This window comes from Lactuca virosa, chromosome 6, assembly GCF_052849685.1.
Source record: "Lactuca virosa cultivar CGN04683 chromosome 6, Lactuca_virosa_CGN04683_v6, whole genome shotgun sequence".
Lineage (NCBI taxonomy): Eukaryota > Viridiplantae > Streptophyta > Magnoliopsida > Asterales > Asteraceae > Lactuca > Lactuca virosa.
Window position 1 is genome coordinate 53,518,891 of NC_136431.1, and position 72,089 is coordinate 53,590,979.

The 72,089-nt window shown below is 34.2% G+C and overlaps 2 protein-coding genes across 2 annotated transcripts; one reads left to right on the forward strand and one right to left on the reverse strand.

The window, feature by feature from the left end:
• Positions 1-10,782: 10,782 nt before the first annotated feature.
• On the reverse strand, positions 10,783-39,777 carry LOC145121048 (uncharacterized). Its single transcript, XM_079056830.1, has 6 exons — positions 39,728-39,777; positions 39,567-39,637; positions 35,331-35,840; positions 18,219-18,350; positions 12,011-12,495; positions 10,783-11,596 (listed from the first exon to the last, which is right to left on the reverse strand). Exons 2-6 carry the CDS (start codon positions 39,628-39,630, stop codon positions 10,964-10,966), a joined length of 1,824 nt encoding a protein of 607 aa, XP_078912956.1. The 5' UTR covers positions 39,631-39,637; positions 39,728-39,777; the 3' UTR covers positions 10,783-10,963.
• Positions 39,778-50,800: 11,023 nt separating this feature from the next.
• On the forward strand, positions 50,801-51,638 carry LOC145119135 (uncharacterized). Its single transcript, XM_079054761.1, has 4 exons — positions 50,801-50,879; positions 50,987-51,063; positions 51,199-51,279; positions 51,390-51,638. Exons 1-4 carry the CDS (start codon positions 50,858-50,860, stop codon positions 51,531-51,533), a joined length of 324 nt encoding a protein of 107 aa, XP_078910887.1. The 5' UTR covers positions 50,801-50,857; the 3' UTR covers positions 51,534-51,638.
• Positions 51,639-72,089: the final 20,451 nt, after the last annotated feature.

The window sequence follows — 72,089 nt, forward strand, 5'->3', positions numbered from 1 at the left end:
CTTGGTTTGCGGGTGTGACAGATTGGTATCAGAGCATTGTTTATAGTGAACTAAGTATATAGAACCACATAAGATATACAAACTATAAATGCATTGGGACTTAAGTCTCTGATTTAAACATTTTCAAATAACTATACTTTTAGAAATAAATAGTTTCTTGTTAAAAGTATAAGTACATACATGCATACCGATTTAGTGCCACGTCTAAGGAAAACACAAAAGTTAAAAATAGAGGAGTTGTGCAATATGAATATGCCATGGGATATGCAATCAAGTGTAGGAGGAATATAGCCTGATCAACTATATTCGTCTGAGAAGTGACTAGTATGTGCCGGGGGATAGTCATAGTGGACAACGAGTCTATCAACTTACCAACACCCATACCAGAAAATCGTTAACAACCAAACATAACATTTAAAATACTATAGGAGTATTTTGTGGTAGTATAACTTATGTGAAAACTAAATTGATTCTTGCTAGTAGGTCTACAATCACTAAATGGATACGCTAAAGTTATATATAACCTAGATATGTAACTAGTATGCACCATGTCATCATAAAAGTAACTAAAGAGGATCAAACCCCTATAAGTAATTCTAGGAATATAATTATTATATGCCTCTTACCTCACCCCTATTCTCGCACGGACACCATGACAAGATCTTACTTACCGGGAGACCCCTACTTTCCGAACCCGGAAAATTAGTGGGTGATGAGGAAAAGAGTCGAAGAAGGAGCCAAAGGTCGACAACTCTCCTTACATAGTCAGGGCTCTCGCGAACCGCCTCTACTACATCGAACATGTGCCCCGTTGGGCAGCATTGATCAAGGGATGGAGTCGTCATCAGCAACAGCAATCGCCATTTGGGGACGAATTGTCGAGAGTAAAGTTCATTTTACTCACAAGACCTGCTAGATTAGGCCTATGAGTATGCGTTGGTGTTACTCCCCTCCATGTGTAGGCTCGACCCCGCGAGTTAGTGATTACACTAGTCGAGAGATTTGTTTGCGGTCCAAACCTTTCCTTGCAATAATGTGGTGTAGACCTGCATCAGGCTCAAAACCTTTCTCTAAAAGCTAAATATACTAGAATCATACAAATGAAAGGGGCATGCGTATTATTTTCATTGGGAGCAATACTACTAAGAATTCATAAGTTTATTATATATAGACTCTCATTATGAATTGTTTTCAAAAGACACCAAAAACATTGGAACTCGATATACTCAGAACTAAGATAAACTGAGTGAGATAACTCCTGACGTATAAACCCTTATTCAATACTCATTATCATTTCTTCTTTTTAAACCTCATGGTTGAAAGGTGCCTTTCCATAGACCTATAGGGTGCGGTCATACCAGCACTAATGCACCGGATCCCATCAAAACTCCTCAACCAAGTGTGTTTGGACAAACCTAATCCTAGGATGGGAAAAACTTAACGCCCGTACAAAACCTACTTCTACCCACTACCATAAACTCCGTCTCCGGAACGTTAGCAGAAACATCAAGACTAGTTCAGTAAATTGCGAAATTTATATATGTGTATATGAATAATAAGGGTATAATTAGAATCATCCCCACTCACGAAATCGTTTCTCCACATGCAACAGAGTTATGTCTTCACAAGAAGGTAGCCAGCCAACAAGCAAGGCAGCAATCTTGCAGATAGACTCTGCTACTTTTCAAGCTGCGGTCACGGCAGCCGTGACAGCCGTCATGGTGCAACTCAATACTAACAATGCCAGCAGAGATGAAGGCGGTGTTGACAATTCTAACCGCAGTAACAGTCAAGAACACCAGCGGGTGCCTACCCACGAGGACGCCTCAGACCACAAACCTAAGAACAAGAAACGAAAATTTTGGGACAAAAAGGAGTGCAACCTATCTCAAAAACGCGCTAAAGGACAACAATCCGTGGCTGCCCCTGTAATTACAACATTAGTCCCGACTCATGCCTCGACACTAGCCACAACGTCTGTCACTCAAGCACCGGTCAGACAATATATGGGAACACTTCCAAAGTGTAACAAGTGTGATTACCATCACAATGGAGTTTGCCGGGTGTTCCACTGTAAAAACTGTAACAAGAACGGACATATTGCCCGTTTCTGCAGGACCCAGACCCAGCATATCGCTTCAATCACCAACATCAGTGTAAGTCCAGTATGCTACCTATGCGGTGAAACGGGACACTTCAAGAGGGACTGTCCAACTGAGAGGAATGACGGAGGAGCAGGAGGAGTGTGACAACCAAACCAGCAGGAGCAACACGGAACCTTATTAGGACTTTTGTAATGTTTCCAACAACAAAAAAACGTTTAAGTACCATATGTTTGTAATGAAATTGGTATGTTGCTAAAATTACCGTATATCAAAAAGTAGTTAAAAATACTCTCTCGTTCAATCAAATCAAAGACACTTACATATGATCTTAGGATCATTACCAGTAAGCTGGGATAACTTGGTATATACATCAAGGTTAATTATAATCAAAATACTAAAGACTTAAAGCGAATAATTCCGTCTTAACTCCTATTCCATGTCTAGTAGTGAGATTAGGGTAGAGCCACCCACTCGACGGGTTCATCAATACCAATTTACATGCGACTTACATATACCGATCGATCATAGAATGATCGGTCGGGGATCATGATATAAGGAATCACTACTAGTATTCGGAACACACTTACTACCAGTGCTAGCTGTTGTGGTATGAATCATTTGTAGTAACAATAACACCGATCGAAACGGAGCACACTAACAAGAATCACATGATACTCCATCTCCCTAATGAATAATTCGTACAAATACAACCTAACACATGTGTTACTAAAAAGATCCGTTGTCATCATTCGATGTCGATTGGTATAGTCCTCACTTTCCCGATTACACGGCTACGAAAAGACCCTTCACCTAACCTCGAAACCCTCGTCTCTTATAAACGCAAATCTGACACGGACCTCCGGGCCATCTCTCGCTGTGAAACCTCAAAACACTCACCAGAGGAGTATTACATTTTCCGCACCTTTTCAAATTATTCCTAGTAAACCCTTCGAGAATATCACACGTATAACAGGACAAGAGCAAGCACAGAAGCTTGAGATGAATACAGTTAGTCTATCACTACGAAGTGTATACGCGAGGATAATATATAATTAAGATTCTATGGACATTGGATGTGTGTTTCCGCCCTATTTCCTGTTCCTTGTCTGGTTGTGGACTTGGGGCGGAGTCACCCATCCAACTGTCTTACCAATCCTAATTACATACGACCTCTATACGCAAGTTAAAGATAGATGGACCATGTACGAGTCCTACCATGAACTTCGGAACAAGGCTACCCAGGAGCGCGGATGAACGTCCTACCATCCGAATAAGTCTAGTCTCGAAAACCGAACCCATATGCTCCCTACCGACCTAATCAAATGAGAAACACTAAAGCAAACCTTATGCAGCGCTCCGAGGAGAAGTATTACTTACGACTTAGTATAAATTCGAGAAAGGCTGAAAGCATCTCGAAGCCGACAAAAGAACTACACAGATAAGCGACGCAAACCCTCGGAATTGCGGGTTGGTGACCGAGTTCTACCGAAGGCCTCACCATTCAAAAGAATGATATGTTTCGGTAACCAAGGGAAACTAAATCCAAGGTACAACGGACCATTCGAAATCCTTGCTAGGATTGGCTCAGTAGCATAAAACTCCGACCGCCCCAAGAACCTAATAATGTACATCCAACCATCCACGCGTCAAATTTAAAGAAAGGTATGTCCGACGAGACTCTTGTGATACCTCTCGACGAAACCAAAGACGCATCCCTGTTGTGAAGATCTGTTGGATCGTGAAACAAGGACCCGAATTCACCTGAGAACGCGAAGGCCAAATAAAGCAAAAATACCTTCATCTATTCCCCAACCCTTGATGTCCCACTCAAATACAAATTTCGGGACGAAATTCCTTCTAACGAGGGGATAATGTGACAACCGTCAAATTCAAGTCAAAGTCAAAGTCAAAGCCAACAAGTCAAACCAATCAAACTTAACTAGTACTTGTATGTTAAAAGTTATTCTATGTATAAAAATGTGCATCTTTATGTCAAAAATTCAAGTGTCTCGAAGAATCTATGTGTTAACAATGTAAAAACCTTAAAAAGGGAGTTAAACGCATCAAAACATGACTAAGGACCCTTTCGGGGACTTAAAACGATCATTAACGAAGCATAAAGGGGTTCGCGAACCTTGCATTTGCGAGATTATGCGATAATAATGGCTAAGGTTAAATCTCTCCCAAATCTCTCCAAGCATGTGAAATCTCTCCCAAATCTCTCCAAGTATGAGAAATCTCTCCCAAATCTCTCCAAGCATGTGAAATCTCTCCCAAATCTCTCTAAGTATGTGAAATCTCTCCAAGCATGTGAAATCTCTCCAAGTATGAGAAATCTCTCCCAAATCTCTCCAAGCATGTGAAATCTCTTCCAAATCTCTCAAAGTATGTGAAATCTCTTCCAAATCTCTCCAAGTATGTGAAATCTCTCCCAAATCTCTCTAAGTATGTGAAATCTCTTCAAGTATGTGAAATCCCTCCCAAATCTCTCCAAGTATGTGAAATCTCTCCCAAATCTCTCCAAGTATGTGAAATCTCTCCCAAATCTCTCTAAGTATGTGAAATCTCTCCAAGTATGTGAAATCTCTCCCAAATCTCTCCATGTGAAATCTCTCTAAGTATGTGAAATCTCTCCAAGTATGTGAAATCTCTCCAAGTATGTGAAATCTCTCCCAAAATCTCTCTCAAACTTTTTATAGTCATCCGGGTCATCCCGACCCTTAACTTGGTCAAAAATCACGCAAAACGGAAAGATTTCTCGAAAAACAGCTATATAGGACCGAAACCCCTCTTAGGAACCGAAACCCCTCTTAGGAACCGAAACTCCTCTTAGGAACCGAAACTCTTATGAGCCGAAAGTGTCAGAACCGAAAGTGTCAGAAGCCTCTCGGACCGAAACCTCAGCAGACCGAAGCTCAGCAGCGAGGACCGAACTTCGGCTCCCATGCGAGACCCTCGCACCCCCCCCCCCACTTCGGACCTTCGGTCTTCCCTCCTACTCTCGGTTCCCTCTCGGTTCTCACACTCCTAAGAGCCGAACCTCGCAGGTTCGGTCCCTATTGTCCGGTTTTCGACTACTTTCGCCTCCTAAGCCCGTTTTTGACGGGATTTTTCCACCAAATTCATATTTTTATCATTTTTAACCCCCAGAACTATTATTTTAATTATTTTTCAAGGATTTATTAATTATAAATCATTATTTTACAATAAGAAGAGTATTCTACACCACAAGTGGGTCGAGTGTGCCCACTTGCCTCCTATGTGTCACTTTCTCATTGGTCCAACCTTATCCACATCACACAAACCAAGGCAAACATCCCTTCACCCTAGCCACTTGTTCCAGCAACCCTCCATATAAGGAAATGCCTGGGATTCCCTTGATCTTTTACTTCACCATCAAAATTATATACTTCTTAAACCATCAAGAGGGCCTCTTTTCTCTCAACTTTCAGCCACACTTTTGATGTGTTCTTGAGTCATTTATTCACTTATTGGTAAGTATTTCCTTCTAACTCAAGTGTTATTACATGTTTTCATAACACTCTTGGATTAACGACTCGTATCTTCACACCAAAAATCGTTCTTAGGATCATCCAAAACTTCGTGTGTTCATCAAGTGATCTAGACTTGAAACTCATCATCTTCAACCTTCTACTCTACAAGAAATCACTCAAGGTGAGTTCATACCCCTACATTTTCTAGTTTTCTTCAGTTTTCAGGGGGGGAATACAAGTTAAAACACCAAAACATATTCAAAACTCAACTTGACAGCTTACAACAGAAAAGTTGTGACCTGTTCACGAACTGTTTTACCCAACGTAAACTTAATATCTTTCAAAACTGTTTAATATGCAAGTAGTTCAGGTTTATACCTTTAAAATGACTACTTTCACATCTCCATATGATTTTTCTACGATTTATGGTGATTTTTACAAAACTGCCTATCATTTCAGAAACGAATTCGGACCAGTCTGTGATTATGAACACTTTCACATAAGTTAGAGACTTCTAAAAATCATAATAAAAATTATGAATAAACTAGACACATTTTCTAAACTCTCAGAGTTTACGGAGTTAGTTTTCGACTCCGTATGATTTTTCTATGATAATTTCAAAACAGTGCAGAAAGGATAAAAACTAGTTGCATAGTTTACCTTATTAATAACACTTTGTAGTATGTTGCGCAAAGTGCATAACAATAAGTTTCTCAATGTTTGGATGCATTCTTGTTAGTTTATCATCATAAACAGAAATTAGTCATTCATGTTAAGGTTTTTCCGACATTCATTTCGAACACATATAATAAACTACATTAAGTATAGTTTATGAATTTTCGATAAAAGCATACTACATGGAAAAGGTTTTACTCTCAAAACAAATGGGTTTTTCATATACTACTTGATAAACTATAATAGTAATAGTTTATGGATTTATATCCCAAATGTATTTTCATAAAAGGTGATTTCACTTCCTCCACGGAAGAGGTTTTATACTCAAAACTATATATAAACTAGTTAACGTAAGTTGTGAGACATTCTCCTTCGGGGTACTCTTAAGTACCACAGAAAATCCTGAATTAGTTATAACCAGAGTCTCTTGTAGGGAGAGCGTGATAATTGTGTATAGATTTATATTGGGATTGACAACCCACACCTATGCTGCTTGCATAAGTCCGATCCGCCGATCGGGGGTGACAAGTGTCATTTCGATTCCGACGCCTGAAGAACGTCGTAAGCAGGTTATTCTGTCGTAGTATGATTATAGCGACTCACATAGGGAGTTAACAATCTTTCAAGTTTACAGGAAAAATTCTACTTTGAAAATGGGTTTTACTTCTAAATTAAACGAGTTTATGCTGATTTAAACTTGCATGAATTACTCTAAGTATGAAAAAATACTTGTATATTCTCGGTCTTGACGCTTAAGGCTACATGACTTTTTATAAGGAAAATATTGGATTTTCTTTGGAAACACATTCCCATTATGAACATTATAAGCACAAAACACACACATATTCTCTGTCTTAACAATTAGGACTACATGACTTTTATAAGGAAAATATTGGATTTTCTTTGGAAACATATTTCTATCAAAACTACATTTCATCTAGAATTGTTAAACTTCAGCTATAATTGCTAAGTGTATATGCTAGAGTTATATAAGAATTTAGTCGCAATCGACCTAGAATTGGTGGGCCCGCCTTACTTCCTGTTCCTTGTTTGGTTGTGGACCTAGGGCAGACCCATTATATTCGACCGTTTATTTAACTTAAATTTTATATAACTTATATACAATGGGTGATTATAGAAGGAATCTACAGGTCTTTCTAGGGTACATTATTGCATAGCATAGGAGAGTTCATTTCGCGTTTAATAAAGAAAATATTGAATTTTATGAAATCATACTCTATCGCTTTTTTTTACAAGGAAAACGGCTTCTTTCTCAAATAAAACTCTTATGAACTCACCAACTTAATTGTTGACGCTTTTTCAAACTACTTGTATTCTCAGGAATTCAGTGAAACAGGAAATCAACCGCTTTTGAGGATGGGACGTTAAATCGTCAAACATTTCATTTTTGTCATCATAAGTGTAATTGATTGGAAACATGTAAACACGTACTATTGTATAACTTTTTCAATTATATTTATGATGGTTGTATTTACTTTGGGCACTATTATACTCGTTGTTGTGATACTATACATGAAGTCCTCCACCCCCGGACGTTTCCGCCATCCTTGGTTTGGGGGTGTGACAGAAGGTCAGAAGAAGAAGAAGAACCGAAGGGAAGGAGGGACCGAAATGGACCGAGGGTTCGGCTGATTTCGGTTCATGCAAGGTTCGGTCCTCAGAAGGTTCGGTCCTGAGAGGTTTCGGTCCTAATAGAAGGGTTCGGCTCTAAGAGGTTCGGATCCTAAGAGGTTCGGTTCCTAAGAGGGTTTCGGCTCTATTTAGCTGTTTTTCGATATAACTTCCCGATTCAAGCGGTTTTTGGTCAAGTTAAGGGTCGGGATGACCCGGATGACTATAAAAAGTTGAGAGAGATTTGGGAGAGATTTCACATACTTGGAGAGATTTCACATACTTGGAGAGATTTGGGAGAGATTTCACATACTTGGAGAGATTTCACATACTTAGAGAGATTTGGGAGAGATTTCACATACTTGGAGAGATTTAGGAGAGATTTCACATACTTGGACAGATTTCACATACTTAGAGAGATTTGGGAGAGATTTCACATACTTGGACAGATTTGGGAGAGATTTCACATACTTGGAGAGATTTGATTTTAGCCATTATTATCGTATAATCTTGCAATGCAAGGTTCGTGAATCCCGTTATGCTTCGTTTATGATTGTTTTAAGTCCCCAAAATGGTCCATAGTCGTGTTTTGATGCGTTTAACTCCATTTTTAGGGTTTTACACTGATAAACACATAGATTCTCCGAGATACTTGAATTCTTGACATACAAATGCACATTTTTATACATAGAATAAGTTTTAACATACAAGTACTAGTTAAGTTTGACCGGTTTGACTTGTTGACTTTGACTTTGACTTTTGACTTTGACTTTGACTAGAGTTTGACGATTGTCACACCCAACCTCTACTAACGCTTATTTTAAATATTCATCATTTTTTAATTATCATTAAAACGTAACATATTCAATTGTTATGTCTTTTTATTTTTAACTAATACATCTGGATATCAAAGAAATCACTATAGCACTAGAATATTTTCTAGGTGCAGAATGGTTATGTCATTTATCCAGCCAAAACAAAAGGGGTAAAAGAAAGTTACGTGCTTAGCATTCTGAGATTCCTCCATTTCTTTGGTCAAAGGACTAGGAACTTTAGCAGCTTGCGAGTCCCACTTATCAAGATTCAAAGCCACTTATCGAGTTTGTAAATGTTCTTATTGCTGAGAAGTGGTGGCAAGCCAGGTATATATTTGCTTCCTATTGAACCACAAACAACGAATGAACCATATTTTGGGCCAAACCTCTATCTCCAACAGTGGTTACAATCATAGGGACCTACATTTTTCATGCAAAGTCTAGGGTTTTACAAGTACTCTACGGAAGAAAAGTTGTAAATTTTGCAATAAGGCAAGTTCATACCTGAGAATTAGTGAGGATATGAAATCAGTAATATAAGCAACTATCACAACTTTGATTATATATGCTCCAGTAATAGATTGGATGCATACGAGCAAATTGCCTAAGTTTTCTTTGCAATGAAATTAGTTTTCCCACGTAACCTGATACATATATCTTGCTATTCTCTCGTTTTTGTGTAAGTTCATCAATAACTTTGAAAGCCAACTGAAATCACCACAAATAGAGAGCATCTCATCACAATTCGCAACTTAACTAGAACCCTTACGAAACACTATGCATTTGAAGGAGTATGCAGCTAGAAAATCACAAAAATGCGCTTTTAAAAACGAAAATTGGAACTAATCTCAAAGTCAATCTTGATGAATTGTGCTTCAAATCTCCACCGACGTCATTTCATTGATGAAGAAGGTATGTTTGGTGATTTGCATCTCTGGAGATAAAACATTTACGGTTTTCCAATACTTTTCAAGAATTATCAAGCAATTGAAATCGTCTCTGTAAAATTAGGTTAGAATTCATTCGAATCTATATTTATATCATCAAAAATGTCACGATAATTAACAAAACATAACGACCATTGATGATATATTAAAGCTGAAGAGCTAGAAGTAACATGAAAGTTGAGGTCCAATTATTTTGAGGAATCAAGGTCGCAACCACCACCGCCTCCGAGCAAGTCACGAGTATAAGAGTCGTTGATTCAAAATTATTTATTATCCTCTGCCGTTTCATTATCGTACACAGATAAGTTATGTCGGTGACCATTCCTTTTCCGATGAAGCTAAAAAAAATAGGTCGGAGAGGTACGGCGGAGGGAGTTGGAGAGAGAGAGAGAGAGAGAGAGAGAGAGAGAGGTTGGATTTAGGAAATAACCTCAAAGTCGAACTCAAAACCTTTTTGCCGGAGAGAAGAGACGGATTGATGGTGTCTATGCGATTAACAGGAGGAGGCGGTGTTGGGTGTTGGTCGTTAGGCATGATCGGAGTGGGGTGTCGCTCCTTTTGTGCGTGAATAAGCAAAGAAGAGGGAATAGATAGGTTAAACTACAAATCAACCCCTCTTTTAATTAAAACTTAAATGACAGCGCCTTTTTTTTCATTTAACATAGGTATAGTTTAAATTTGTTAAATGTTCTCAAATTTAAAATTGTTCTCATTTGAACATGCGTCTATATATATATATATATATATATATATATATATATATATATATATATATATATATATATATATATATATATATATATATATATATATATATATATATATATATATATATATATATATATATATATGGGTAGTTTAGGAATATTATATATCTTGTTCCAAAAAAGTTAACTTCAAAAAACAACTTTTAAAAGTGGAGAAAATTGAAGTTAATATGTTTCTGTTTAAGAAAATTGGTGGAAAATTGTTGTAAAAAAGTGAAAAGAACTATAATGAATTAGATGATAGGTGGAAAATTGTTGTGAAAAACTAAAACACTAGAATATTTTCCAACCGCATTCTTCTTCTTTAAACGGTTGAAACATCCAGATGTTCATAAATACATTTGGCGTTTCAAATTCATAACAAAAATAATATTAGGTGCCTTACTTGAATACATTGTCAACACTGATAAATACATTTGAGTTTAAAAAGTATATTATCATCCACCCATCAAAACCTTAGAATTGACAGGAAGAATCTACTATATAATCACAATCTGAAATGAAATTTACAGTAAAAACAAAAAGCGACTACAACCTTGGATTTTGGTGGTAGAGCCTAAGCTTTTTTGGCCGGAAGAGATTCCTTGAACCATATGTTGAGTGATAAACATCCATTTGAACTTCATATTGCAGTCTCACATATAAAATGATTGGCATGAAAATAAAACTGCTGATAAAAAGTGGTACCCAAATCAACTCTCCCTGCCAAAAGGAGAAGAAAGCAACAAGAAAAGCCACCGCCATGTTTGCGACTGAGAAGAAAAGTGCTGACAGACCTCTCATCAATTTTTTGGGCAATGATTCCAAGAAGTTATGTTCAGTATAGCGAGATATGAAAATGGATAAGAATATGAGGATCGAATAGGCAGCGAATACCACAGAGATGGCATTTAATATGTTGAAGAATATGAATGGTCGATTGTGAAGAAAGATAGGCATACCAGTGTTCTGGTTGTATCCACCTGGAACTGCAAAAGCTGCTGAGCATCCTGTGGAAGCTATGAGCGCAGCAATCAGCAAGCACTGGTTAGCCGTGTCTTTCATCCATTTCTCATTCGCTAAGAGTAGATAGTCGTGTTCACTCTTGAACAATTCTTTTGGTGTTCGATCATTTTTGTTCTTCATTTTCCGATAAGAAGGAGGGATCATATCTTTTACTTCCTGCACAAATTAATGTTTTAGAGGACGCCACATGAAACATAAGATTTGGCATCATACATTTTGAGCATGTCACATTCATGAAACAACTAGGCAGAGAAGTATCGAACAAGTACTACATATAAGTGGTAAGCCACCTTTGAGATTTTGTATTCAATAATTATAGTTACTCTGGGATAAAATAGTTGAGATCCACACTCTACCTGTTTATACAGACGATGCAGAGAACAAGAAGACTTGTTAACCTCCCGTTAGTTAAATGTTTCTAGATATCTCCAAGGTATTAATATAAAAACAGAAAAACGACAAGTAAATTTCTTTCTTTCTATACATATATACTTATAATAACTAGTTTTCACTTATATAACACTACCACTCATCGAGAAAGGAACCGGTAATGTTGGCAAAAAGAAGTACCTTGAACCATAACACTTCACGTTGCATATGTTGCATTTGTAGACGGACTCCTGAATTATCTTCACGTTCATGTCCGTTTGCCACCATCCCAACAAGATGCAACATATTATTTCCATTCTTGTCCACGACAGATGTTATCATTTCCTTCATTGAGCCTATCTCATGCAGAAGATTATAGATACTCACATGACGATGTAAGACAGCAACATGAAATATAGTTTGGTTATCGTCATTTCTCTTCCATAATAAATCTGGATATTGGCGAATGAACTCTACTACAAATTCGGTGTTTCCCATTTCGGCAGCAATAAATAGTGGTTGCAGTGAGTGCGTTGGAAGTCCCCGCTCATTTGTTACGTTTCCCATAAGGTCGTCAGCTTTAGCCTTTGGCAATTTCATAATATTTCCGCAGATGATTCTAAGTAATTGCATGGCATCAGTCGGTTTTTCTGCAGGTCCAACCTTCATCCAAATGACAGCACAAACTGAAACCCAACAAATCTTAATTATGAACTACTTATTTATTCATATATGAATAACAAATAAACTCTAACAAAATTTTGATAAATGTTTTATTTACATATGAATATATAACATATGAGGAGAGCTGATACACGTTTTATTCATATATAAATACAATATAAATATAACATGTGATTATTCATATATAAATGATACTTAAACGGTTTATTAATAAGTGAATAACGAATATATTTTAATAAAAATATGATACACTTTTATTCACATGTGACTAAAAATAGGGTAAACTAGACCAATAGTCTCTCGTGCACATGCCAAAAAACATGTTTATTTTCTATTTTCAAAAATTAACTTGAACCGTCTCTCGTTTGTTTAAAACTTGCATGTTTTGTTCCTATTGACATGAAATGACTATTTTTCCCTTAGTAATTTTTTTTTCATTTTCTTTTATTTATTTATTAGTTTTAAATTAAAAGAAAAAACAAATATCCCCATCCTTCCCCTTCCATTTCTGCATTTCTCCTGTAACAAGATTCTCCGCAGATTAGTAGATTACCCCCCCCCCCACACCACTCCTTAAACAGATTCCTTCCACCACTGTCCATCAACCACCTCCGACCACCAGCCACCTCTGGTCACTCCTTATATCATGCCATCTCTCACTCTCTATTCCAGAAACCTCAAAATCAAACCATAAATCTAAAACCCAAAACCTTCAAATCAAACCACATCAAATCAGAAAATCCAAAACTCAAATCTGAAAACCCACTTGCAAAAATCGAGTGTCAGTGATTTGTAAATGGAGTAGATCTATGAGCGAGGGTAAGACATAGTGGGCTAGGGAAACCACAGGTCACCGGAGAAGAAGATCAAGAACCCACAAAGTCACCATCTCCAGCGACTTGAAGCTTAGGGACGTCAAGCATTCAACAATGGTGGCTGAGTGTTGGATACTGAGGATGGGAAATCAAATGATTTCGAATCTCAAGCACAATCTCCTCTTGGAATTATCATCGAAACAGCCAAGAACAAGAAAGAAACTTGCAACAAAACTCCACAAACAATTGGAATCCTTTCTTTCATCGTCGGCATCGTTTTCAGGCTTGGAAAAAAGAAGGAGATCTGATATTGTGGTGCTCCGGTGAGGTATCCATCTTCAGCGACCAGGACCAGTGGTCTAGTGGTCTGTTTGTGTGACAACCCGAAATTTTTTTAATTTTTGCCTTGTAAAGCTCAGCCAGTCAACTCCGCTGAGTGTCAAACTCATTTTTGCTATCATTTAGCCTCGTTTAGAGTCCGTTTAAAGGTTCAAAGCTCAGTACATTCAAGCATTGAGCATGAGAATGGATCACGTAAACTTCTAGCACCAAAATCGAGCCTTACACTCCAACATGAGGAGTGTACGGCCGTACACTAGGGTGTGCGGCCGCACACCCCTCTCCTGGCAGCACACTCACGTGTACAAAGGGTAGACTTAGCCTTCTTTCATCCATTTTCACCCTACCAAGCCTAGAACTCGATTTCTCTCTCAACTAGCATCAGATTTTCAGCCTAGATCTTCAATATTGTAAGTGTTCTTCCTTTGGTTTGTTATTAATCTTCTTAAACTAGTTACATCCTTTGATTTCATCCATTTGAAATCATGTTTTGGCTAGATCTTCAAATCTTCATCCATTTCACCAAGAACACACACTTGTTCTTGGCGATTTTGGACCTTCTCGAGCCTCCGGATCGTAAGTACCCTTTCCCTATGCTTGAATCTTGTTTAGAACACTAGATTAAGTCCTTAGAAATGCCCATAACTCATAATCGTATGGTGTGTGCGGCCGCACACCCAGGTGTGGCCGTACACCCCTCAAAACACCCTCAAATGGCCTCCAAAATGCATTTCCAGCTTCAACACTTGATGAGCATTGGTCCTACAAGCCTCCCTACCCTTGGAAAACGATTTTGTGCACTCTTGACCATGAGTGTGCGGCCGCACACTCCCTGGCCGGACACCCATGGCCGCACACTCCTTGTTATGGCCGTACACTCCCTATAAGTGAATCACATGTGATTCCGACACTTGGTCAAAGTGTTTCCTAGTCCCGTAAGGTGTTTTCTTGCATTTACTATATTTATGTAAATATGTGCCATTATATGTCATTTAGGACTCGTTAAGTCTCGGGACTTCATTCGTGGAACTTCTCATCCTTACGCGCATATTCGTTTGAATCACCCACATAAGGTGAGTTCATACCCCTATAATCAATCTTTCAACTGTTTTAAATACTTTTAAGGGGGGAATACAAGTTGAACACAATAATAATTGTGTAAATGTTTTGTTATAAACATCATTTTATAGGATTACTTATGTATAAGGAGTAATCAAAACATTTCAAAAACTCTTTATAAGTTATGTTACTTTATAGTTTATAAAACTCCGTTATTAAAGTACAATCATAACTTAGTAGATAAATGAGACTTTTATTCAAGTCAGTAACAGTTCAAGTAAACATAATAGTAAACTATAATAGTTTTGGTTTAGAGGTTCAGTTCATACTAGATACTAGAACATACTACATTGAGAACATACTCAGGAAGGAAGATAAAATACAATAACATATAGAACATACTCAAGAAAGAAGATACAATACACGATAACATATAGAACAATACACGATAACATAGAGAACATATTCAGAAGGAACATACTATAACTATAACAGAAGGAACATATTATAACTATAACATAAGAACAAATCATGAAATTACACAGGAATACCGTATTTGCATAAACCAAAGTACGAACACCACGTACATGGGTTAGCAAACACGAGGTACAACGTCATACTGGGTTTCAATAACAAAGGTACAAATACAACGTACCAGGGTTAGCAAACTTGAAGAATGACACTTACATCATACCGCGTTTCAATAACAAAGGTACGAATACCACGTACCAAGGTTAGCAAACACGAAGTATGATACAAGAAACATATAAACATATGTAAAATTCAAGTTAACAAATATGAAGTAATAACATATCATTCTGGGTTTGCACAAACAACGATACAAATACAACGTACCAGGGTTAGCAAACACGAGGTACAACGTCATACCAGATTTCAATAACAAAGGTACAAATACAACGTATCAGGGTTAGCAAACTTGAAGAATGACACTTATGTCATACCGCGTTTCAATAACAAAGGTACAAATACAACGTACCAGGGTTAGCAAACACGATGTATGATACAAGAAAAACATTCAATATAAGTAAAACATGTAACATAAACATTCAGTTAGAAGGTGACCTATAATGCTAACTTTATGATTCCTTAGTGTATGCATTCAGGAATATATATTAATCGGATCCAACAGGTAGTAGGATGTGTGCTTTCCGCTTCATTTCTTGTTCCTTGTTTGGTTGTGGGCTTAGAGCAGATACACCCAACCTACTATCTATCCGATCTTAGATATATATATGTTTCTGTATACACTAAATAATCATAACGGGTACCAGGTATGGGCCAGGTCATAGGACACTAATTCAATGCACCTTTTTCTAGTACAAGTCATACTTTTCAAGTAAAGAACTTTTGATATACAAAACTAGAAACTTACCAGTAAAGGGTTTAATCCATTTTTTATTAAACCAGTATATAACTTAAAGGACCTTAGGTGGTTAATTCTATAATACCTTAGTTTATACATCAGAGTTATAGATAATTAATATCCGATAGGTAGTTGGATGTGTGCTTTCCGCCTCATTCCCTGTTCCTTGTTTGGTTGTGGGCTTAGGGCATATTCATACAATTAACTATCTATTCGATATTAGATTATATATAACTAGTATAAACTAAGTGATTATAGAAGGAACTACTGTGGTTATCATTTTATTATAAGAAATAAGGGTTTTCTTAAAGGCTCTTTTCATCAAATATAAAGGAACTATTACAGTTAACTCCGTGAGTACCAAGTGAATACGCCAGGGTTATATAAGACGATGATCTAACAAACCATGGGATGTGTGTCTTCCGTCTCATTTCTTGTTCCTTGTTTGGTTGTGGGCTTAGGGCAGATACACACAACCGATTGTTTGTTTACTCTGAGTCTTATATAACTTGTATCCATTTAATACTCATAGAAAGGACTATGGAGTCATTTTTACTTATCTTTCATCAAAGCAGGAAATATAGGATTTTCTGGAGGAACAGGCAAACTTTTCTAAACAGAACTTACTACAACTTACTACCATTTTTCTACAACTTTCTTACTACTCACTTACATCACTAAATCTTATGAACTCACCAGCTTAAATGTTAATCTACTCTTTCAAAATAACTTGTATTATCAGGTAACTAGTAGACAGGTACACGTGCTGGGATTCAGAAGATGGAGCATAGTAGCTTCATGTCTTGTTTTGTCATTTACTTGTGTAATCTATCTTATGTGAAACACATACTTTGTAAACACTTTCTTTCAAATGAAATGGTTGTTTATTACTTTGCTTACTATGATGCATGCCTTGTGATACTAAACATGACGTCCTCCACCCCAGAACGTTTCCGTCGTTCCGGTTTTGGGGTGTGACAGTTCGTAGTGGTAATGCAGATGCTTAGGACTCGACTAAAAGAAAAATAAGGTGAAAATATAATAGGTTATATTTTTAGGGAAGGTGGATGGGAATAGGTTAGGCTATTGTTTTTCTATTTTTTTTAAATTAATAATAATAATAACATTAATTTAATCGGAAAAGAAATACATAAAGGGCATAACGACTATTTTAGATTTGATATGGACTAAACGTGCAACAAAATTGCATATCAGGGATGAAACATGCAAGTTTAAAACAAAAGAGGGACGGTCCGAGTTAATTTTTGAAACACGGGGGACGATTGGTGTAATTTACCCACTAAAAATATGTTAGGTAAGAAAAAACTTTATTTGATGTTATATTCATATATAAATGATACTTAAACAGTAAAAAAGTCAAACATTCGTTTTATTCATAAGTGAATAATAAATGTACAATAATAAAAATCTGATACACTTTTATTCATTTATGAATAACGAAAACTGAAACTAAAAAAAATTATTTTATGTTAAAACTATATCAATATGGATATCTATTTATAGAAAATAAAAAATTATGAACTTTGATGTATTTAAAATCAATTTTTGATCAAGACAGCTTATTAAAAATTTAATAAATAAATAAAAAAGTTGTTTGGATATATTAAGATAATGATTAGAATAGTTTAAGGAAACATATTAAAACTTTGAAAATCACATGTGTATTCATTTTCCTTTTCGCGAGTACAACGGAGGGTTTTGCAGCAAAAATAAATGATTGCCTGAAAAATGATTATTCCATTCTCAACCTTTTTTATTTTCTCAATTGAACTTTTATATATATATATATATATATATATATATATATATATATATATATATATATATATATACACACACGCTCAAAGTTAACACCCTTAGACATCTTATTGACATTTTTATAAAAAGTTAACCTATAATTAACTACTTAAAATCAGCTTTTTCAAAAAACAATCTAATTTCAGCTAATAAAAATATTTTAAAAATTAATCAGGGTGTCTATGATAAAATAAGGTGTCTTTTTAACCAAGCCCTTATTATATAATACACTCAAATAAGCATATAAGTCAAAATGGAACCAAAATAAGGCTAGTTAGTCTATGAAAAGGTTAGGCGAAGAGATACTCACTTTTACGTAAGGCTCTCCTAAAAAATGGTGGTTTTATTAATCCAAATGCTTCAGTCTTTCGAGCTAACGATCCGAGTAGTTCCTTGTCAGCGGTGAGGGTTGGCCAGTCTGTCACTATTTTCAAGGAAACATCTACAAAAAATTAAACAATAAGTTAATGAGGTAAGGTTAACATTACAAATTTATCACTAACATCAAACAAAACCACATAAGATTTTTGTTTTCAACTAGCCGAAATAATAAGTAAAATACAACACACAACTCTATGTATACAAGCTAATTAAACAAAATGCATGAAATTTAATAGGAAAGTTCTAGTCTTTACATTACACATCGAACAAATTAATGCGAACATAATCACAATGGGTTTTCTATTTTCACTGCCGAAACAATCATTAAAAGCAACACATAACTCTATTTATACAAGCTGATCAAACACGAGACATAGAACAAACACAACTCTATACGGGTCTATGTCATTTAGAGTAAGTGTGAGGACTAAAGTTGGGTGGGTATAATTTCTAAAATATAACCACTAATAATGATGGTTACTGATGTGGGCCCTAGCATAGGTGATTAGGCCCTCATGTTCACTAGAGGTGCATGATTGAGTGATTAAAGGGCTTCACGAAAATTTCTTTCTAGGTGATTAGGCCCTCACGTCACAATAAGTTTCTAAAAAAATTTCTTTCTAAGTGGAGTTATAGAAGTTTTTATATTTTTTTTTTATAATTTTTGGATTTTGCTTTTAGGTTTGTGTTTGGCCCATGGTTCTTTTATGGACTATTTAAATCTCTTTTTATTTATATGTTCATGTTGTAATATATATGCTCATTCATGAGTTTTATGAGCTTTCATTTTTCCTCCCAAAATTCTTTGCAAGCCCGAGTCAAAGGTATTTGATGAATCAATGTGGCTTCGAAGATATTATCTTGGGTATTTTATAAGAATCAACAGGTTCAATATTTTCTTTTGTTTGTACACTAGTTACATTAGTGGTTAGACATGGTTCAATAAATATATGGGTGTGGTCTTGATTGACGTATGGTTAATTTTGGAGTCAATATTTCTATTTTCTCTAATTGTGGTTTCCATCATCCTTGTTTTAGATGCCAATTAGACATATGGTAACAGAATGATGGTAATTTTTGTTAATACATATTAGAATATTAAGTAGTCCCAAAGGAAATTATCATTTTTTAATTACCACATAAAGAAAATCAATTGCAAGTTGACTATTGTCCTAATAAAAGACTCAATGTTGCTTTCATTTTGATATCATAAGGTGTTATTTTTCTTACTTTCATGAAATTCATTTTTTACATTATATATGTGAGTTAAGTTTGTTAAATTTGTTTCTTATGGAATCAACCGATGTACGTAATGCTTCATCAGTTAGCTCCACAATCAATAAATTTCCGTTGCACTAATTTAGAATTGTCAAAAAGATAAATATACACTGAATGAATTTATCTCCCACCTGGTGCAAGAGGAAATATGATAAAACAGCATACGATCGAAAGTTCTCATTTTGCATCAAATTATTCAAAGGGTGGCAAGAAGAAGAAAGGTAAAAATATTGTTGATTAAGAACACAACAATAAGCGAAAGGGTTCTAGTCACAATAACGAATTAAATGTTTCTTTTGTAAGGATTCTTCTTATTTTAAGAAATATTGCCCAAACCATTATGTTTGGAATGTAAAGGAAGGTACGTCATATGCTCTTGTTTGTACATATGTTAATTTTGATGGCTCTATATGTTATAAAAACAAGCATAAAATGACATTGTTAATAACATATGATCTTATAAGATCTCACCAATAACAAGTAAACACCAAATCGATCTTTTTAATCAATGAAATTGAATAATGTTAAAATACCATAACTCTTGTATTTATTATTTTATGAGAAAATAAGATTTTATGTTAATTTAATTCTCAAGGTATGAATTAATTCAACTATGTATTACTTATTTAAATGATTTAATAACTTTGTATGACTATTATTTAATTTAAGAGTTAAGTTAAATAATATATATATATATATATATATATATATATATATATATATATATATATACTAGTTTATAACCCGTGAGAACCACGGTTACAAAATTAATTAAATTTTTATAGTAAAAACTCAAAAACTTTAATTAATTATTTTAAATAAATTATTAATTAAGAGATTTTTTTAGTTATATAAATTTTAATCATTGATTTAAATAAATATGTGAAATTATATCATTTTATAATTTGTATTAATTTTATTTTAATTTTTATTCTAATTTATTAATTTAATGTAATTACAGTGAGAAATTTAAAATTTGAAATTTGAAATTGAGTTGACAAGTGATATGCATTAATTAGGAGACATAATAATGTTACACATGGAAAAAGGAGAATAAAATATGCATTAATTAAGATGCCTAATAGAATGACACATGTCAAAAAGAAAATAAAACTATTCTTTTATTAGAATATGGATATATATATATATATATATATATATATATATATATATATATATATATATATATATATATAAAGGTGTATATCTTTTATAACAACAAAAGGTTAATTTTTATAAAATATAAAAAAGAGCATGTGGGTATTAGTACGGGTGTAAGACACTCCACCTCCTTCTCTCTTCCTTCTAAACCGTGAACCACCATCACATAAGGGTGATATGTTGGTTTTCCTCCATGCGGTTGACTAGCAATATCTCATATATGGTCCATGTTTTTTACCATTAAAGAGTATGGCATCCTAAAGTCATAAGAGATAGTATATCTGCATGTGGGTTGCATATTTTCTTCACTTCTTTATGTATGGGCCAAAAAGTACATACATACACACATAAATTCTCTCTAAGAAGGAAAGTTATTATTTCTTTAAAACAAAATCAGCTTTGGTCTTAAAGGATTATGAACTTAAATTTACAAGAGTGTACTAGCATACTTGTTGTTGCAAGCTTGTTGGCAGATACCTCTAGAAGAACTCTACATTATGTTATTTCTATTTTCATCAACTTCCAACCTTCCAAGAGGATGAAAGACTTCAAATGTTGTTACTCTTGAACCTAATGCGGTTATTTTATTTTAATCTCTTTCTTCATGTAAATGGATCCTTGATGGGTTATAAAATAGTTTTATGTTGTTCAAAATTATTTTGCTTTTGTCGCTATTTGGGTCATTTTTTAAACCAATTTTGGAACAAAATTAAACCCAACAAATTTAGTTTAAGTACCTAGATTTACTTGGTGGCTGGATTCAAGTGCTATAGCTCATATAACAATAAATACATGCAACGTTGCCTAGACAACTTAAGGCGTACTTTAGTTCCCTTTCCAAAAAAAAAACTTAAGGCGTACTTAATGACGAAAAGTATATATATATATATATATATATATATATATATATATATATATATATATATAGGGTTAGGTTATTTTGTTTCTTACATTTATTGTGTGCTAGAATGCACCAATATGAATTTAGTAAATTAAATAATTATTTAATTAAATAAATATAGATATTAAATGATTTCCATAATTATGTGTATATTAAATGATATCCATAATTATAATTCTCTTTTTATGGAAACTAATTAAATTCGTCATTAATGTTAGCAATAACATTCTTTCAGAATGAATTCGCATCTAGGTTTTTATATATGAGTTCTTATTTTGTTTCAGGACTCACTCACCTAAAATACAGTAAAGTTGCATGGAATATGAAGAACGATAGTGTATTCTACTAGAATACACTCTTATTCTGCTGGAATACACTCTCATTCTTCTAGATATTAATTCATTCTGAAAGAATATTCTTGTTGACATTAATGACGAATTTAATTAGTTTCCATAAAAATGAGTTATAAGTATGGATAGCATTTAATATACATATAATTAATACTAAATTCCTATTGGTGCATTCTAGCACACAATAGATGTGAGAAACATTTAAACCTACCTCTCTCTCTCTCTCTCTCTCTCTATATATATATATATATATATATATATATATATATATATATATATATATATATATATATATATGGGATGAAAATGTAATTGAAGATATAGGCATAAGGACTTTTTGGTTAAAGTTTTGATGATGTAGAGTTGCTTCATGAAACTAATTCTTTTTTTTGGAAGAGTTTGAAATGAAAGATCTCAATAAGTTTCTTTCATTCTAGGAATACAAATTCAATATGGTTGTTGATGGAGAGTTCTTGGATTTTCACAAAAAATCGTAGACCGCATGATACTCTTGTGTCTAAAAATCTTACATTCAAAAGGTGTTGGAATGATTTGTCTTGAAAAATTGTAGACCGCATGATACTCTTGTGTCTAAAGGAGATAAACTAAGTTTAAAACGATATATGAACTCTAAAATAGAATCGAAGTTCATGAATTCAGCCAAATATTCTTCTATGGTAAGGGGTATGATATATGCACATGTCTACATGCATCTTGAAAACATATATGTGGTGGGAATGATGACAATATAGCAAAGCAATCTTGGAAGAGAACATTTGGTGGCAGCCTAAATGGTCTTAAGATATCTTCAGGGAAGGAAGGATTATATGTGCATATTCAAAAAGTCAAAAAAAACATGATATCATTGGACTTAGTGGTTCCACATTTGATGGATGCCAAGACAACTACAAATCGACATCGATATATATATATATATATATATATATATATATATATATATATATATGTATATTTATCTAATAGTTGGATGAGAGATTTCTTGGCCAAGTATAAGTAGACACCATTCACATATTCTACCATAAAAGACGAATTTGTTTCATCTTACGAAGCATCCAATCATGCTATATGGATTAAGTGTAATAATACATGGTATGTGAAGGCCTCTTAAGCTATAATTTGACAACTTAGCAATAATCTTATGTTCAAATAACAACATAAGCTTGTCTAAGTCTAAAAACATAGACATTAAGTTCCTCTTTATTATATAAAAAGAGTTAAAAGTGGTTATAGTAGTACAGAATATATAATGACAAACTTCATGCTTGCAAATCTACTTACTAAGGCAATGGCACATACAATTTTTAATCAACATATTGATCATATGGGTGTTATGGAATTTTATGGGAATTAATTTCTTGGGAGTTTTCATTTTACATTGATGCTTGAAATTATTCTTTAATTTTGTGACTTTTTTAATTATATGCATATATATTAAATTTCCAGTTTATTTAATTTTTTTATTACGGTTTACTTTGAGCTTTATTATTATTTGGATATGTATGGACTACTTGGAAATAGGTATGTACAAGTCATTTTTTCATGTAACTTCCTTGCTACACATGTACACTTAATATGGGTCGTTTAATCGAATTAGCATATCTAATTAGTGTGCGTTTAGTTTCACAATGACAATGACTGCTCCGCATGTGCTAATAAAGCTAATGGACAAGATTGGCTTAGATGATGATTCTAAAGTTGTTTACAAGTATGATTAGTTATAATGATGTATATATCGGTTAAGTTTTATTATGTAAGCATCTAATTGTGGACTTGAAGTGGGAGATTGTAAGAATATGGTCTTCACATAATGTGCATATATAATAATAAATGCAATTTGACATGTATAAGTATATTTATTGTGAATCACAATAAATAGGTTCGATCTAATATATGTGATCCAACTTCAATTGTGGGTCTATGGAATTTAAAGTAAGTGTAGGGAGTAAAGTTAATTTGTAGGATTCCTGAATGTAACCGCCAATAATTATGGTTACGTTGGCGGTTACACATAATGTTATAAATATATGGCGTGGTCCTGATGGACATACAATTATTTTTTGCATCAAGATTTTCATTCTCTCTAATTGTAGATTCCATTATCATTGTTCGAGGTGCCAAGTACCATCAATCCATAAAAATCAGAATTCCATTTTCAAATCCCACAAAATGGAATCAGGTTTCCAATTTGTTGATATATGTTTAAACAATCTTTGAATAAGTAATCTCCAGTTTTACTTTAGGTTATAAACAAATTAAGTTTTGTATTTCACTCGATTTAAAAGGTAATATCATTTTGAAGTTTCTGTAAGATATTGATCACAAACTATATGTTATAAGATGTATTCAGTCTAGATACATTCAATGGTGAACTCAAATAGTAAAGCAACAATGTTTTTGAAAATTTAATATGTACATCCTTGTACTTATTTCATTATAATAGAAAATATATAAGTTTTTAGCAAAAGGTTGTAAAAATGAAATATGTAGCTCACTCTGAGACTATTTTGTGGATATAAGTTCGCCAAAATTCGAGTTCGTATGAAAAACTTATCATCATTTGAAGTTGAGACAGAAATTTTACGAGAAGCGAGATGCCTTTACACCCTATTCTCGAGTTTTTTTTTAAAGAATGAAGGGGGGAGGAAATGGAAGGAAAGGTATGTTCTTGAGTTTTCTTAAGGAGAGAAATGGAATCAAAGGAAATGAGGCATGTTCTTGAGTTTCATTTAAGAAGGGAAAGGGAAGGAAATGGAGGGATTGGGAGGGGAGAAAGGGCTTGTTTTCTAAGATTTCCTTCCTTACACTTTTGGGATGATTGTGAGGGAAAGGAAGATAAAGGAAAGAGAAGGAAAGGAAAGGTTACTAACCTTTATTTTCCTTCCCTTTCCTTTCCTTCCCTTTCCTTTTAAAAAATCTCAAGAACAAGGTATTAGGGAAAGACTTATTTGACCCCATTTTATACCAAAACTTCCCCGGGAATAGTAGGCACGAAAAGGGGGCGATAATCGAATATTTTTAATGGATTAAGCATATGAAGGGTCCAAAAATCGATACAAGTCTCAATTTCGTGATACTGGTGTCGAGCGTTATGGGAAAAGTTACATACAACCACACTTTTTCGTAAACAGCCTAGTTACACTTTTGATAAAAGTATGTCAATTTTGATATAAAGTGTAACTAATATGTATGTATGACCATTTCAAAAGAAAAAAAAAACCTTGTGGTCACTTAAAAATAACGAATATGAGAAATTTTGGCCACAATCGAGTCGAGTATTGTGGCCAAATGTCACAATTTATGGAAAACAATTGTAATGATTTTTAAAAGAGAAGATTTTTATATATATATATATATATATATATATATATATATATATATATATATATATATATAGCATGTTTGGCACAAAGCGTTTGGGATCTTCTAGCTTCTAGCATTTGACAAAATGCTTTGTTTTGAAAATGTTAGTTGTATAGTAGGACACAAGCTTTCTTGAGTTAACAAACTTTGCATGAATACTTGAGCCTAAATAAAAAAACAAGATAGGCCAATATATGAATGGCTTGCCATGGGACTATCATATAACGTATGGGAACTGAAGGTTCTTAAGATAGCGATGCATACATTAGATAAGATATATGTAACATTTGAGGATAGGGATAAAGAGGAATGAACATTGAAAAATAACTTATTGAAGACTTAAGGAAGTTCAATTATCATGATAAAAAAGGAGGGCAAGAATAAATACCTAATAGAGAAAATCAAGAGTTTGGAAGTACAACTAGTTCCAAGGAATACTTAAACTGCTACATGTTTGGACGAAAGGGCACATTACAATTAAATGTTCTAAGAGGATCAAGTGCTACAACTTTCAAGGATTTGGACTCATATCCACTAGTTTCAAGATGAAAGCTACATTAGGTACTTTAAACTTCATGTTCTTTGTATATATCATTATTTTTGGGAGAATAAGTTATGCCATGAAAGCCTAATACTTGCTCAAAGGAGATTGGATTATACCTCCAGCCTTTTGTTTAGTAATTTTTGGGACGGAATCATTCGTAAGGACGTGTAATAGTAACATCCTATTTTTTTCGCCTAGAAATTTTAGACCTTTTCATGTAAAAAAATATTTTTTGGGAAATAATTAAATAAAAAATAAATTAAAACAAATAAATTGAAAATAGTGAACACGTAAAATAATAATACTATTATCGATGAAAACGTTCACATAGAATATATATATATATATATATATATATATATATATATATATATATATATATATATATATATATATATATATATATATATATATATATATATATTATAAAGCTAGCATTTTTCCTTGAACCTCATGCATTTGAAACTCTCATGCATTTTTCCTTTCACCACATTCATTTGAAACTCTCATGACTTTTCAATTTCTTTCTAATCATAATTATAAGTTGGTTAATAAGGTTAAATAAATATCAAACCTAAAGTGTAATCATATATAAACTAAATTCCAATATTAAAATAATATACTTACTTCTACTTATAAAGCTATGTTTTTAACTTTTAACATATTATACTTAATTTATTAGTTTTAATATATTGTTGGATGTAAACGATTATCATTTTAAAGATACAATTTTGGAACAATTTGTATAAAATAGTTAAATTATTAATTTAAATATAACATTATAAAGTCAACTTAAATATAAATTTTAGTTTACCTTAAACAACCAAAAAAATATTTTGTAAATAGTTAAAAGTGATAAATTATAGTGTCTTTTTAATAATGATTATAAGTTGGTTAATAAGGTTAAATAAATATCAAACCTAAAGTATAGTCATAAATAAACTAAAGTTCAATTTTAAAATAATATCAATTCTTCTACTTATAAAGTTATGTCTTTAAATTTTAACATATTATACTTAATTTATTAGATTTAAAATGTTGTTGTATATAAACCATTATCAGTTTAAAGCTACAACTTTTGAACGGTTTAAACAAAATACTTAAATTTTTAATTTAAATATAACATTATAGTGTCAACTTAAATATAAATTTCAGTTCTATTTAAAAAAACCAAATAATATTTTGTAAATAGTTAAAAGTGATAAATTGTAGTGATAAATGCAAAAACTAAGTTGTAATATCAATTTAACTAAAATATTTCCTAATAATATTTTTATAATCATTAAAAGTTTTCAAATAAATAGCTTAAAATAACTTACAATAACAATAGTTAAAAGTAACTATATATAAATGATTATATTGTTATATTTAAAATCAAAAAACAATATTTGATGTTTTAAATAATTATAATGATAGAAATTAAAACATTAAGCAGATAAATTTTAAAAACTTTATTAACAATAACAATAACTATAAATAACATTAAACCATATATTATATTTATTTTTATTAATGTGTAACTCGTGGGTAGAAGTCATTCAAACGATTGAGATAATGCAGTTATAATAGATGTATATATTATCATATAATTCAAAATAATCAATATATTATATCAATTTAGTATACGAATTATTATATCAAATTTAACAACAACATTATTGTTATATTTTAAAAAAACATATATTTGTAAAGACTTCAACTATATATGTGTTTATGCGCAACGCGCGGACATTCGCCTGGTATATATATAAAGGAAACATTTTTTTTTCTTTCACCAGATTCATTTGAAACTCCAATGTATTTTTCCTTTCTTCACATTCATTTGAAACTCACATGACTTTTCAATTTCTTTCTAATAATGATTATAAGTTGGATAATAAGATTAAATAAATATCAAACCTAAAGTGTAATAATATATAAACTAAATTCCAATATTAAAAGAATATCTTTACTTCTACTTATAAAGTTATGTTTTTTTAACTTTTAACATATTCTACTTAATTTATTAGTTTTAATATATTGTTGGATGTAAACCTTTAACATTTTAAAGCTACAACTATTGAACAATTTGTATAAAATACATAAATTATAAATTTAAATATAACATTACATGATCAACTTAAATACAAATTTTAGTTTAACTTAAACAACCCAAAGAATATTTTGTAAATAGTTAAAAGTGTTAATTTGTAGTGTCTTTCTAATAATGAATATAAGTTGGTTAATAAGATCAAATAAATATCAAACCTAAAGTGTAATCATAAATAAACGAAATTTCAATATTAAAATAATATCTTTATTTTTACTTATAAAGTTATGTCTTTAAGTTTTAACATATTATACTTAATTTATTAGATTTAATATGTTGTTATATGTAAACTATTATCAATTTAAAACTACAACTTTTGAACAATTTGGACAAAATACTCTAATTGTTAATTTAAATATAACATTACAGTGTCAACTTAAATATAAATTTAAGTTCCACTTAAAAAACCCAATGAATATTTTGTGAATAGTTAAAAGTGATAAATTGTAGTGCTAAATGCAAAAACTAAATTATAATCTCAATTTTACTAAAATATTTCCTAAAGATATTTGTATAATCGTTAAAAGTTTTCAAATAAGTAGCTTAAAATAACTTAGACAAACAATAGTTAAAAATAACTATATATAAATGATTATAGTGTTACCTTTTAAAATCGAAAAACAATGTTTGATGTTTTAAATAATTATAATGATAGAAATTAAAACGTTAAGAAAATAAATTTTAAAAAATTAATTAACAATAACAACTATAAATAACATTAAACCATATATTATATTTAATTTTATTCATGAGTAACTCGTAGATAGAAGTCATTCAAACGGTTAAGATTATGCAGTTATAATAGATGTATATATTATCATATAATTCAAAATAATCAACATATTATATCAATTTAGTATATGAATTATTATATCGAATTTAACAACAACGTGATTGTTATATTTAAAAAAACATATATTTGTAAAGATTTCAACTATATAGATGTTTTTGTGCAACGCGCGGGCATTCGACTAGTATTTATATATGTAGCTAAAAATAATAAAACTGGAAAGATTACGAGAAATTGAGAAACAAACCATGCTTGACCATTTAACTAACATAGTTGCAAGTGATGTCCAACCTAGCTGGATTGATGCATCGGGTTCGATACCACACATGAGTTTGAGTTCAGGAGTTCAAATCTTTGAAGCTGTTAAATTTGCCTCTTGCAATTTATGCCCATGTGTGGGAATTTTTCCCTAGAAATCCCCTTGGGGGATGAGTTTACCTTGTAACGGCGCTCGAACTTGAGGTCACCATTGAAATAATATGGTGAGACTTCTAATGAACCGTTTGCATTTCCAAAAAAAACTGACATAGTTCATATTTGGGGACTTACTTGAGATAGATATAATTTAGTAGTGTCATAGTAATTAAAATAAATAGTTTGGGAGAGTTTGTAGTTAGTTTTGGTGCCCTTTCTATTGGAAGCATGAAGTAGAGTGACCTTAGTTGCCAAATAGCCAAGTCTTGAAATATTTATACCTCCTCTTCTTTTTCCTCTCTATTGAATGAAAATTCCATCCATGAAACCCTAGTGGGATATTTCTCTCTATCTCTCATGGTGTTTTGAAGCTTGAAGCATTGGTTAAATCTTTACATGTTCTAGCAGTTGGAAGGTAATTTCTTTTGAAATTCAAATTCTAAGGTTTGTATGATAATCAATTTCGAGTTTCATGTTCTTATTGGGAGTTAATGTCAAGTTCTAGTTGATATTTTGCTTGTACTTTATGATTTAACCAACAATTTTCATTATAGTTGTTAAACTTGAGATTTATAGAGGTTTAAGGGAAGAACTCAAACCCTAATTTTATGGATTTCGAATATAATTGTTGGATTTGTCTATATATGACGTGTTTATGTCCATTCAAGTATCTAGGTCATCATCCATGGTTGGATTTGCAAAACATATTTTAATTTGTGTCTATTAAAATTTTGATAATGTTTTGGAGTTTTTCTAACTCTAGGGGTTCTAGATCCAAATTTCATAAATCAAATGGTGTTATGAAGTTGTTTGTATATTTACTTTATTTTCATCCACTTTGTATCCATATTGGTAATCTATGGTTGAATTTGTTTATATTAAGTTTTGGAGAAGTTGAGCTTCTTTGAAGTTCATGTGATGTTAGCTCGATGTTATATAATGACTGAGTTCTAATATTTCACGTATTCCTAAATTCATGTGTTTTAGGTTGGAATTTTTGTATTGATTCATTTTGGTTTCAATCCATTAATCACACATACCGATTAGGTGTATTTTGAGCTACATATGTTCATTATACTTTAAATTTTGGGGAAGTTTTAGTATTTGATCTATTTCAAGGATGTAAAATCAAAGGGTGATACTTTGTAATGTTCAATTGATGTCTTATAAACTCTATTTGAAGCTTCTTGAGTCATTATATTCATATGTGAGGTCAGTGGGTTCAAGTGTCAAGTGAATAACCTTCTTGAGAATTTTTGCACTAAAGCATTGATCCGTTTCATTCACATGGACCGTGTGTTTTATAAGTAAAAACACATATGTATTGTGTTTTTTTTAGTTAAGGATTCACACTTTGTTAATATATTGAGTGTGGTCCATTCCTTTGGTCTCAAATGGATTCTATATCTATATAAGGATAAATAATGAACATTTTAAGCATATGAATTATTTCTCAGCTTTTGAGGTGAGTATATACACAAGATACATGTCCCATATATGTATTTTGGATAATGATGTTTTACTTATTAATGTGTTTTGTGTGTTCAATGATATATGACGCCTATGTTATTCCTATTTGGAGTTTTGATGGTTTTAATAACCAATATATATATATATATATATATATATATATATATATATATATATATATATATATATATATATATATATGCTTACCATGTTATTTTAATTTTACATGATTCTATATATTTTCATGAATTAAATATGTTCTATAGTATATTTATTCTCTATATGATCTTCACAGGCTTTCTATGCTATATGATATATGTATGATCTTTGAATTGGTGTTGGTGGTTTTGTGGAGACAAGTATGCCTTCATGCTACATGATTATTTGAGATTGTTTGCATTTCATAATATATTATTTGAATTGAGTTTGAAAGGAGTATGCTTTGAAGCCTTGTGGTGTTTCTGTCTATTTTTTCTACCCATTTCTTTATGCACATATTGAGGATGACGTTTTCACTTAAGAGACATGTGGTGTTTAGGGCCCTACTTGTGGGGTTGTGGTGATGTGATGGTATTCTAGGCATGAATCACCTGTGCACTCGACTAGTTACCTTATGTGTGGAACCACAGTAATGGGATCCTTTTACTAGTTGCAATGCCTCTTATAGAGAAATTTACCATCTAACTTGTGGTGTTTGGATATAATGTATGTGTAAAGGTTTTGAATTGAGATTGACTTGTGTTGGAATTTTAGAAGCAATTGTTTGGCATATTTAAAACTAATATTCTATTTGGATTTTGTGGTGTTTGTATGTTAATTGCTTGTGTTAAGTTGATATTTTGAATTGGAATGAGTGTTGTATTGATCTATATGATCCTTTTGGAGTTGAAATATAGAGAAATGTTTATCTAAGGTAAAATTACCTTTTATTGAATCTTTTTGATATATACGATCTTGTTAATTTTAAGTTGTTGAGAAATTCTTAATCAAAATACTAATACTTTTATGCAGACTTTTGAATATTTGACTTTTTTGTAACTTTGATTACCTTTGGGTTAATTTTATAAAGTTCTTTCTTTCCAACTTCGAAACTTGATTTCTCAAAATGAGACTTTTATGTATGGTTATTAGTTTTGAAAAAGGATTATCACATAATGGGAATTTTTGGTATATTTTTATAATTTTATAAACCATGTTTATTAAAGGTGAGTTATTATCCCCAAAGTGGGAAACTTTATGATTTAAAATTGTTTTGGAAGCCTAACCTAAGAAAATTGGATAGTTGACTTATCCTTGTTTTCCATGAAAGGTTGACTTGAGGATTAACTAACTAGGTTCCCCACCCTAACATTATATGTTTTACATGTATCTTGGTTAAGTGAACAATGAGATGTCTGGACATATTGAAGACCTATTTTGGTAATGTAGTTATACTATAGCTTTGATGTTCGAACCGAGACAAGCTCACACTTTGTTAAAATTTAATGTTTTAAATGTTAGTTACGTTTTCCACAAACTATATTAATTTGAATATCTAAACTTGTGGTTGTTGTTTTGGGACCAAATTCCATAAAATAAAATGATGTTAATGTTTAAAAACTTCAAGTTTTGAAATTGATAAGCTATTTTCAAATAGGTCGGGCGATGGGTGGTTCAATTAGCTTACCCATATTTTGGACAAATGGGCCTACTTCATCCTTCTCTGGTTCGTCTCAACAGCATAACATGCTACTGTCACTTCCGCCCACTATCGTAACCACTAAAGAGAGCCTTCAGCCACATAACCCAACTCCAGCTGGTCTGCCAACAACTGGCCTAATAACATGTCATCCATCGACATCTGCGGGTTTGATATGGACAATATTTTGTTGTGGCCCAATCTCAGGCCCATCCTCTATTGATCTGGCTCAATGGATCGACTCAAAATTATTTTGAGTAAATGACATATTTTCCTTAAATGTTTAATACTATGTTGCTAAACGAGCCTAACAATGGTGGTTGATATATGGTTTCTTGAGCAACATCTCATTTACATGCTGATGCAGGTATTGTAACCTCTACTCACGTTCTTTGCTTATCGTCTTCTCTATTAGTTTGTAATGGATCTATGATTTTGTTTAGTAAGATTGGTGACAATTCTTGCTAGCTCTAACCCTTACTAAACTTTGTTTATTAGTCATATCCCTATTACTCCAAATATCATTAAAAGTCCAATTTATATTCTTTGTTTCACTCATGACAAAAAATGTTTTATTGAATTTATTTTGTCTATGAAGGACTACCTAACACCTCAAATTTTATAGGATGGGTGATTTATATTCAATCACAAACTTGTTTCCTTAAGCGTTTCTCTCTGTTACCCCATCTACATGGAACCATTGTCTTGGTCATCCTAGTCATCAAGTCTTTCAATATTCAATTTCTCATAATTTTATTCCTTATACGAACAAAAAATCCTCAAATTTGTGCAATGCTTTCCAACTTGGAAAACATACTAGATTACCATTTCAATTATCTAATTTTGTTGCTTCTATTCATTTTTAGTGCATACATTTTGAATATTATGCTCTTTTTCTTAACCAAATCCCACATTTTCTTTGAGTTAATCCTATATGATTCAAATATGAAGTATTTTCTAAATTTATACCTTTCGTTCCTATGTCCACATTCAATTCCAAACTAAAACACCAATGTTTCAATGTGATAATGGTGGAGTATATGACAATGCCCAATTTTTATCAACTTTGTGATTCAAATGGCATTCACATCCATGGCTCTTGTTTGTATACACCTCAAAAAATGGAAAATCCAAAGTATGGTTTGTATCATCAAAAATACCATTCATATTATACTCTTCCATGTCTGTTTTCCCCCCACCTGTTGGGTCGAGGCTCTTTACATGGCCATCCATATCAGGTTTAGTCTTTGTTATCTTTATCTCACAATTTCCCATAAACTTAACCCTCGGACCACCCCTTGCAACTGTATTGGGTATCCTCCACATCATAGAGGATATCAATGTTTAAAGCATATCTAAAATAAAATAATTGTATCCAGGCATGTTACATTTGATGAGTCTATCTTTCCCTTCGGCTCCATGACACCAATGAAATCATCTTCATATGATTTCCTTGAACCACTTTATGAACCAAACACCATATCTCAAACATTCCTTGGAAATCCATCTCCTCAAGACCTCACCAATATTACCTCCACACCAAAACTAACAACCGCCACCGCTGCCACTTTAGCAATAACCTTCTTGTCTGAGACAACCTCATCCGATAATATTGCCTCAACAACTCCTAATCGAAGTTATCTTGTTTTAGAAACCCTACATTGGCTCCCACTCCTGATGTCTTCCCTCCAAACTCGTATCTTTAGGCTATGGCCATTTAATCTCGTGTTAGCTTCTCTAAAACGATACAAAAACTCAATCTTCATGTGGATTCTACATCTCTGATTCCCCGAAATTAATCTTAGGCTTTCAATGATTCTAAATGGAAAAACGTAATGAAAGAACATGATGCATTTCTTTCTAACAACACTTGGATTCTGGTTCCCCATCCCAAAGATGCAAATATTATTAATTTTATATGGATTTTTAAAAATAAACACAATGTTGACGGGTCTCTGTCTCGTTACAATGCTCACATAGCCGCCAATGGTTGTTGTTAAAGGCCTAGTACTTGATTGTTACAAGACGTTGAGTACGGTAGTCAAACCTTCCACCATACAAATTATACTTGTCCACGTAGTATCTCATAGTTGGCTTATTCGCCAACTTGATGTTAAAAAATACCTTTTCTTCACGGTCGTCTTCAAAAGACTGTCTATATGCATCAACCGAATGGATTTAAGGATTCTTCTTTTCATAATTATGTTTTTATTCTTTAGAGATCTCTCTATCAACCTCAGTTTCATACATAGTCGTTGGGACTCCTCTTTATTTGTCTATACTGCATATCTTATGTTGTACATTGGGAATTTCGGGTTAATAAAGCAGAGTGCTATAGAGTGGCTAATGTTTTCACCAATACATATTGGATTTGCAATCTTCTCCAGGAGCTACACCAACTAATTCTTACTACCACGATTGCTTATTGTGATATATAAGTGTGGTTTATCTTTCTTCCAATCTAGTTTGTCATTAACAAACCAAACATTTTGACATTGAGATCCATTTCGTTCGTGACAAAGTCACGATGGATCAACTATGGGTGCATCATGTCCCTCATCTTCTCAATATGCGAACAACTTCACTAAGAGTCTTCCTTCATCTTTATTTAATGAGTTTCAGTCTATATTAAATGTTCGGACATACCCTCTCATTCAAACAGTCAGGAGATGTTAGGTATGTTAATTATTATCGTAATTCTCATTGTTATTATTGGCGCTACCATTATTGCCCCAAAGCCCACTCAATACACTTCTTATATAATGTTGATAATTCAGAAATGAGGATTCAAAGAAAATATTTAGTATCACTGTGTAACTACATTTTAACGGCATTTATGTTGAAAATAAGTTGGGACTAGCCCATTTGGTTAACATGGTGTCTAACAAGGTGATTGTAACAAGGAGGTCATGGGTTCAATCCCATGCACCTACTAACTCGTCGTTCTGAAAAAATTTATATCGAAAGAAATGTATAAATACTTACCAAAGAGATCGACTTCTACACAGTTGTGGAGAACCTGACTACGGTTCTGATCTGTCCAAAAGTCACCAGTCATCTTGTTAGAATTATCATAGAAAAGTTGTACCATATTACGTTGTCCTGATCTCGAAGCAATGGAAAGTGGCATCAATCCTTCACGAGCAGGGATATCTAATAGCGCCCTATTCTTCTCCACCATAGTCATGGCAATATTCACATTTCCTGCGCTATCTGCTGCTGCTAAGCACAGTGCGGTGTAATAACATTTGTTCTGGAGCTCTAATTGTTCCTTTGTCATCTTATTTACTAGCTTTTCCACAAACATTTCCATTAACCTGCTGCTTTTTGCAGATGATGCAATGTGAAGCGCAGTATCATAATTTTCAGTGATGGCAAACCCCAACAGATCTAGGCCTTGGTGTTCACCAAGGATGACACTAGCAGCTTCCCAGTCACATCTCATTGATGCATTATAGAGAGGAACACAAATTTTGTTGTAGGCGTCTTCATTTCCTATATATAAAGCAATTGAAAAGGTTAAGGAAGGTTATTAATTAAGTACCGACAATAAGCTATCTTTTTCTCTAACACATGATGTATAGCTAAGCCGGTGATCATATTTTATTTTTAGGTGTAAATCTATCCTAATTACTATCATCCCGCTGAATATATATATATATATATATATATATATATATATATATATATATATATTTTATTTTTAGGTGTAAATCTATCCTAATTACTATCATCCCGCTATCTTTTCCACAAATATTTTATTTTAGGCGGTTATTATTATTAAAATACTTGTTTATATGGGTTATATTACTCAGTTCCCTTAAACAAATGGAAAAAAAAACCATAAATTCCACAGGAAAAAAGTTAATTTAAAATAACAAAAAAATGATATGTGGCAAAATGAATGACAACATGACATGTGAAAAAAAAATTATTTATTAGAGTAGATGTATAAAGAGAGACGTTCAAATAAGAATAAAAAAAAATTGACAATGAAAGAATGAATATGGATCACAAATTTCATTATCTACCGCTTAAGCTCCAACATACTTGTGAGGCTAGGAAATATTCATAAGTGAATATTAAATTAAGTATAATTATATATTGATATTGTGTGGTATCTCACAAATCATTATTCATACAGAATTTATTCAAATATGATTTATTCTTAACTATTATTCATATATTGTATATTCATAAGCAATTGTTCATATATGACTAAAGTGGTTGGTGACAAAGGTTCTCTCGGTGGTGAAGAGAGTTGTGGTAGAGGTGGCAGTGATGGTGGCGATTGGTGGCAGAAATAAGGGTGTCGGTTATGGAGATGGGGAAGAAAAGGGTGGTGGTGGTCCTGTATATATTCATATATGAATATTAGCTCCCCCATTACGACGGTATGCTTCAACGACAATGAAAAATTGGTGGCCCATATTTATTCTCGCGTTGCCAACCTTTTTTTCTTTGTTAAATGAACTTCCTCTCTCTCTTTATATATATATATATATATATATATATATATATATATATATATATATATATATATATATATATATAACAAACACAAATGTGCATATGTGTACATCACCAATATAGATTTGTAAAATAAAATAAGATAAAATTATATCAATATAGACTTCTATTTATAGAGGAAAAAAATTATGAATTTTTTAATTTTTAGTTTCTTATATAAAAAGTAAGCAAGAAAATTAAAAAAACAAAAAACAAATAAACGTATTGGTTTATGTTAAATCCGAAGTATACGCTTCTAATTTACTAAGGGACATCACTCTTAACCTAATGGTTAAGATTTTGATCCTAAAATCTAAAAATACTTAGTGATCTCACCGTTCGCGCGCGCGTGTATATATATATATATATATATATATATATATATATATATATATATATATATATATATATGTTTAGGTTCTATGAAAAACAAAAAACCTTAAAAAAAACCTTAAAAATCATAAAAATGCATAAAAAAAAATACTTAGAGATCACAAAACTTTTTTTTGAATTTTTTTTTTATAAAAAATCGTAGCTTTTTATAAAAATTCGCAGCTTTTTATAAAAATTCGCTGAAAAAAAAAATAAAAAATCAGTTTTTTTTTTTTTTTCAAATTTTTTTTCAGCGAATTTCTTTAAAAACCTGCGATTTTTTCATAAAAAATGTAAAAAAAAAAGTCTTGTGATCTCTAGGTATTTTTTTTATGCATTTTTATGATTTTTAGGGTTTTTTTGTTTTCCAAATAACTCTTCCCTATATATATATATGCCCCAAAAATTGGCAATTGTTTGTATTTTGATCATTTTATCCGGTAAACCAGTTAACAACAGAATATGACGATTTAAAAAAATATATATTATTTTTTTATTTTTATAATATTATCTTACTATTATGTTATTGTATATCGCTACTAATATCATACAATATTTTCTTTAAAATAAAATAAAAAATCTTCAATATTTCTTTAAAACGGAATATATTGTTTTACATCAAATCCTATAGTACTTTTTTGTATGACAACAAATATCTATTATGAAAATAATTTTTTTTTCTTTTAAAATTAATGATTTTTATAATATTCTCTGTCTAACGGATTGTATTATTTTATATTAATTTTATGATATTTTCTTTGTTTGACAGAGAATATCTATTTTGAAAATAGTTTTTTTAATAACATTTTTTTATAATATTTATGTCTATCAAATTGTATTATTTTATATTAATATTATTGTATTTTCTTTGTCTAACAGATAATAGTTATTTTGAAAATAATTTTTTTTCTTATAATAATAATCGTTTTAATAATATTTATGTTTGACGTATTGTATTATCTTACATTAATTTTATTGTATTTTTTTTGTCTAGCAGAGAATATCTATTATGGAAATAATTTAATTTCTTAAAAAAAAATCGTTTTTATAATATTGTTGTCTAACGGATTGTATTATCTTATATTAATTTTATGGTATCTTCTTCCTTCTATGTAGGACTGTTTTTTTACTTTGCAAAATCGTGATGGTAAGATCCTATATAAGTTGTGAAGAACATAATAATAAATACTTAAAACATAAAAGATACATCTTGAATAGAGATCATTGTACCTAGGTGATCATACGATCATAAGATCAAGATCGTTATTTTAACAAGCTTTATATCATTTGTTTAATAATGCTTTTTTTTCTAAATTTATTTTTTATAACTTTTAGATTCTTATGTTTGTTCTAGTGAGAATATTGTACGATAATAACAGAAAAATACAATAAGATAATATTGTGTCACACAAAAACTATACATTAATACTATACTAAGAGAATAAGATAATATTAAAAAATTAAAAACAATATATTTTTAAAACAAAATCCTTTTATTTTGATCTATTTGCGAAAAAAGCATCATATTCTATTTTTGACCGGTTACCGGGTAAAATTGTTAAAATAGAAATAATTATCGGTTCTTGGGACTTAATTAAATAAAAAAATAAGATAAAAACTAAATTGTTAATGAGGTCAAAATATATTGATTTTTTAGTAATTTCCCTATATATATTATTGTGTTGTACCTCTTGTGGAATTTCCATAAATAATACTAGGGTTTAGGTCATTTTTGGTCACTTAACTTTTGTTTTTGTGCTCATTTGATCACTTAACTCTTTTTAAGTTTTAAAAGGTCATCAAACTTTTAGCTTTGTGCTTATTTAGGCACTTAACTTTTGTTTTGATCACATTTAGTCACCTAACTTTGAAAATTGTGTGTTCATTTATTCACTAAACTTTCAAAATTTTTTAAAAGTTTAGTGACTAAATGAGCACAATTTTAAAAGTTAGGTGACTAAATGAGCACAAATCTGAAAGTTAAGTGACCAAACCAAAAATTAAGTGACTAAATGAGCACAAAGTCAAAAGTTTGATGACCTTTTAAAACTTTAAAATAGTTAAATGACTAAATAAACACAAAACCAAAAGTTAAGTGACAAAAATAAACTAAACCCAAAATACTAATTTTAAATAGTTTTCACAGTGTAATAAAAGATATTTTGTCACCAAAAAGAACTTGTGATCGTGCTTAATCAGACCAGGTCATAAACTGCCAACAAGTAGCCTACGTACGAGACAGCTAACATTATAGCAATATAAAAATTTAATTTGCTATGAAATAGTAAACAAACAAGGGTGTCAAGTTCATGATAATCCTTAAACGATACAAGAGTTTACCAAGTAGATCTCCACAAGGTAGGTTCGGCTGTCGATGGCTATATGAAGTGCTTCCGGTGTTCATTTCCGACCTGCATATATAATCACACTATTAGTAATTGAAATCGATAAAGGATGACACCATGCATGAGATATATAGTATTTTGTGAGATTGAAACTACCTAAACTCCAAAGAAGAGTAAAATGTACTTGCTGAATCAGTATGTATTGTAGTAAGTAGGAATGAGAGAGCATAATTAAGACATAGAAATGGATCTATATATAACGTCCCCTTTGTTCCAAGAAAGAGCTGAAGACGAATAACTAAAGCGATTTATTAGTAAAATAGAAATTTGGTCCTTTTATTTCACTAAAAATCATAGATATGTTTTAAGTTTCCATTTTTTTTTTCAACTCGCTGCAGATATAGTCCCTAGATGTTCATTTTCATTTTGCTTTTGAACCAAACTAACAAAGAAAGAAATACACTATACAGACCAAATTTTAAATATACTCATAATATTTTTATTCAAATACTTTTTAAAGTTACAACGTATTTTACTTTTAACTGTCTCAAACTGATCATTTATTAATTACAGCAGATATTTTTGTCCATCGAATTTCTAAAAGATGTACAACAGTATCATTGAATAAATCAAAAATAATATTATCCACATAAATTTAACACCATAATTAAATCATTTTTAACCTTTGTATGTAACAGGGTATTGTTAATTGTTAATGCAAACTCTAGTCTATCCCCTTTGAATAAGAAAATATAAAAGAGTATCATACCATATCCTTGTAGTCTCATAACCAGTTTTATGTAACATGTACACATGATTGGGATCCATCTCAATAAATTTAACACAAAAAGAACTTCTCAAAAATGTATTGTTAACGGTTAACATCTTATTTTAAAAACAATATTTTATAAAACTAATAATTAAAAACTTTTGAAAACAAAATTCTTCTTAAGATTTCTTATATATATATATATATATATATATATATATATATATATATATATATATATATATATATATATATATCATGTTTTATTTTATATCCTTATCATCAAGTCATAACTTCTTCAATCTAATTATTTTGTTGGAGTTCTGAAATTCTTATAAATTTAGATTTTTCCACATATAATTTTGGATTAATGTATTGAAAAAAAAATAAATAAGTAAAATAAATATGACAATGTAAATCACTAAATTGTCATCTCACATCTGTGTACACTGTACTGGCATACTGCCAGTTCTGGCCCCCCAAAAGAATTAAAGTCGTTCGTAGGTTCTTAATTCTTTGCTTGAGTCGCACCGAAAAAATATTCGTTGAAGCCTACTTACGCCTTGGATGATTTTTAAAAGAAGTATGCGTTGAAATGTTGAATCTCTTTTGCAATCCCATGATTTTTAAAAGAACGATATATGCTTGTGGTTGTCACGCCTCGATTGCTTTTTGCTTAACAAATTTTGCTTATCTCTTTTAATTTGTTATCAGACCAATATGCTCTACTTCAATTATCTTATTAATTATTTCTCTGTTTCTAAATGAATGTTTTTTTTACACATGTCACACTCTCATTCAATTGCCAAATGTCATTTTGTAGTTATTTTGAATTAATTTTTTTCCACATGTTATTTTATGGTTTTTTATTTTAATAAATTTCACATAATACTTTAATGTAATAATTACAATAAATGTAGTAATAAATGAATATCAATTTCATTAATGAACTTACATTTTTATTTTAAAATAATCAAAATAAAGCTCATTAATTTATTTTGTTTATTTATTTAAATTTAAAAGATCAAAAAATATCTACTCTAATAAATGAATGTTTTTTTTTGCCACATGTCACACTCTCATTCAATTTGCCAAATGTCATTTTGTAGTTATTTTGAATTAATTTTTTTCTACATGTCATTTTATGGGTTTTCTATTTTAATAAATTCCACATAATACTTTAATGTAATAATTACAATAAATGTAGTAATAAATGAATATTAATTTCATTAATGGACTTACCTTTTTATTTCAAAATAATCAAATTAAAGCTCATTAATTTATTTTGTTTATTTATTTAAATTTAAAAGATCAAAAAATATCAATTTTAATAATTCATTATTTTTCTTATTTTCTTATACATACAAAGTTTTTAAATATTTAGACTTTTATATTAAATTTTTTTAATTAACCCATGTAATGTTGGGAATTAGGGTTTGTGGTGGAGATCTGGATACCAACTTCGATCGTGATATCACTTTCCGAACTGATATTTCTACCCTATGTCTGGGTTACAAGAAATTCAGCCTAGGATAATCCAAATGGACACTTACGTTTCTAGGCACAGAAGATGTAAGCCAATATGCTAGAGGATTCTCTGAAAGTATGATGAAACGATAGCTTAAGATCGTCCCCCTCTTCTGTAGAGGAAGAGTTGTTTATATATTAAACACGATTAGGGTTTCATTAGGGTTGGGCCGTCATTAGTTGCTTTGGAAGCAAGTAATGTTAATCCGGATTTAATGAGGATTTAGGGTTACCAAAAACTAACGAGTTTCGTTAGTTTTACCATAATCACCCTCAAGAAATGAGGATTTAGGCGCTGCCCCAAACCCCGTGGGGGCTCTGCCCCTCGACCCCGCCTGCTGACTTGGCAGCGGGACCCCAGCCATGGGCTCTGCCTCGTGGACCCCGCTAGGGGCGCTGCCCCTAGACCCCGCCAAAGGGGCGCTGCCCCTTTGGAAACCCCGGACCCGGGGGCGCTGCCCCTGGACCCCCAACTAGTCGTCGAACCGGCTTCTAATTCGATCTTATACATGCGTGCACTCCGCACAACCCCGTACATATAATAGAGTATAAATTATGAAGCCCCTTAGCTCACATGTTAGTTCCAGTTACTTAAAATGACATGGTGACACTAAAATCACCAACATGTAATACATGGGTCTTACACCTAGTTTCTAATAAAATATAATCGCTTAGTTCCCGAGAGCCTCGATTAAAGAAAGAAATGAAAAGAAATAGACAAAAATTAGAACAAAAGTGAAAATAGATGTTTCTTAGTTTTTTTTAATGTAATGAATTTGAAAGAAGAGAAACGAAAAGGAGGTATAATCTTGCCTCATAGTTTATTTATTTATTATTATTTTTTTCAATTTGAATGGATTTGGAAACAAATGAATTTGATCTTGAAAATAAGACTTGATTTAATTTGTTTTCTTTCTTTTAGCTCGGAAAAACAAAATATTTATTTCTTTTTTGGGAACACAGAAATAATTTTTTTTCTATTTCTTTTTTTTTCTTATTCTTTTCGTTTCTTTGTTAGAACTCATGAATTAAGCGTAAGAGTAAATTATAAAGCATTGAGCTATTTTGTTTAATCTTTGGATAAGACAATATTTGAAATTTGAGTTTTAGTTAAGGTAATCAACCTGGGTGTACCATGCAGTGGTGTCCAAAGTGGGTAGCGGCTCTCTCAGAGACCATCTTCGTTAAGGTAATCAACCTAGAAGGTTGAGTGTTATACCAACCTTAAAAGGCAGCGGTGTTTGAAGTGGTGTTAGGTCTCAGTTTCATGTATTGTGTTGTGTTTTTGTTTTTGCGAATGTTTTAAATGTAAATTCGTGTCTTCAATGTAATATTCTATCTAATATTATGATAGTTTTTTGTTTTTGCGAGTGTTTTAAATGTAAAATCAATACTGTCTATGCGATTTAGGCGATGATCCTTAGGAAAAGTCCTTAGCAATAAATATATAAGGAAATGTGAATTAGGTGATGACAAGTAAATGTGATGTAGACGATGACCCTTAGGATAAATCCTTAGGGAAGAATAAATAAAGAAAATGGGGATGGGTAATCGGGTTAATTGTTTGACATAAATATGTGAATAAACAAATTAACTATATTATTGTGGGTTGAAACCCATATGTATCTCACCAGGTTTCCCAACCTAAATCACTCAGTTTATGTGTATCATAGGTATTGATGCGAAGATACATTACACTGAGAGATTAACGAAGACACAGATCATTAGTATAAATTAATGTAAGATCTGTTTACGCTTATGTTTTGTATCAGTTATAACATCCCCAGTTTTGAAAATATATCAATATCGAACGTTTCTTCGGAAATGTTTATTGTTAATATTATCTAACATTGAAGTAATATTTTAGGGACCAATTCCGCAACAAAAGAAATACTTTGTTTTAAAATAAACATAATTATATTTAAAAAAAATGACCGTAAATTTGGGGATGTTTCAGGCCACATTTAACAAACTCTACATTGAGGCGAAACCAATCTCCAACAACATAACCTTCAACGATCATGAGAAAATGAAAAACATATAGTGTTGAAAAAGCCCTTAAGGAGTTAATTTTAAATACCAACCAAATCTGAAAAAAGTTCAAATTTGTCAATTAGGAGTGACTTTGTCATCATGTCGACCTAGTTGTCTTTGGTACCAATCTTTATCACCTTGATATTGCATTAGGTAATAACATCTCTGATATAATGATGTCATGTGTCAGTGTATGTTATTCGCTCGTGGAACATCGAATCCTTCGTGAGGCATATCACACTTTGACTATCACAATAAATTGTAGTGCAATACAAATCACCACATAACTCACCATGAAACCCTCTATGACAAGTACCCTAATTACACATTTCGGAAATAGTGATGCACTCAACTTTCGTAGTAGACAAAGCAACGTTAGATTGAAGTGTAGCCTTCTAACTCCCGACACAACCACCAATAGTAAAAAATATAATCGGTGAGTGATATTCTTTTGTTGAGATTCAATGTATATATTATCTGAATTGACGTATCCACATAACCTAAATGTTGATTTCCCAAATTCCAAACAAGCCTTAGAAGTACCTTTAAGGTATCAGAATATCCATTAGAAGGCTTTCTAATGTTGTTTTCCTAAATTAGCTATAAAATGACTTACAACAGTCAAAGCATGTGATAAGTTAGACTGAGAATACACCATAACATACATTAATGATCCAATCGAACTTGAGTAAGGAGCCTTTGACCTCTGGCTAAATTCATCATTTGTCTGTGGAGAAAATTTAGAAGAAATTGTGAAATCGTCGACAAGTGATGTAATTATCGGTTTGTAACTAGAATGGTATATATATAAGCCTGATAATGTCAATATTTAAACATGTGAGGACACATGTTGTAAATGTCTTTTATATATATATATATATATATATATATATATATATATATATATATATATATATATATATATATATATATATATATATATATATATATAAAAGACATTTACAACATGTGTCCTCACATGTTTAAATATTGACATTATCAGGCTTACCATGAGTATGCTCACCCACTCTAATGCTATAAGAACGGTTTAAGGAGATGTCTTTGATTTCGATTAAGGTTGGCTTTTAAAAAGCTCTTTAGCTTACCACCCCTACCGCCTATTTGCATTTTGAAAGTGGAGTTACCGAAAGAGTTTGTTAGAATGATGTTCAAGTTAGAAGTATTAACTTAAAAGTATATAAAAAATCATGTTTTATTAAAAATGTGAATCTTATGTTACCCATGAAAAATGCACATTTTATTTATAATTTGTTGATGGAGCACATGTGGTTAATCGACAAATCAATCTAGAGTATAATTGAGAATGATGTGAAACTTGCGAATCTCAAACATAACTTGAGAGTGGGATCATGCATTTTGCATGGTTGATTCACCATTTGTTCTATGATCCACGTCGACTCCATCATAGAATTTGAATTGAGCATAATCCGAGATTAACATGCCATTGATAGTCAATGAATCTCAAACATCAAGGAGTTTCATGGAGAATGAAATTGGCAAAGAGTATTGCCTACCTTAATAACTTTATGGTATGTTTACGACGACCCTTTACACATCATAGAGCCAAATATCGATACTAGCCTTTTTAAATAAGTTTATTAAGGGTAACTATTTTCTAATGATTAATAAAGCAAACTATAATGAAAATTGATATTGAAAGATGTCTATAATCTTATCCACTAAAATCTACTGCTATAAAACCTTTTAAAGGATTAACGATTAAGATGATTAATCTTGTCCAAATGCGTATCTTGGGAATAGTTCTCATAAATGAAAAGAAAGATCATGCCTTTGATAAATCTCTTCCTAATCTATTAGAAATAACATTTATCAAGTGTACATTGTAAACTGACATATTGAAGTAAAATGAAATTTCATTAAGTTTGGAGTTGACTAGGGTTAGTCAACTAGCTAACATGTCCATATGATCAGTTCACTCTGATTTTGATATGAACAACTTTGAGATGTCCACAGAGGAGTTGTGTTGTATGTTGATGTTTCCTTTTGGAATTAAAATGACCAATCATAGAAACTCAAACTTCAAATAATCCCATATATTTACTATGATGAATAGAAGTTTCAAGAAGAAAAATGCTAGTTGCCTATGGTTAAAAGGGCGATAAGTGTTGGTATACCTAATTTGGCCACAAACGCCAGGAACAAAGGCATGCTTATTTTAAGACATGTTATGATAGGCTACCAAAACAAAAAAGGACCAATAAAGCATAAATTCCCAATATATATTTTAAGTGAAAGGACTAAAAATGGGGAATATAATTTGATCATAGATTACGAGCCCATGCTACTATCCATGGGACCAAAAGACAAGTCGTTCCCCCCAAACGTTTGGTCTTCAATCAGATATATTAATTCATAATACTGATGAAATTACTTCTAATCCTTTTGAGTATTTTACTAAGGCTTGAGTATTGAAAATTGAAAGAATATGCAGTGACTGATATGAAGTGTGTAGACTAAAACATGAAGAAGATAATTTAATCATTAATACCAAGCTCTTGTTATTGTTTATAGGATCAAAAGAAAATTCTTTTTCAAAAATGTTTAGTCTATGGTCTTATAATTCAATTTGTTTATACAATGTTTCATGAGATAGTTCTAACTTATTTGAATAAGATGTATTATTGGAGAATCATCTTCTTGGATGTGTAAATGAGAATTGCATTACCAAATATCCAGTTGGATAGGATTTTGGAATTCATTTGACCACAAGTCTTATGATAAAAGAAAATCATATTCGTCAAGATAAATGAAAAGGTCACTATATTATAGTCAAGATATCTGTTGAATTAGTTTTACTAATAGGCCGTCCAAATTGACCACAATACGTACTAATTCAAATACATCTAAAAGGACCGGGCGAAATGTATTTATGAAATCATAGTCTTGGATACATAAATGAGAAATGCATTTCTTACCAAGTATCCAGTTGGACCAGATTTTGGATATCATTTGACCGCAAGTCTTGTTATAAATGCAAGTATTGTTTATCAAGATAGATGATGAATAAATCACTTAGTGATGTGAATATTCGATGGAATTAGTTCACACTAATGGATTGTTCAGATTAACCACAATACATGGTAAGACTAACTTCATTACCTTCAAAAGGTATGAACATGTTTATCTGAATAAACATAAGTCTGGAACCTTTCGGGTATTCAGAACTCTCATAAAATGAAGTTAAGAATCAACCAGGAAATTGGATGAGACACTCATATCCAATAGGGGTAGTGAAAATCTAAGTCAAACTATGAAAGAGATTAACGAGCTTTCTCCACCCGAACACTTCCACAAATAGTGTTAGTTGGAAAGACAAACAAATCACTGATTGATTTTGTACTGGATGAGTCGAACTATACTTACTAACAGTTCATGGACCGTACCATGAATAGTGTTACAAGAAGTTCTTTGGTCTTGTACCAACTAATAAGGTCCATGAAACACTCTATAAGATGTGAATTGGGATTCACTCCTCACAAGCACATGTGGGAGTCTACGATTATGAGGCTTGCGGTGCATCGTTAAGCGCTAGACAATGTAGAACTTAGAATAGAGATGTGTTATCTAGTTGGAGAAACCAACAAGCCTTTTCGGTAGTTTTGTAACAAACCCTATGAGAACAAAGTGTTTGTTGCTCGAAGGGAAATTTCTAAGTGAAGGAGTTGATATCCAAAAGGACTAGTGGAAGCCATACTGATCTTGATAATATTCAAGAGACAACCAATGAAGAACCCAAAAGTTGGCCTTACCGTTCAGTTCGAGGTTGAAAGTGATGAGTTTTCTAGGTTACAACAAAGATATTTGCATAATGTAATTTACATAAAATCTTATGGGTACATGCAACCTAGAACACTATGAAATTTTCTCAAGTTATAGAAACATACTTATGAAACAATCAAACTAACCTATTGATAATCGAAATTCATAAGGATTAAAACATACCCTTTAGTATATTCAAATATACTAACTCTTGAGTCTTCAAATGCTCCATGAAAAAGCAAACATCCAATAGTGTGAATTTCTCTAATGGTTCACACCCAAAATCTTAGAACACATGAAATCGACTAGAGAGAGAGGATACAAGATGAAAATCATATTTCATCGTTCTTGAATGTATAGGAACAAAAATTACATGCCAAGGGTCCTATTTATAATTAGTGAATATATAAGATAAGCCTTTATTTGAATAATAAAATAATCAAGTGTTATCTTATTTAAATCCTTACCATATCACTAATCAGGAGGCTATAACACCCGAAAACCGTACATACCTTGAACTATTCTAGAATTTCTTATTTTGTTCAACTATTGAACAATTACAATTCATCCCTTCCACATTTAATTAAATCTAATTAATCCCGAATTAATTCCAGATTAATTCTAATTAATAATCCATTAATTCCAACTATTTCTAATTAATTTATTAATCATGTAATAAATTAATAAATCACTTCTCTCTCTCTCTCTCTCTCTCTCTCTCTCTCTCTCTCTCTTAAAGCCATTTCTAGCTTTCTAGAGTAACCCAGAAGGACTTTACTTTTATTCCATAAATTTATATTAATTTAGTTTTGACTTTTACCAATTTAGTTATGACCTTAGACACATATTCCAACAATCTTCCACTTGTATAAGTCATCAACTACAATTACAAATATAGACTTTGAATAACCAGTAAAGTGTGCTTTCCACAGAAACTGCCGAACTCTGACAAAATCAAATGTTGGCCCTTAGATAAATAACCAACTATTCCTTTATTCTACAAGATATTCAGTGGACATGATACAAGGATATAAATCAATGTCATAGTCCAAGATTCTATTCCTCGATTTCTAATTTATGATGACTGGATTCAGACTACTAATTGAATACATCTGTTTAGTCCGGGCTAGGACTAGCACATCAATGTCAACATCAAATCTTTGAGGTGCCGAAAGATATCGCTTTTCCTGTTAAGGTAAAAGGAACGAATATACTTCAACTATAGAATCATATCCTTTACTCACCATTCTATATCGTCTCTAGTACTAAAATGGAAGTGGTCTGTCACCCGCTTTTCTAGATGACATGTCGTCTGGATTGCCCAACCCTGTCCCGACGATGTGTCGTTGGTAAAGGTGACCTTTGTACCAACGATAGGTAGTCGGAATAGGTTTATAATAAAACTTTTATTTTCCCTCGAAAATCAGTCCCGACGACCCTTTGAGGAGGACATGTCGTCGGCATTGGGGGCTCTGTACCGACAATACTATCCCGACGACATTTTTCACTTTTACCGACGGGGCTATACCGACGACTTTGTACAAACAACAAGTTGTCGATATAGGCTTTATCGACGACATGTCGTCGGTATAGTTGGTAAAAGTGTCTTCGGTATAGGCATCATTCCTTGTGGTGTTTTGGAAGGAACTATTTAAGCAATTGGGCACGTCATTAAAGTACTCCACCACATACCACCCGCTATTCCGATGGACAAACGGAGGTCATAAATAGATGTCTCCAAAACTACCTTCACACGTTTGCTAGTGAAGAGCCTCCATTTCATGCTCTCTACGGTCAACGCATTCTAGACCTAAATCGTTATCTTCCCAGGACCTTCACCACTACTTCAATAGACACAACACTCAACGAACACCAAAGACTCCACACAATTTTTAAAGATAACCTTTAAAGGGCGCAACAACATATGACATCCTTAGCCAGCACACACAGGATCGACAAAAGAGTTCCAAGTGGACGACATGGTTTACTTATGCCTCAAAGAATATCGCCAAAAGACTATCCACTAGCGTGATACAAAAAATTTAACCAAACGATACTTTGGACCTTTCAAAATCAGTGAAAGAGTTGGAAAAGTCCCCAACCGCCTACGGTTAACGCCATAGGCTTGAATTCACCATGTCTTCCATGTCTCATTACTTCGAAAGGCATATGGGAACCCAATAACAACCCCGTTACCACAGTGGGAAGAGCCCAACGAATCACCCACACTATCACTCAAGGATGAGCTCGTTGCACAAGATGGGGCATTTGATAAAAGCCCAAATCAAGACAGCCCAACTGAAGACCACCATCTGAAAGCCTGCTCAATTCTGGGACTAATGAAATAAATTACCTGCAAGAGAGTTTGTTAAATTTGATTAAGTATCTTCCTTGTTTTCAGTATTAGTGGCTAGATAATAGCTCATGTTAGTATTTTGTATAAGGTCCATCCATTTTCCATTCCTAGTTTCGATTCATTAGTTTGAATATTTATTCAGATGCAATTTCCATTTAAAGGCAAGAACTAAAACAAAGAAATTTGCTCCACTTCTTGATCTTTATTTTGGAGTTTTGCCTTCTCAAAACAGCATACATCAGGACTGCATCATTTTTTGTTAGTTGAACTACGTCTTTTTTCGGTGCTCAGACATGGAGGAGTTGGGATAGAGAATCTCAAAGAAAGTTCTGGACCAAGAAGGCAACTTCAGGTGGTTGCAATCTTCATGGTTAAGCACCCCCAAGAAGATGATGTTGTTAGCATATATGGCTGTGATTCAACAACATGGAAGGGGAGGAGGTAAGGATGAGGGGTGAGGTGGGATTGAGTAGTTTTATTAGTTTCATTTTTAAGCTTTAAACCTTTTAATTAAACATAAAAAAAATAGTTGGGCCAATTTAGTAATATTAGGTTTGATAGGGATCAATATTGAAACAATTGAAATCATAGGGATAGAGAGTGTTGCAATTAAAAAAAGTGGACCTAATTCAAAATATCTATAAAATCATAGGGACCAATCATGTAACTTTCTCAATTATATATATATATATATATATATATATATATATGCAATTAACCCATTTTAAAGGAGTGTTGGCACGTAAGGTGAAGCAATTTTTTTTCATTCGTTTGGAGCGATTTCGAAAAACGCGAACTGATGGCGTCTAGGGTTCTTGAAGGTAGTTTATGTTACCTGTGCAACTTATTCCATTGTTAATAGAATGGTGCAATAATTAATCAACCTTTCTTACATCTCTTTTTCTTTGACCGCGTTCTCCCGTACCAGAGAGGAAACAACAAAAAGCGTTGTTGGCGGCGCTGATTGAACTCCGAAAGCAAACAGCTGCATATGTGCGTGCCCAGGTCTCGTCACACACTCCTAGAGTTTGTTTAATTGCATTGATTGGTGAAATTTGAGTCGTAGAATTTGGGAAAACTTGATGTTTTTCTATGAGTTTTCAGATGTATAGCTAATGTATGTTTTGATAACCTATGCAGATTGCGGAACATGTGAAAAGTGTCAAGGAATTGGAAGCTGAGTTGGCTGAGAATCTGGAAACCCTAAGATCTTTGAGGAAGGTAATGGAGCCCGGATTTTGGGTTTTGTTTTTTTAGCAAAGTACCACATCACATATATAAGTAGAAAAATATGAGTTATCTGATGTATAGCTAATGTCTCTTTTATGCAGGTTGGTGAACCTGGAGACCAAGAGGAAGCAGAATTTGAAGCTAAGATTGTTGGTCTCCAAAGATCTCGGATGGAGAGACTGGAGCAGTTTCTAAGCAACAACAACAATAACAACAACCTGGAACTACCATCGAAGGTCTCCTAATTAAGTATCTGAATAATATTATTATGTTTTATTTTCAGTAAACAGTAACTAGCTAGTGTGTACCAACTGAATGAGGTTTTTCTCCTCTTCTTTTTCCTAAATTTAAACCCATCAACTTCTTAACACAATCATTCATTATGTGTATGTTATGAGGAATGACAATCTTCTTTTTTAATATCATTAAGCTACCAAGATGCTAGAATCAAAAGTCAAAACAACATTACAAACAATAATTAGCAAGGCTGAGGTTTTGCAACCAACCAACCCAATTGACTTTGATGTTTGAATTTATCCCATCCTTCCTGCTCCCAATCCAAAAAAATAGACTCGGAAACAGGTTTTAAGTATAAACATTAAGTTGTCACACCCCCAAACTAAGGATGGCGGAAACGTCCGGGGGTGGAGGACTTCATGTATAGTATCATAACAACAATTGTAATAGTAATTCAAGCAAACACAACCAACATATATATAATTGAAAAAGTTACATCATTGTATGAATTACATGTTTACGAATCAATTACAATATGTTGACAAAATATGAAATAGTAGACGCCTTAGCGTCCCATCCTCAAAAGCACTTGGTTACCTGTTTAATGATTTCCTGAGAATACAAGTTGTTTGGAAAAGTGTCAACACAAAGGTTGGTGAGTTCATAAGCTTTTGTTTGATATTATTAAAAGCCTTTCGTTTGTAAAAGTAGTATTTGTTTTAGAAAATCCAATATTTTCCTTAAAATGTATATGTAGTCTTAAATTCAAAGACCGAAATGTATAAGTAACTTTTCTTACTTATAATATATAATGTAAGTTTAAATCGACATAAACTCGTTTAATTTTAATGAAGTTCCCGTAAATTCCAATATTTATTAATATTTTGTGTGAGTTTATTATAACCATGCTATGACCAAGGTTGCCTAAAACGACGTTCTTCGGGTGTCGGAAATGTTATGACATTTGTCACCCCAGACCTATCGGTCTAACTGTTGCATGCAGTTTAGGTGTGGGTTTGTCAAACCCAATATAGATCTATACACAACTATCACTCTCTCCCTCAAGGAGACTCTGGTTACAATACAGGACTTAATGGTAATTTGAAGTAAATGTCTCACAAAGTCATTAACGGAATTACGTGTTATGAAAACTTGGTACCGTATGGCCGTACCTTGCTTAATGAAAATATCCTTTGTATAAATGTACCCTTTTTAAATGTATGTGTTATGTAATGTATCATAAACTATACCTATTATAGTTTATCAACCAAGGGTAGTACGTAGTAATGTATGCAAACTATATTCAAAATAGTTTATTAAATGTTTGAATGTATCGGTTGTACTTTGATTATAATCACTTGTTATTCTTTATATTTTATATGTCCAAATCCATTTGTAAACTGATGTATGTCTAAATATTAAGATAAAATGTCATATATTGCAATAACATATAATCACATAAAGATATACACCTTGCTCAACATGTTACAAGGTGAAATGAAATTGACAGCAACTTTTCGTTGAATACAGTTTCTGTTACTGTTCTTAGAAAATTTATAGAAAAATCATCAAAGCTCTAAATCCAAATCCGCAAATTCTGAGAGTTTGGAATATGAGTCTAGTTTGTTCGTAAATTTTATCATGATTTTTAGTGATCTTTAACAGAGGTGAAAATGTTCATAATCACAGACTGGTCCGGGTTTGCCTCTGAAATGACAGGCAGTTTTGTAAAAATCACCATAAATTGTAGAAAAATCATATGGAGATGTGCAAGTAGCCATTTTAAAGCTAAGAGTTTGAACTACTTGCACCTGGAACAGTTTTTGAAAACTAAAATTTTTAAGTTGACCAAAACAGTCCGTGATCGAAGTTCATCTTTTCTGATGTAATCTGATAGAAAAAGTTTAATTGTGTTCTTGATGATTTTACTTGTATTCCCCCCTTAAAACTTAAGAAAAACATGTAAATGTAGGGGTATGAACTCACCTTATGTGGTTCCAGTAGATGAAAGTGAGAGAGAGGAAGTGTTCAAACCAAGAACACTAAGAAGATGTCTTGATGATTCGAGAATCTAACACCGAATAAGATGGAATTTGTGTAAGATATCAATGATTTGAGTAGAATGGAGTTTAATAATTATGTGAATGATGAAGATACTTACTAATTGAAGAAAGAAATCCCTGGAGAAAGCCTTGAAGTTCTTGAAGTTGAGAGAAAAGATGAGAGAATTTTGGAGAGTGTTCTTTGGTTGTTAAGTGTAGAATGAAAGGACTTTATGGAGAATGAGGAGAGAGGATCAATCCTCCAGCTCTTAGAACGTGGGAAGAGCTGGAGATTAGGTGTAAAGGTCCACTAAGGAGACAAGGGGTAGTGGGAAAGAGTGGCTGATCATAGAGTGAGGTGGTGGTGGTTTGCTTTTGCCATAAATTAAGGAAAAACAAATATTCCCTCAATAATTAGTTCAACCACTAATTCTTTTAATATATTTTTATAAAAACCCTGGAGATTTATATATTTTGGGGCCTTAGTTTATAAAATAAAGTTTTGGGTGAAAATCCCACGTTAAAATAATGAAAAACGGAGTTAAAACGAAGTCGTAGTCGAAAAACCGGTAAAAAAAGGTCGTCTGCGAGACCTCTCGCATGGAGGCCGGATTCGGACCCTCGCATGCGAGGCTGCTGTCTGATGGCTTCGGATTCGGTCTCCTGAGAGGCTTCAGCTTCGGTCCTGATGAGAGGCTTCGGATCCGAGGCCTCGGATGAGAGGCTTCGGTCCTGAAGCTTCAGTTCCAGGTCCTTAAGGCTATTTTACCCGTTTTACCCCGTTTCAAGCGATTTTTGACCTGGTTAAGGGTCGATATGACCCAAATGATTACAAAAAGTTAAAGTAACTTTTGAGAGAGATTTGGGAGAGATTTCAAATAGAAAGAGATAGAGTGAAAACGATTTAGAGAGGTTTCGTTTGTGATTAATTTGAGTGTCCGGCTTCACAACGCAAGGTTCGTAAACCCCGTTAAACCGTGTTTTAGTGTCGTACACAATCCCGATGATTGTGCAATAGTGTTTTATCGCTTTGGTTCGTTGTTTAGCACTGTTAAGGCTAAGGAAAATCAAACACATGAACTTTCCAAATGATGATTTCTCATTAAAATAGCGAATTGTATAGTGATTACATAACGTAAACCCTAACATACAAGGGTTATTGGAGTTGACCGGTTTGACTTGTTGACTTTGTATGACTTTGACTTGACCGAAATTTGACGGTTGTCACATCATCCCCCTGTTAGAAGGAATTTCGTCCCGAAATTTTCATTTTGACTGGGATTTCAAGAGTTTGGGAAGAGATGTGGATACTTTTGGTTCATCTGATCCTCGCATTCCCAGGTAAATTCGGGTCCTCGTTTAGCGTTCCAACGGACCTTCACGATGGGAATACGACTTTGTTTCGTTCGTTTGATTTCCCGATCCATGATTTCGACTGGTTCCTCCACGAAGTGGAGATTTTCGTTAACTTCGATTTCGTCGAGTGGTATTACGAGTGTCTCATCAGACAAACACTTCTTTAGGTTCGACACGTGAAATGTGGGATGTACTTTGTCGAGTTCCTGAGGTAATCGAAGTTTGTATGCTACTGGCCCAATCCTAGCAAGGATTTCGAATGCCCGATGTACCTTGGATTTAGTTTCCCGCGTTTGCCGAATCGTATCATTCCTTTCCAAGGGGAAACTTTTAGTAGTACACGATCACCCACCTGGAATTCCAAGGGTTTGCGTCGTTTGTCTGCGTAACTCTTTTGCCGATCGCGAGACGCTTTCAGTCTTTCTCGAATTTGAACGATCTTTTATGTGGTTTCCCTTATGATTTCAGGGCCAGTGAGGGTGCTATTAGAGACTTGCCATCTAGCTAGCTGTGTATCCCCCACCTCAGCCCAACACAAGGGTGATCTGCATTTGCGACCGTAAAGAGCTTCGAATGGAGCGACTTTGATGCTAGTATGATAGCTGTTATTGTAGGAGAATTCGATAAGCGGTAGATGGGTATCCCATGCTTTACCGAAGTCTATCACACAAGCTCTTAACATGTCTTCCAACGTTTGAATGGTTCGTTCGCTCTGTCCGTCGGTTTGTGGGTGGTAGGCCGTACTCATGTCAAGCCTAGTTCCCAATGATTTTTGTAGAGACTGCCAAAACCGTGAGGTAAATCTACTATCTCTATCGGAGATAATGGATATCGGCACACCATGGAGTCGTACAATCTCTCTGATGTACGTTCTAGTCAGCTTCTCCATCTTGTCGGTTTCTTTTATCGGTAGGAAGTGTGCTGATTTGGTCAATCTGTCTACGATTACCCATATGGTGTCAAGCCCGCCCGATGTCTTAGGCAGCTTGGTTATGAAGTCCATGGTTATTCGTTCCCACTTCCACTCAGGTATATCCGGCTGTTGTAATAGCCCGGATGGTTTCTGGTATTCGATTTTGACCTTGGCGCAAGTCAGACACTTGCTCACATAGGTAGCAATCTCAGCTTTCATGTTCGGCCACCAGTATAATTTTTTGAGGTCCAGATACATCTTATCTGACCCGGGATGGATGGAATATCGAGTCTTGTGTGCTTCATTCATGATGACGTCTCGGAGTCCACCGAACTTCGGTGTCCAGATTCGATTTATGAGATAACGTACTCCATCATCCTTGACTTCTAAGTTTTTATCCATTCCCCTTAATGTCTCTCCTGCCACCTTTTCTGGTTTCAAAGCTTCTAGTTGAGCTTCCTTGATTTGTATGGTCGTGTGGGAATGGATCGTCATTGTTAAGGATTTTACTCGGTGGCCCGAGTACTCCTTCCTGCTTAGAGCATCAACCACTACATTTGCCTTGCCCGGATGATAACGAATTTCGCACTCGTAGTCATTCAGCAACTCTACCCATCTCCTCTGTCGCATGTTGAGCTCCTTCTGATTGAGGATATGCTGAAGACTTTTGTGATCAGTGAAGATAGTGCATTTCGTGCCGTAGAGGTAGTGTCTCCAGATCTTCAAAGCGAATACCACTGCTCCTAATTCCAGGTCGTGCGTAGTATAATTAACCTCGTGCGTCTTAAGCTGTCTTGATGCATACGCGATAACCTTCCCTCTCTGCATGAGCACACATCCGAGGCCTTGATTCGAAGCATCACAGTACACTACGAAGTCCTCGGTTCCCTCTGGGAGAGACAAGATCGGTGCGCTGCATAGGGCTTGTTTTAACGTTTGGAAAGCAGTTTCTTGTTTATTTTCCCACTTGAATATCACACCTTTCTGCGTCAAGGTGGTGAGTGGTTTCGCAATCTTGGAGAAGTTTTGTATAAATCTTCGGTAGTAGCCAGCAAGCCCAAGGAATTGTCGAATTTCGGTTGGCGTCTTGGGTGCTGACCAATTCTCGATTGCCTTGATCTTGGAGGGATCCACATGTATGCCTTTCTCATTTACCACATGGCCAAGGAAATCCACTTCTATAATCCAGAATTCACACTTAGAGAACTTAGCATAAAGCTTCTCCGCTCTTAGTGTCTCTAGCACTTGGCATAGATGTAGGCGATGCTCTTCTTCGCTTCGCGAGTAGATCAAGATATCGTCGATGAATACGATTACAAACTTGTCTAGGTGGGGTCGACACACTCTATTCATTAGGTCCATGAATACCGCAGGTGCGTTTGTTAAACCGAAGGACATCACCACAAACTCGTAGTGCCCATAGCGAGTTCTGAATGCAGTTTTGGGAATATCTTCTTCTTGAACTCGTAGCTGATGGTAACCTGACCTTAGGTCGATCTTTGAGAAGAAATTTGCTCCTTGGAGTTGGTCGAAAAGGTCATCGATTCGGGGTAGAGGATATCGGTTCTTGATGGTGAGTTTGTTTAGTTCCCGATAGTCGATGCACATGCGAAAGGATCCGTCCTTCTTCTTTACAAAAAGGACTGGTGCTCCCCAAGGTGAGAAGCTTGGTCTGATGAACCCTTTGCTCAAAAGCTCGTTCAACTGACTGGACAACTCTTGCATTTCTGTTGGTGCGAGGCGGTATGGAGCTCTGGCTACGGGGGTAGCTCCGGGTATTAAGTCAATTCTGAAATCGACTTGTCGTGCGAGTGGTACACCAGGAAGATCTTCTGGGAACACATCCGGGAAGTTACATACTTCGGGGATGTCTTTGATGTCTTTCACGTCTTGTTTCTTGTCTACTACGTGGGCCAAGAAGGCGTGGTACTCCTTCCGGAGATACTTTTGGGCTTTGATGCATGAGATGATTTGTAAATTCGCACTAGGTTTGTCACCATAGATGAGAAGGGTTTCGTCATTTGGTAGATTGAGGCGAACGGCCCTTTCATAACATAGAATGTCGGCACGGTGAGGAACTAACCAATCCATCCCGATAATTACGTCGAAGCTTTTTATGGTGACCGGCATCAGGTCAATTTTAAATGTATGGTTGTCTAGAGTGAGAGTACACTCTGAGTATATATCGCTAGTGCGTTCTACTTTCCATTTGCCATTTCTACTACATAAGTATCCTTTAGTGATTGGGGATTTTGTTCAAGTAATTGTTTATATTGGTGGCTCACGAAACTCCTCTCCGCTCCACTATCGAATAGTACGCATGCATAAGAGTTATTGAGGAGAAACATACCGGTAACCACCGTGGGATCCTCGACTTCTTCCCCATGTCCTATTGCCAGGACTCTTCCTACTCCACCAGCATTAGGGGCTTGTGCTTTGGGGCAGTTTCTTTTGAAGTGACCTGCGTCTCCACAGTTGTAGCAGGTTCGGGTTGCCCCCGTACTGGCGACTTGGTTGATTGGTCGAGCCGGCGCTTTACAGAAACGAGCAGTGTGCCCCTTCCTGTCGCAGTTGATACAGTGCATCTCCCTACAAGCACCATTGTGGTGAAAGTTGCACTTGTTGCACTTGGGTAGGGTTCCAGCATATGGCTTCGGTGGTGCAGTAGTGGCAGCATGGACAACAACAGTTTGTTGCTTCTTAGCGGGGTCCTGTGCTGGTTGGCTCTTCTTTTGGTTCCAGAACTTCCTTTTGTTGTTTCCCCCTTTTGATTGATCAGTGGTGGTGGTTGTAGTATTATGACCGGCTCGGTGGTCAACAAGTTGTTGTGCCAGCTCCCTGGCACTGTCAAAAGTAGTTGGCCTTGAAGCCAGGACACTACTTTGCACTTGGGGAGACAGTCCCCAAAGGTATCGCTCCACCTTTTTCTCCTCCGGAGTAACCATTGTTGGGCAGAGGAGAGCCAATTCATTGAATCGGGTGGTGTAGGTTTCAAGGTCGGAGCCCGTCATCCTGAGGTTCGAAAGTTCTTGTTCCAGCTTTTGAATTTCGCCTCTCGGGCAGTACTCCTTCATCATCAAGGTTTTTAGTTCTGCCCAGGTTATGGAGCTAGCCACTTCGAGAGTAAGTGAATTAATCCGGCAGTTCCACCAAGTAAGGGCCCGACCGGTGAAAGTGAAGGCTGCGAACTTAACTTTGCTCGCTTCGGGGCAAGAGCACACCTGAAAGACTACTTCGGTCTTTTCAAACCATTGCATTAAAGTGATGACTCCCCCGCTCCCATTGAAGTTGTCGGGTTTGCCATTGGTGAAGTCTTTGTAGGTGCACTCTCTTGTGCGCACCCATCTGTCGCCCTGGTTAGAGGGTGTAACACCTGGTCCAGATCCACCATTTCCATTAGAGACAATTTGGGACACAGCTGCCGCTACTGCTGCTGCTATTGCAACTTGGAGTATTGCTGGATCAAATTGTGGAAGTGGCGGCAGAGGTGTTGGTGATGGTGGTGGAGGTGTCGGTGATGGTGATGGTGGTGGAGGTGTTGGTAGTGGTGGTGGAAGTGTCGGTGATGGTGGTGGAGGTGTTGGTAGTGGTGGTGGAAGTGTCGGTGATGGTGGTGGAGGTGTTAGTAGTGGTGGTGGAGGTGGTGCTGCACTGCTAGATGGTCTAGTCTCCTTCCTTGGCGGCATGGTTCTGTCATAAGTTGTAAACCAATGTACTTTTAGTACAAGTATATTTATAGGAAGAGAAATCTTTTATACATAAAGTATATTATTACGTTGTGTTCCGATATGTTTACGATACATACGATTTTATACTTTTAATTGACCCAATACATTGGGCTATGAGGTAAAATGAAAGTCTAAAATATTTTATTTGAGTTTCCTTGTTTCCAAGTATATGACCATTTGTAAGAGTTCCCATATACTAATTTAGTCGGGACATAATTAATATATTTATTATAATAACACAAAATACTCCTATAGTATTTGTAAATATTTAGTTTTGAGTTCTTAAAGTATCCTTTGTAGTGTGATATTAGGTTGTTAGATTTGTTGCCCATCCTGACCATCCCCCGGTATATGCAAGTCAATTCTCGGACAGATATAGTTGATCAGGCTATATCCTTCCCAGAATTAATCCACATATACTAAGGCATACACAAAATGTTCAACTCTTCTTCTTTTGCTTTATGTTTTCCCTAGTCATGATACCATGCGAGCATGTAATGTATGTATGTATACTTTAATCAAGAAAGTTGTTTATTTCCTAAAAGTATATTTATTTGAAAAATGCACAAATCAGAGACTATTAGTCCCAATTGTGTTTATAGTTTGTATATCTTATGTGGTTTGATATACTTAATTCACTATAAACTGTGCTCTGATACCAATCTGTCACACCCCCAAACCAAGGATGGCGGAAACGTCCGGGGGTGGAGGACTTCATGTATAGTATCATAACAACAATTGTAATAGTAATTCAAGCAAACACAACCAACATATATATAATTGAAAAAGTTACATCATTGTATGCATTACATGTTTACGAATCAATTACAATATGTTGACAAAATATGAAATAGTAGACGCGTTAGCGTCCCATCCTCAAAAGCACTTGGTTACATGTTTAATGATTTCCTGAGAATACAAGTTGTTTGGAAAAGTGTCAACACAAAGGTTGGTGAGTTCATAAGCTTTTGTTTGATATTATTAAAAGCCTTTTGTTTGTAAAAGTAGTATTTGTTTTAGAAAATCCAATATTTTCCTTAAAATGTTATGTAGTCTTAAATTCAAAGACCGAAATGTATAAGTAACTTTTCTTACTTATAATAAATAATGTAAGTTTAAATCGACATAAACTCGTTTAATTTTAATGAAGTTCCCGTAAATTCCAATATTTATTAATACTTTGTGTGAGTTTATTATAACCATGCTATGACCAAGGTTGCCTAAAACGACGTTCTTCGGGCGTCGGAAATGTTATGACATTTGTCACCCCAGACCTATCGGTCTAACTGTTGCATGCAGTTTAGGTGTGGGTTTGTCAAACCCAATATAGATCTATACACAACTATCACGCTCTCCCTTAAGGAGACTCTGGTTACAATACAGGACTTAATCGTAATTTGAAGTAAATGTCTCACAAAGTCATTAACGGAATTACGTGTTATGAAAACTTGGTACCGTATGGCCGTACCTTGCTTAATGAAAATATCCTTTGTATAAATGTACACTTTTTAAATGTATGTGTTATGTAATGTATCATAAACTATACCTATTATAGTTTATCAACCAAGGGTAGTACGTAGTAATGTATGCAAACTATATTCAAAATAGTTTATTAAATGTTTGAATGTATCGGTTGTACTTTGATTATAATCACTTGTTATTCTTTATATTTTATATGTCCAAATCCATTTGTAAACTGATGTGTGTCTAAATATTAAGATAAAATGTCATATATTGCAATAACATATAATCACATAAAGATATACACCTTGCTCAACATGTTACAAGGTGAAATGAAATTGACAGCAACTTTTTATTGTATACAGTTTCTGTTACTGTTCTTAGAAAATTTATAGAAAAATCATCAAAGCTCCAAATCCAAATCCGCAAATTCTGAGAGTTTGGAATATGAGTCTAGTTTGTTCGTAAATTTTATCATGATTTTTAGTGATCTTTAACAGAGGTGAAAATGTTCATAATCACAGACTGGTCCGGGTTTGCCTCTGAAATGACAGGCAGTTTTGTAAAAATCACCATAAATTGTAGAAAAATCATATGGAGATGTGCAAGTAGCCATTTTAAAGCTAAGAGTTTGAACTACTTGCACCTGGAACAGTTTTGAAAACTAAAATTTTTAAGTTGACCAAAACAGTCCGTGATCGAAGTTCATCTTTTCTGATGTAATCTGATAGAAAAAGTTTAATTGTGTTCTTGATGATTTTACTTGTATTCCCCCCTTAAAACTTAAGAAAAAAATGTAAATGTAGGGGTATGAACTCACCTTATGTGGTTCCAGTAGATGAAAGTGAGAGAGAGGAAGTGTTCAAACCAAGAACACTAAGAAGATGTCTTGATGATTCGAGAATCTAACACCGAATAAGATGGAATTTGTGTAAGATATCAATGATTTGAGTAGAATGGAGTTTAATAATTATGTGAATGATGAAGATACTTACTAATTGAAGAAAGAAATCCCTGGAGAAAGCCTTGAAGTTCTTGAAGTTGAGAGAAAAGATGAGAGAATTTTGGAGAGTGTTCTTTGGTTGTTAAGTGTAGAATGAAAGGACTTTATGGAGAATGAGGAGAGAGGATCAATCCTCCAGCTCTTAGAACGTGGGAAGAGATGGAGATTGGGTGTAAAGGTCCACTAAGGAGACAAGGGGTAGTGGGAAAGAGTGGCTGATCATAGAGTGAGGTGGTGGTGGTTTGCTTTTGCCATAAATTAAGGAAAAGCAAATATTCCCTCAATAATTAGTTCAACCACTAATTCTTTTAATATATTTTTATAAAAACCCTGGAGATTTATATATTTTGGGGCCTTAGTTTATAAAATAAAGTTTTGGGTGAAAATCCCACGTTAAAATAATGAAAAACGGAGTTAAAACGAAGTCGTAGTCGAAAAACCGGTAAAAAAAGGTCGTCTACGAGACCTCTCGCATGGAGGCCAGATTCGGACCCTCGCATGCGAGGCTGCTGTCTGATGGCTTCGGATTCGGTCTCCTGAGAGGCTTCAGCTTCGGTCCTGATGAGAGGCTTCGGATCCGAGGCCTCGGATGAGAGGCTTCGGTCCTGAAGCTTCAGTTCCAGGTCCTTAAGGCTATTTTACCCGTTTTACCCCGTTTCAAGCGATTTTTGACCTGGTTAAGGGTCGATATGACCCAAATGATTACAAAAAGTTAAAGTAACTTTTGAGAGAGATTTGGGAGAGATTTCAAATAGAAAGAGATAGAGTGAAAACGATTTAGAGAGGTTTCGTTTGTGATTAATTTGAGTGTCCGGCTTCACAACGCAAGGTTCGTAAACCCCGTTAAACCGTGTTTTAGTGTCGTACACAATCCCGATGATTGTGCAATAGTGTTTTATCGCTTTGGTTCGTTGTTTAGCACTGTTAAGGCTAAGGAAAATCAAACACATGAACTTTCCAAATGATGATTTCTCATTAAAATAGCGAATTGTATAGTGATTACATAACGTAAACCCTAACATACAAGGGTTATTGGAGTTGACCGGTTTGACTTGTTGACTTTGTATGACTTTGACTTGACCGAAATTTGACGGTTGTCACATAAGTTGCTATGTCAAAAATGACTTATAACCGAAACTACGATGCCTAAATAGAAAAAGGCCAAACTACAATGCTGAAATGAGAAATGGTATTGTGAAAACGAATTTCATGATAACATATGATATTGCTTGCTCATAAGGAAAATCATTCTCACATGAAAGGTGTTTAGGGTTACTGGAACACTTTAGAAAGTACAAAGTTAAGTTAAAAGTCGAGTAAAGTATGATGCTATTCACAATATGGGGCCTTATGGTATATCCACATTTGGGCCCACACAAAATTCACAAATATATTGATAGATATATTATCATATTATCCGAAGATATCATCAAACTTTATACAATAAGTATCAATAACCTATTCTGGAGTTTATTATTAGATAAAACTGCAAAAATGGTCCTTATGATATGCATTTTTTAATAAAAGTCCAGACTACAACTATGTACAAGTAAATTCACAACTTGTTATTATAGGAACTTTTAATACCAAGAGTGCAAACTTATTTAAATTTAAGTTAAATTAGGGTGTTATAAATAAGTATAAGTTGAAAGTCTAAGGGTTTAAATCATAAATAAACCTCATATATGTGTTTTCGCCCAAAGTAATTAAATGAAAATAGAGTTTACGATTTGGATATGTTCCAAGTGGTGTTTTCGTTGACCAAATCCGAAAACACCCCATCATTTAATGCCAAATCTGAAAACCCCCTATTCTAGAAGGCCTAGGGCGTAAGCCCTTTTCACCATTGGCCTCAAAACCGAAAACACCTTTTCCCTTGGACTTTAGGGGAGAAAACCTAATAAGGGGGCCCATTATAAGGCATAAACCCCTTCCTTGTGGACCTTATGGGCGAAAACTCATTCCTTAGGAGTTATTAGATTCGAAAACCCCTTTAATACATAATGTTTCATCCGTAAACACCCTTAAAATATCTAATATCTTATCTGAATTCAGCTTCCCTAGATGATAATGTAAACGTCAACTCAACCTCCTCATTAAGCTTCCTTCATATATAAGGTGTATATTAGATCACTTCTTCATTTACCACATCCAGTAAACAAGAACAATCCCATTCTCTCTCAAAGTATCAACACATTTCCTTTCATTTACAAAGTGTAAACTACTCCAGGAGACATTCTCTTCTTCCTTACAAGTATAAATTTTGGCAAGATTCCATTAGAATCCATGTATTTTCATCACCTCCTACGATTGTTATCAAATATTCACACATTAAAATGTGTTTAAACATTAGGACACGATTATCGTTACGTGTTCTAAATCGAAGTCTCCATTTCAATCCCGCTAACAAAACCGTTATCACACTCAAGGTGAGTTCATACCCCTACATTTTCATAACTTTTCTATGTTTTAGGGGGAGAATACAAGTAAAACACAAGAAATTTGTGTTAATATACAAATTATTGTTTTATATTTTATTACGTTAAAGTATCTTTACATAGAAATATCAATCATGCGGAACAACGTTATTACCAAATTTACAAACGATTACATGCAAAATACGTTAAAACGAAACGGTTATCATTTTCAAAAAAACAATACTTTTAAACTATAATGGGTATAGTTTGGGTTACATTCACATCATTTTACCCTTTACAGGGCAAAGAAATGATTATATAAAAATACGATTATTTTTATATTACAAACATAACGAAAGGAGTAACAATTTCATATACGAACATTTTTATTACAAAACACGTATCTTGTTGGAAATTTGTGATTCATTCACCTTCATTGTACCTACCAAAGGTATCCATGGAAGTCCTGTTTTATAACCAGAGTCTCCTTTCGGAGAGCGTGATTCTTGTGTCTAGATCTATATGCGACTGATGATCCCGCACCCTGGCTGGTAGCTACAGCACGACCGGCAGGTTATGGGTGATAAACGTCATATCTTTTCTACGCCTGAAGAACGTCGAGGCATGCAATTCATTAATAGCACGGTTATGAAAACTCACATGATAAACGGCAATACATTATTTTTACGCGAAATCAATATCATATTTATTTTACGTAATTACTCAGCTCTTCAAATGGTTTTATTTTCGAATAAAACTACATGTTACAAAACTAAGTATGACATATATACTTGTACTTTTGGTCTTAGGATATATAAGACTACAAATCAGTTTTTATGGAAAATATAGGATTTTCCGGGATAGATACGATTACTTTACAAACAAAACAGTTTACAACTCAGTTTTAATGGAAAATATAGGATTTTCTGGGATGGATACAATTACTTTACAAACAAACAACTTACGACTCACTTTATAGAAAATATCGGATTTTCTAGAAACAAACGTGATTTCATCTCATTGAATGGCATATATTTTCATACAAATGTTTATGAACTCACCAACTTAAATGTTGACACTTTTTCTCTCAAATAACTTGTATTCTCAGGAAACCGGTAAAACAGGTTATCAACAGCTTATGAAGATTAGACGCTAAGGCGTTAAGAAAATCTTTTGACATCATAATGTAATTGATATTTTGGAAACATGTAACGCATACAATGATGTAACTTTTCAATTACGTATGTGATGGTTGTGTTTACTTTCTTTACTATTCAATTGTTATCATACTGCACATGATGTCCTCCGCCCCCGAATGTTTCCACCGTTCAGGTTTGGGGGTGTGACAGTTTTATCCCCCCGTTAGAGGGAATTTCGTCCCGAAATTAATTCTAAAGTGAGTACTCATGGACTAGGGAAAAGATGCGGGTACTTTTGTTGCATCTGGTCTTCTCACTCCCAAGTGAATTCAGGTTCCTACTTGGCATTCCAGCGAACCTTCACTATTGGTATGCGACTTTGTTTCATTCGTTTGACTTCCATATCCATGATTTATACTGGCTCTTACACAAAGTTAAATTATCGTTTATCTCGATTTCGTCAATTGGAATCACAAGAGTCTCGTCGGATAGACACTTCTTTAGATTTGACACGTGGAAGATAGGGTGTACATTATTAAGTTCTTGGGATAGTTGGAGTTTATAAGCTACAAGACCAATCCTTGCGAGGATTTCAAATGGTCCGACGTACCTTGGATTTAGTTTTCCACGCTTTCCGAAGCGTATCATGCCCTTCCAGGGTGAGACCTTTAACAGGACATGGTCGCCAACCTGAAATTCCAAGGGTTTTCGTCTCTTGTCTGCGTAGCTCTTTTGTTGATCTCGAGAGGCTTTCAGACGTTCACGAATTTGAACAATCTTCTCAGTCGTTTCCATGATGATTTCCGGACCAGTGAGAGTGTTGTTAGGAACTTGTCCTTTAGCTAACTGTGTATCACCCACTTCTGCCTAGCACATAGGTGATCTGCAATTGTGGCCATAGAGGGCTTTAAATGGAGAAGCCTTGATGTTGGTGTGGTAACTGTTGTTATATGGGAACTCGACAAGTGGTAAATGGGTATCCCACGCTTTACCAAAGTCAATCACACAAGCTCTCAACATGTCTTCTAGTGTCTGGATAGTTCTCTCACTCTGCCCGTCTGTTTGTGGGTGGTAGGCTGTATTCATGTCCAACCTAGTTCCCATGGATTTTTGAAGTGAGTGCCAGACCCGAGAGGTAAATCGGCTATCTCTGTCGGAGATAATAGATATTGGTACTCCATGTAATTGTACTATTTCCCTGATGTATGTTCTGGTCAGTTTTTCCATCTTGTAAGTTTCTTTAATTGGCAGGAAGTGTGCAGACTTGGTTAACCGGTCAACGATTACCTAGATTGTATCAAGACCACCCGTTTTCTTGTGTAATTTGGTTATGAAATCCATTGTAATCTGTTCCCACTTCCACTCAGGTATTTCTGGTTGTTGTAGTAAACCTGAGGGCTTTTGGTATTCTACCTTTCACTTTGGCGCAAGTCAGACACTTGCCCACGTAGGTAGCAATTTCTGCTTTCATGTTTGGCCACCAATATAATTTCTTAAGGTCCAAATACATCTTGTCTGAACCTGGATGAACAGAGTATCGAGGTTTGTGTGCTTCGTTCATGACAACTTTGCTGAATCCACCAAACTTTGGTGTCCAGATCCGATTAATGAGATAACGAACTCCGTCACCCTTAATTTCTAGGTTTTTATCCATTCATCTTAGAGTTTCATCGGTCACGTTTTTTGGTTTCAGGGCTTCCAATCGAGCTTCTTTAATTTGTATAGATAGATGGGAATGGATAGTCATGGTTAGTGTTTTTACTCTGCAACTTGAGTACTCTTTACGACTAAGAGCATCTGCTATTACATTGGCTTTGCCGGGATGATAACGAATTTCACATTCGTAATCATTGAGTAGTTCAACCCATCGTCGTTTTCTCATATTTAGCTCCTTCTGATCGAATATGTATTGAAGGCTTTTGTGGTCTGTAAAGATGGTACACTTAGTGCCGTAGAGGTGGTGTCTCTATATTTTTAGAGCAAACACTACTACTCCCAGCTCAAGGTCATGAGTAGTGTAGTTGACCTCGTGAGTTTTTAGCTGTCGTGAGGCATAAGCGATAACTTTTCCTCGCTGCATAAGTACACATACATGCCCTTGATTGGATGCATCGCTAAATACAATGAAGTCTTCTGTCCCTTCAGGAAGAGACAAAATAGGCGCGCTGCACAGGGCTTGCTTCATAGTTTGGAATGCAGTGTCTTGTTTCTCCCCCCAGCTGAAAGTTACACCCTTCTGAGTCAGTGTAGTAAGTGGTTTAGCGATCCTTGAGAAGTTCTGTATGAATCTGCGGTAATAGCCAGCAAGGCCTAAGAATTGGCGAATTTTAGTTGGCGTTTTTGGTGCTGACCAGTTCTTGATTACTTCAGTTCTTGATTACTTCAATTTTGGAGGGGCCCATGTGTATTCCTTCTTCACTGACCACGTGCCCTAGGAAATCTACTTCCGAATCCAAAATTCGCATATTGAAAACTTCGCATAAAGCTTTTTTGTTCGCAGTGCTTCCAAGACCTGTCGAAGGCATTGATTATGCTCCTCCTTGCCTCGCGAGTAGATGAGTATATCGTCTATGAGCACAATCACGAATTTGTCTAGGAAATGACGACATACCCTATTCATTATGTCCATGAACACTGCGGGTCATTGGTTATTCCGAAGGGCATCACTACAAATTCGTAGTGACCATAACGCGTTCAAAATGCCATTTTGGGAACATCGCTTTCTTGGACTCGTAATTGGTGATATCCGGATCTCAGGTCAATCTTTGAAAAGTAGTTCGCTCCTTGGAGTTGATCGAACAAGTCGTCTATTCGTGGTAGTGGGTAGCGGTTCTTAATGGTGAGTTTGCTCAGCTCGCGGTAGTCAATGCACACTCGGAACAATGCATCCTTCTTCTTTACGAACAGGATCGGTTCCCCCCAAGGTGAGAAGCTTGGTCTGATGAATCCTTTGCTGAGTAGCTCGTTTAGTTGGGTGGATAACTCCTGCATCTCTGATGGGCTAGACGATATAGTGATTTGGCTACTGGGGTAGCTCCAGGAATAAGATCGATTCTAAATTCAACCTATTGCTAAGAGGTACTCCTGGAAGATCCTCAGGAAATACGTCAAGAAAATTACAGACTTCAGGAATGCTCTTGAGGTATTTCACTTCTTTTTTTCATTCACGACATGTGCAAAGAATACGTGGTATTCTTTGCGTAGGTATTTCCGAGCCTTGACGCAAGAAATGATGCGAAGGTTCGTACTGGGCTTATCGTCGTAAATGACTAGGGTTTCGCCATTTGGCAGATTAAGGCGAACGACCTTCTCGTAGCATAGAATATCAGCACGATGGGGACATAGCCAATCCATGCCGATGATGACATCGAAACTTTTTATTGAGACTGGCATGTGGTTGATTTGAAAAGAACGATTGTTTAGTGAGAGGGTACAGTCTATGTATATGTCGTTAGTGTTTTCCGTCTTTCCATTTGCCATTTCGACGGTGAATGTTTTGTTTAATGATTTTGGTGTTTGATTGAGTAAATGTTTAAACTGGTGGCTCACAAAACCCCTCTCCGCTCCACTATCAAACACTATGCATGCATAAGAGTCATTGAGGAGAAACGTACTCGTGACCACAATTGGGTTTGCTATTGCCTCCTCCTGTCCCATTGTCAGAACTCTTCCTACTCCCCCTGCATTCCTTATTTTCGGACAATCCCTCTTAATATGCCCTGTTTCTCCGCATCCATAGCAAGTGTGACTCGCTCCTGCATTCGTGGTTGGGGCAACTTGTTGAACTGGTTCTTTGCAGAAATGGACTGTGTGTCCTTTCTTGTTGCATTTCGTGCAATACATTTCCCGATACACACCAACATGGTGGTAGTTACACTTATTGCATTTTGGTAGATTCCCAGCATATTGCTTAGCGGTTGTTGGGGCTACTGGGACAGTGACGGCATGAGCTGCCACTACTTGTTGTCTTTTGGAGGTTTCATCTGATGTTTTGCTCTTTCTTTTGTTCCAAGGCCTTTTTCTGTTGTCGCCTTCTTTTTGTTGTTCAGGCGCGGCTGTTATTGTTCCCTGACGGACTCCATGGTCAACGAGTTGTTACGCCAAACGTTTCGCGCTGTCTAAGGTAGCAGGTTTGGAAGCTATTACTGAAAGAACCTAACTTTCATACTTCACAATATTGTTACTCCAAGTTACTCCAAAACATGCTACATGCATATTCATAAATAATATTTTACATTGATAATTTGATTACAAAAGACTGGATACAAACCGACTAAATTTTAGTATATTACATAACTACCCAGGATAATATAGTTTTATACATACGTAAACCCAAGTACAAAAGTAATAGTATAAAATATTCTAAATCTTCCAACAGTATATGACTATACTGGATTCTCATTACCTGTAATTGTTAAACACTAAGAGGGGTAAGCAGTGACGCTTAGTGAGTTCAATAACAGATAAAATATAACGTTATGCCATATATATACCAATATGACAGAAACAAATGGAGCAAGGAACAACAAATGCATATGAGAATCATGCGACAGGCTTTCCATATCAATCAATAAGACATAACAATTTCAATACTTGATATACATCAATAACGCTTCGGCCCAAATGGCACAGAAGATATGATTTTCTCGGGCAGAGTTTTGGCTAGAAAATATGATTTTCTCGGGAACTTCGGAGTGTCGGGACTTGCTTTGGGTGTCAGGGATGATATCGGGGCTTCGGGGGGGGGGGGGGGTTAAAAGTGGGCTAAAAGAGAGTAGAAAGTGAGAGAGGATTGGATTTTGTAAACCAAATACAGTTGCCTTCGCATCCTTTTTATAGGCTGAAATTCGAGGTTCACGACGTGAATCATGCTTGTTCACGTCGTGAGTTTGATGCTGGTCATCCCCTAGGCTTGTCGTGTGTCTTATAGGCTCGAAAGGTGTCGTTTAAGCAGTTCACGTCGTGAATTTCTATGATTCACTTCGTGAATGCAGTCAGGTCTCGAAGTTTGTGCTCCGAACTTCAAAAATCCATATCTTTCGCATACGAGCTCCGTTTTTGACGTTCTTTATATCCACGCGTAGGTGAAATTATGCTCTACAACTTTCTTTTAGACTCTGTCGGCTAATTTTGACTTTATTTTTAATATTATATTATTTTAACGGGCCGAGATAGGAAAAGTCCGTTAAAATTTCATAACTTCTTCATCCGACGTCCGTTTTCGTCTGTCTTTTTACCGTTGTACTACTATTAACGAGACCTTCGATTCTCGTTTAGGTTGTGTTGGCTAAAAATCATTCGGTCTTTATTTCGAGTTTTTAGCTGTCTACTGTTATACCGAAACTTAGAAAAATCATAACTTCCTCATACGAAGTCAGATTTCGACGTTCTTTTTATGAAAATTCTCGGTTTAACGAATACTACGAGTTTCATTTAGATCACTAAAGACAAAAAGTAGTTTATCGAAAACTCACTTTTTACGTCATACGGCGTCGTGCCGGTTCTGTCGCGAAACTTCAATAAGCCATAACTTCCTCGTTATAACTCGAATTTCGATGAGGTTTTCGCCTATATGTTTCTAACGAGATTCTTTAAAACTTTCATTAACATTATTTTCACTTATTTCCAACTTCATATTTTCGTTAATTTCAATATTTGACTTTTGATTGGAATCTCATAAGACTTCCAATATTTTCCGAGTGATCCTAAACACAGTTTTACTTCATTTCAAGTAAAAACTATCTGTTAGAACTCATCGCTCAAAATCACATAATATTTCATAATATCATTCATTTTTAAAATTACATAACACGATAACTGAACGTGTATGTTACAAATACCTCCTCCTTTTGAGGATTTCGTCCCCGAAATCATAACGATTTAAACAAATGGTGATATTTCGATTAATTAAGAATTCACGGATTTCATACCGTAATCCTTCCATGAATAACTATATTTTCATCGTCTTCATAATAGGTAGCATCTCTGGCTAATGGTTGCTCAATCCTTTAATCATAATCGTTATATTTCTATCGACTACCTTGACCATCTCCTTCTTCAATTCTCTGACTGAAATTTCGTCACTACACGAGACTTGGTTCTCTGAACCAATCAATTCACTTCACATATCTATATTAGTCGGACTCAATTCTTTACGACCATTAAGGTCTGAACGAAAATCATCTTCTTAGTCATCACCGAAACGAAGGTAATGACATACTCGAACAAAAACGGAATCAATTTCTAGTTTCTTGGTAACGTTGTGACTTTCCCTGATCCAAGTGTAAGTCCTGTGCTTCCGGTAGTATAGGCCTCTACTACCATTCACACCAACTCACACTCGTTCTAAGAATTGTCTCGCAGTCCCCAAGTCACCATATCAAGAATTTTTACGAAGGAACTTATCACACATGAATGTGTTCAAACAAGTACATACGACAATTTCTCCTAGACTCAACTGGGGATTTTCGCGTTTCTATCAAACATATCTTGGATTTCCTATACT

What these genes read in the sequence shown, in the direction of transcription:
- LOC145119135 (XM_079054761.1), top strand. Translation starts at nt 50,858, where the DNA reads ATGGCGTCTAGGGTTCTTGAAG. An exon ending in CTGCATATGTGCGTGCCCAG is followed by an intron (nt 51,064 to 51,198) that starts GTCTCGTCACAC and finishes TAACCTATGCAG; the next exon opens with ATTGCGGAACATGTGAAAAG. An exon ending in CCCTAAGATCTTTGAGGAAG is followed by an intron (nt 51,280 to 51,389) that starts GTAATGGAGCCC and finishes TCTTTTATGCAG; the next exon opens with GTTGGTGAACCTGGAGACCA.
- LOC145121048 (XM_079056830.1), bottom strand. Translation starts at nt 39,630, where the DNA reads ATGAACACCGGAAGCACTTCATATAGCCATCGACAGCCGAACCTACCT. An exon ending in TGTAGAAGTCGATCTCTTTG is followed by an intron (nt 18,351 to 35,330) that starts GTAAGTATTTAT and finishes AATTTTTTGTAG; the next exon opens with ATGTTTCCTTGAAAATAGTG. An exon ending in TAGGAGAGCCTTACGTAAAA is followed by an intron (nt 12,496 to 18,218) that starts GTGAGTATCTCT and finishes GTTGGGTTTCAG; the next exon opens with TTTGTGCTGTCATTTGGATG.